The 67,860-nt window shown below is 34.6% G+C and overlaps 1 protein-coding gene across 1 annotated transcript; it reads right to left on the bottom strand.

Moving 5' to 3' along the window:
- Positions 1–12,886: 12,886 nt before the first annotated feature.
- Positions 12,887–55,259, bottom strand: LOC129223010 (homeobox protein goosecoid-like). The gene is made up of 3 exons (XM_054857574.1): positions 55,016–55,259; positions 42,168–42,388; positions 12,887–13,045 (listed from the first exon to the last, which is right to left on the bottom strand). The coding sequence occupies exons 1-3, from the start codon at positions 55,257–55,259 to the stop codon at positions 12,887–12,889; spliced, it is 624 nt and encodes a 207-aa protein (XP_054713549.1).
- Between the last annotated feature and the right edge of the window lie 12,601 nt (positions 55,260–67,860).

Here is a 67,860-nt window from a genome sequence, read left to right as displayed (position 1 = left end):
AAACAAATCGGGTTTAATTTTCCGTCAACGTGTACAAAAATTAATTTATGATTCAAAATTTAAATTTTAACTCCTCGGATTTCTTAAAAATTCCAAAAATTCAGCCACTGTTATAAAAAAAAAAAAAAAAAAAAAAAAAAAAAAACGTAAACGTTCTGTATCACGTATGTTTTGGCGAAAGTCACCTTAAAAGGGGTTTCTCTCTTCCGACGTGGTCCCATATATTTTGCCCCTCCCCCCCTCCCATTGAACATCTAAAGACCTCTGTGGCAAATATTTGAAGTAAATTGTGGATTTCTATAAGGAACATACATTTATACACACACATACACATACAGCCATTTATATTTCAGCTTGCACAAGCCTTAAAATTATCTACACCTTCCGAATCAAGCAATTTTGAATCGTCTGGCAGCGGTAAGGTAAGCCTGCACAGAGCCTTTTACGAAAGAGATATTCGGACGGTGCTTTAATGTTGATTCCTACTGCAGCAGCTTTTCGAAAGGGGTTGCGAAAGCAAAGAATCGTCTGATGGAGCGACACTTTTGGAGCCTCCCGGAGCAAAGCGGCTAAGAAGCGCATATTAGCCGGATGAAACAATGTATACGACAACCGACTAACCCGATCAATGGGAGTGAAACCCGCGAACTGCTGCGGGAAATGAGGTTCCAACAAAAGAAGACTTCCCATCGAAGCACAGTTCACGACGAGAAAATGCTTTTTCGGTTCGTCTGAAGGTTCAAGTAGTAAGGTTTGTCCTAGAAAATTTTGCACATACTTTGATGGTGTTGGTGAATGACACAGAAAAGTTGCAGAAAATTAGACAATTTTTTATGCATTATTCAGATAATTCACTTATTTTGTGTGTGTGTGTGTGTGAGAGAGAGAGAGAGAGAGAGAGAGAGAGAGAGAAAACACTTTTTAACCAAATATTTACGAGAAAATAGTCGCTGTTTTTTCCCCGATAGTGCATACCAACTTTTGCTGTTAGTTTTAAAATTTTTTGCTCCTTTACAAAAATGATTTCTTGAAAAATGAATTTTTCAACTTGGTTTCCATCTTGATAGAGTATGAGTTTTGAGTTTTGCAATAACTCAACAAAACCTTCAATAGGAGCAGTTTAGGAGTATTAAGAGGATTGGATTTCTCTTATAACCAATTACTTTTTTCATAAAAAACTAAACTGTTGCCGATCATAAGCAATGTGAAGTGCCAGAAGAGTACAGAATCCTTTTGGTGATGTTTAAGAGATGTTTCTGCTGATACTCATAGAGACACCCAGTGGGATTTATTTTGTATTTGTCATTGAAGCAAGGCGATCTTATGTCAGCACATTGATAGTTCCCCGTCAGACAAGAGCTCTGCTGCCGAATTTTCCAATAAATTCTCCCCCCCCCAGAATCTATTGGGTAATTCTTACTGTCAGCAATAAAATACTGCGGTAATTTGGGAAAATTCACTTTTGTTTCCACATTGTAAGATTTTTTGTTATTTTCCAGCTATTCATGCAAAATTTTGGACCTTAAGAGAGGGTGGGCACAGTGAGACAAAGCTATTTTTTGAGTTTTTTTTAGTTATAATCCGTAAATGTAGTTATAGGTACCCATGATACAGCAATTAATTGGTCATGTGGATACTGGGTTGGTTATGATGGTATTAAGTTATTGCTTGAGCTTGCAATCAAATGGTCGTTATTTTTTCTGATTTCAAGCAAGTAATGTTTTTACTTCCTTTTACAAAAAAAGGAAGTATTGTATTCACGAAAAAAAATTCACTCAAAATTCGGCCTTAATTTCCATTTTGCTCACCTCCGAATTAATGTTGAGTAGTTTTTAATGTAGTTTTTTTCAACCCGATCACACTCGGTTAGGTGCCTAAGAACGTATAAACATTCGAAATATCCATTTTGACATTCCCCGAGTTAATTACAACGACTTTTCTCGGGATGTCCGTATTTATGAATGTATGTATGTGCGTTGTGCGTATGTATGTCGCATAACTCAAGAACGGTATGTCCTAGAAAGTTGAAATTTGGTTTGTCGATTCCTAGTGGGGTCTAGTTGTGCACCTCCCCTTTTGGTTGCTTTCGGGTGTTTTTAAGGGGATCTTTTGCCCTTTTTTGGAGGGAAATCATTGTTAATTTCGATGTATACTTAAGTGGTGTTATAATTTGGCGGACACTTGGCGATATATCGCCAGTCTTTTGGTCGCCAAGTTTGTCCCCAACTTGGCGGCAAATTTGGCGGTTTTTTTTTTTTTTAAATCTGGTTTCAATTTGGCCACTGGTGGTGTTATTTAGAGAGTAAACTATTAAATTACATTAAAATTGTCGATAATGGGAAAATGACATTAAAATTGGTGTAAAAGGAAGTCATGTGAGGCACACATCAGTTCGTTTCTTTAACCGTCGCATGCATCGATTTATAACATTTTTTTTTTATGAATAAAAATTAGCCAATTGATCATTTTCATTGCTATGCAGCTAATTATTATTCAAAACATTTAGAATAGGATTTAAACGAACTCCTTAAAATGTTGTATTAGAAGGAAAAGACGGAGGGAGGTACAGTGAGACAGTCATGATGGGGAGAGTGAGACTGTCTCACTGTGCCCCATCCTGAATTTTGATTCGAAAGGAATGTATTTTTTTTTTTTTAAATTTATTTTATGATTTAAGAGTTTTCAAGTTGCTGCTTTTTTTTTCTTTACAGGTACGAAAATTCGAATTAAACCACGTAAGATGAAAATAGGGACATTTTCAGACGATTCCATAAGAAATTCATTTGCAACTATCCTTCTGATTCCAAGTGGCATTTCAGATAAAGTAGATTATAATAATTTGTAAATTACGTATAGATAAAACTGATATAAAAGAGCCCTCTTGTTCTGGTGTAAGCAGTGTCTTCTTTGGTTTTTAGAGCTTCAGAGGATATTCGAAAACCGAAGAGAAATAGGTTGAGTTGTGAAGAAAGAGCATCAAAACGGTAAATGTATCATTGCAATTGATACTCATGGAGGGCGAATTTTAAAAGAAGAAAACAAAAACTAGAGAAATGAAAAAAAAGGTCAAAAATATAGATAAAATGTAGACTCATTCGACACAACTAATGAGGTAGAAAAAATTAAATGGAGGAACTGATATTTTATCAGAACATATTGACCTGTGCGAAAATCTACCTTCTGGGTTTGAAGAGCTGGATCGTGAGACACTTAAAGAAAACTTTTTTCTAATAGAATTTGCTTTCAAACAGAAATACTTTTATGTTGGAAATGTTCTAGTGGTATTTGGTAACAATGGAGACTTGTACATTAGTTTTTTACGCAAAACTAAAACCATTTTGACTATTTTCATTTGACCATGTGTACAGATGTTGCATCTGTTTCGGATAAAGATATGAAATTGTTGATAACAACTCCTACGAAAAGAAATGATACAGAGCGAAATTAATCTTTTTTTGTGGTTTGAAAATTAAATTTTATTTAAATGTACAATGAAACTTGATTTTTTTTCCATTGTGATTTAATTTTGGTTTTAAACGTTGAACATATTATGTTTCACTTAATGTTTCACTTAACCATATATGCCGTCTCTGTGTGCTTTGTATGCTGCCTCACTATACCCCATACCTGGGGTACAGTGAGACAAAATTTTACGTTTCCTTTTTTACTTCCTTTTCCAAAAAAAAGGAAGTATTGTATTCGCGAAAAAATTTTCATTCAAAAATCGACCTTATTTTCCATTTTACTCACCCCCGATTGAATGATGAGTTTTTTTTTTTTTTTTTCGACTTGACCACACGTAGATAAGTGCCTAAGAACGTATAGACACGCGAAATATCCATTTTGACGATTCCTGAGTTAATTACAACGAATTTTCTTGTGACGCCTGTATGTACGTATGTATGTCGTATAACTCAAGAACGGTATGTCCTAGAAAGTTGAAATTTGGTACGTAGACTCCTAGTGGGGTCTAGTTGTGCACCTCTCATTTTGGTTGCATTAGGTTGTATCTAAAGGGGTCTTTTGCCCTTTTTTCGGGGGAAATCGTTTTTAATTTGGATGTAAACTCAAGTGGTGTTATAATTTGGCGGACGCTTGGCAATCTATCGCCAGTATTTTGGTCGCCAAGTTTTGCCGCTAACTTGACGACAAATTTGGCGATTTTTTTAAAAAAAATTTCCTGGAGTCAGACCTGGTGTCCGGTATACCGGACATATACTTTAAACAGATGCTACTCACTTAATAATTGATTTAATTAGTTGATTTTTTTTGTAGTTGACTCTTTACATTCTACTTATTATAATCTGAAATAATTTTTCGCTTTGGGATTGACAACACTGCCATATCAGGATTGAGAGATGGAGAGTGGTTCATTTTTCCAACCATAGATTTTCATCTGAAAAGCGAGGTTTTTTTTTTTTTCCCTGATTTTTTTAAAAATATATAATCTTTAATTAATCGTTTCAAACGCTTATATTATGTTTTATAATTGTTTGTAGAATATTTTATAATGAAGTTTGTTCGGTATTTTATCGTTTTTGTATATGAAATATTGATTTCAAAAATATAAGTCCGGAATATTGGACGTGCCATAACTCTTTTAATTTTTCTCCTACAAACTCAAGATTTTGTCTATAAGATACCCTTTACCATAGTACACTGTGTACCAAATATCAACATTTTTGGTCCAACATTTCATAATTCCGACTTAAGGGTTAAATCTGTTTCAATTTGGCCATTGTTGGTGATATTTAGAGAGTAAACTATTGAATCACATTAAAAATGCCAATAAAGGGGAATTGACATTAAATTGGAGTTAAAGGAAGTCATGTGATGCACACATCAGCTCGTTTAAAATTACGTATCTTTAAAACTTTATATGGTGATGAATTTTCCATGAATGATTATTTCTGCAGAAATTCATTAAAACGTAAATTTTTGCAGGTGATGCAGTTCCCTTTTTTATGATTAAGTATTCAAAGTCCTACATTTTCTTTCATAAACAGACAATTTAGGATTAAAAAGTAAGAGAAAAAGATACAGCTAAATATTGCTTTAAAAAACTGTTTAAAAGTTTCTGGCACAAACCTTTCTTTGTTGATGTTATTTTACTTGAAGTTTATTCTCTGCATTTTAAAGATATTAGATTTTCCCAAGATTACAAGAAAGTTTCTTGATTCCCCCCTCCCTCCCAGTACTTTTTTTTTTCTGGCTTTTTTTTAAAAATTTAGTTAGTATTAAGTTCCAAGGAGTCGAAATTTAAATCGAACTAAAACAAAATAGCAATGCCTCGTTACATTGCGTTAATATTGAAACGATCTGGCTATATGAGGGTTTTCTTAGCCCTTTAACGATCTTATTTTCAAGAAAACGGTCATAAAAGTGACGTTTTTTAATTCATGAAAAGTATAAAGATGAATGTGTTTATACATTGTACAATATATACACTCATTTTTGATTTTATTATTATTGTTATTACTTTTAGCAGGAACTTTGTACGTTCTAGCCCAGAAATATCACGATCACAAGAAATAGGAGACGAAAGCTCATTCCGTAATTTTGATGGGAGCGAGAGGGAAGGAGTTAACCCCTCAAATTCATCTAGATTCTATTGCGTATTCCTGACTTTGTGTTTTAGATATTGTTTTGAGGAAACATACATAAGTTGTTATCGCCATTTTGAAAAAAAAAAGTAAATACAAAAAATATTGCGGAAAATTCAATTGTATAAGAAAAAAAATCACTTATTTTTAACATTTTGATTTTTGTAGAGAATTTAATTTTTCCTTTTTTCAATAATCTTTGCTATTTTGTCTAACAAATATCGATGTTTCTCCCTGACCCTGCTTGCTACAAACTCACATTTCACCAACATTTATCCTGGAGGGTGAAAAAAAAAATGGTTTCTGAAATGAGTATTAAAATGATCTGATGGCATGGGAGGTGTCTTTAACACCCGATCCTTCCTCCCTAATCTCTCAAATTCAATCAACAGCCCTCGGGGACCGTTTAAAGGAGCAGCAGCGGAGGCCCTATCGCTAATCCGGAAGCAGAGAAGGGTGGTCCCGCAGATTAAGTGGCCATCGGGAGACCCCCTAATCTCCGCTTACACATGCACATGACACAAATCAGCTTAAATCCGCCAAAGCGCCGGGAGGGGGCAGCTTCCCAAGCGATTATGTTCATGGAATGCTTGGGGGGCAAAGAAATTCCGGATTCGCAGTCGATCTCGGGTATTAGGTGGAAATGGTTGTTGGCATATGTTTCCGATATGGGTAGAAAAGATATTTTTTACTTCTTTTTCTGGTCACTTTTACCGTCGCTAGATTCACGTATTTTCTGTCCGAAAATCACTTTTAAATGTTTAAATTTATGCACTTCGTTGTACAAATTGTCCTAAATCAGTACTTTGTAAAGGCTTTCAGCCCATTCATGCTTTGAAGGAATTATTATTATTGTTTATTTTGTTACAGTCTCTTCCGTTTTCAACGAAGTCGAAGCGAAATTTCGTAATAGCCGTAATTTTGGTTTCGAGAGTAATAAATAATACGTAGTAAACACGCAAAATTAACCTAAATCATTAAAAAATAAATTAAAAAAACCCTTTTGGACACTTTTTTGTCAATTACGAATCTTAAAGGCTTTGCATTTTCTTTGCAGCACAAGACATGATTTATATAATTATTATTATTTATTTTTTTAAATTGAAACAATTTTTTCTACTTTTATTTGCTTCAATTCATACTTTGATAAATTCTTTCGCTCCAGCTATAACACGCATATTGATATTCCAAGAAAACATTTTGTTCGGATTTTTCGAAAATTTTACCCCTTTTAATCTTTTCCTAACGTAGTGACGTTTCGTTTTATCAATCAGAGAAATTTTTACTACGTAATAAGTTTGCATATTTTTTCTCTTTAAAACAAGGGGAATCGAAACTAGATTATGTTACAGCCTCAAATTCGCTATACATTTCTTCCCCATAAACATGCGATATTGCATTATTATTTTGAAAACTTCTTTTTTGTAGGTAAAACGGAGTACTGTTTGACCACAGAGTGTATGGAATTGGCAAACAGCCAGTTAAGGCGACTCCATCTGAATGAGGGGAAAAATAAAATTTAATGCGCGTATTCCGCTCATTTGAATGAGACTCTGCTTAATTTAGAGCCTAACATACATCTGCAAAATCTAACATCCTTGAAAACTAATAGATGCTTCCATTTCCGTGTGTAAACCGGATGTTTGCCTTTCCATACAATCCGTGGTTAGACAGTATATTAATAAATAAAGCTAATTAAAATCCTTATTGATAGCAAATGATTTGATTTTTTGGCTATAAGGAAACACAGGCACAAAATAGAGTTTTAAGAATATAAATTCGGAAAGTCTGTAAAACAATACACAGTGGGAAAAATCTTCACCTCTTTTGCAATATTTTCACAGAAATTGATCAAATTTCTGTCAAGTTTCTCGAATTAAAACACCACTTTAGAAGGAAATTAACCAAGAGCTTCAGTTTAATTTCAAGTCTTGAATCAGAATCGCGTATTGCGGAAGCCCTAAGCTTTTCTCATCCCCCCTCCCTTACACTTCATTGACCTTTACACATAAATGACACAAGAAAGTCGAAAGCATATATGCAAAATTAAATACTCTGATCTATATGATCGATTATCAGGTATATATAAACATAATCTTATTAACACTCCATAGCAACTGCTCCGTGGACCAAGGCAACATAATTTTAGATACACGAAAATAGCAGCACTCAGTTTTGCCAAGACCTGGGAAACACTTTAGTTTGATCGAACCCTATTAATAAAGGAAAGATTGTTGCTCGCAAAACGCTTTTTTTTTTTTTTTTTTTAGAAACCAGGACTTCTATGAGATCAGGAAGCTTCTATGCTTTCTGTGTGATCTCGTGATTTTAAAATCTATAAATCGGATTATTCCCATTTTGTAAGTCATTCGATTTACCGTCAACACCGAGAAATTATCCTTCGTGGAAACTGAACTTTTCATTCCCGTCTCTTTGTTTTAAAAGTTATAAATTATTTCATCTACCTTCCGAGGAATCATCGCCTATAACTAAGCCAATCCTATCATGAACTTGCGGACAAAATGTGATCATCACCATATTTAGCATCGTTTAATTTAGTTCTAGATCTCTTTTGGAAAGTGCATGATTATAATCACCTGGAAACTAGTAAATCCGTATGCCTGTTTATTATCGATTAAACATTTGATTATATATATTGAAGTTGTGAAGTGTAGATTGGACGAATCTGTTGAGGAAATACATGCCCTTTCTGAGAGATGAATCTTTTCCTTCTTTAGTAGTTGTTCATTCCCTTTCTTTTACAGTTTTGATATTCAAAAACTCTGAAATTTATGAAGGAACCTTAATATTCACCTTTCGAACTCCGATGGTCAAAATCTCGGACTTAGTTTATGAGCAAAAAGTTGAAATGATTTTTTTTTTTTTAATCTTCAGGGTCATAGTTGCAAAGTAGATATTACTCGTATGATTTCAAGACTACTACATTTATCATAATTTATTGTTGGACAAGCGAGAAATATTTTTTAAATATTTTAAATCGACATAAATGCAGCTGTTGCACTAAAATATAGTAAAATTAATCACCATTCATTGTAGCAAAAAAATCGGCTTTTTTTTGGTGCAACATTCCGTCAAATTTTTTAGTTTTGACTAAACGTTCAGTTGACATTTAAAATGGCTGCTCTAAATGCTATTCAGCAGTAATGCTTTCGACTTTAAAAAATAAAATAAAGTAAATAAAATTGCCATCAAACTATGAATATTACTCTCAGGCACTTTTTATAAACGGATTCTGGAAATCCATTTATTCTACGGGGCGAAACTTTTCTCTCGATGCAAAAACTAAGTTTTAAAATATCCTCAGAATATTTAAAATTATAATAGTTTTCTCTTAATGTAGGTCGGTGGAGGGGAGAATGTCTCATTCTCATATAGTTTGTTGTGTAAAAGCATATTAAATATTTCTTTCATTGATTACATTGGGTCACATGGAATTACGTGGATTCTACAATGCCCCGATTTAGGTTTTGACTTGGATAAGAACTGGATATCCTCCAACTTTAATGGTACTAAAACTTTGCCTCAAAATGCTCTTTTCAGCAATATTGTTGCCATTGAACGCTATTTCTTTTTAGACATAAAAACCGTTTTCCGTAGCAATGCGTTTAATCCCCCTTCCTCCCCCTTTGCTTAATCTCGTGGAGTAAGAAACAGGGGGGTGCTACCAGAGAATCAGTTCTCTCACAGGATTTGGAACATTTTCCAGGCAAATCTCATCCAGTCTAATACCCGTGCTGGCACAATGAAGAACCCCGGCGAGGACCTCCCGGCTGCACAACAAAAGCGCCTTTTCGCCACTTTTGCCGCACAGGTAGGATCATTGTCCACGGAGGGAGGGGAGTCTCGCTGTTGACTTTTTGTTTTACAAGCCCCGCGACCATCTGGAGGTTAATCTTTCGGTGGACCTCCCCTCGCGCCTATTTACCATCACAAAAACCTGTTTGGGGCTCGAGTTCATCCGTTTTGTAGTGGCTAAGTGAACAGCTCTCTCTCTCTCTATCTACTCCCCATTCTTCGCTTTTCAGCAAAGAGGGGCGGCTTTTAATTGGAAATTGCGCCGGTCTTTTATAGAACGAGGGAGCTGGAATTTAGCATCAAAAAAACCATCATCTTCTTTTTCCAGCGAAGCATCTTCATAGAATAAAATAGAAAATCATAAACTGATAGTTTTTAATGCTCTGAAAATATTCAAAACAAGGTTAATCTTGAAAAAAAAAAAAAAAAAAAATGCTATCTTTTTCCGATGAAGCTTGCAGAAGTGAAATAAAAAATCATTAAATGACAGATTGTAACCATTGAGAAGAGATAAAATGGAGGGGGTGAAGACTTTCATTCGTGAAGTCACGACCCCAAGTCAAGTGATAGATTTTAAAGCAAAGCATTGGAAGAAATCAGGTTTTTTTTTTTTTTTTTCGCTTGTTTCACGCAAAACGTACCAACCATTCGTCGTTCTTGAGTCACGGCTTGGGCTCTTTGGGTCAGCTTTTGCTAAGACTTACTCCCTCTATTAACTAATTCCTGCTCTAAGGTTGTAACGCAGTGAAAATATCCGGAACTAAGTGAATCTTAAAAAGAAAAGCATTAACTTTTGACACAAAAAAATATCAGTAATAAAGTCAACGTTATTTATCGCTAAATTGCACATGTTTAGCGGTTAAAAGGAATCCGTCTTCCCGGAAAAAGTTTAGAGTTTCTAAAACTAAGCACCAGTCAAAGAGAAGAGTGTTTTCTGTCATCTGCTTAGCATCCAAAGGTCAAAACTTTTCCTGAAAAATAGGAGGGTTTGTTTATAACCTTGAAATATACACGTTGTAATAGTTTTACAATTTGGTCATAAAGCTTGACCACGGAGAGATGGCGAATGCATCTTGAAGTAGAAACAGCATTTGTAATAGGTAGAATCAACCATAAGGCACCGAGTAGTAAGAGGCGCGTTGGGCTGATCCTATCTATTACAAAATAATAATAACATACTGCAAATGATACAAATGATTGTTTCGCTTCAAGGTCATCCACCGTCTCTCCGTGGTCAAGCTTTAGCCCAATGTTGTTTTCAATTTTCTCCAATTTATTGAACGACCAAATTTTCCATAGAAAGAATCCCCCCCCCCCCAAAAAAAAAGAAGAAATAAAGCAATCATAATGATGTTTTCATCATTAACAATAAATCCTCTTCAATTTATAAAACGACCAAAACTTCTTAGAATGAGTCACCCCTCCCCTCACCCTCCTCTCGAAAAAAAAAAAGAAAAAAACTCACAGACAAACTGCTAAGTAAACAATTATCTTGGCTTAGTTCGTTTCGAAACAGCCATTTTTAACCCCTTGTCTATTATGGAATTATTAGAGAAAAATGTGCCAAAATGGAAAGAGAAAAAAAACTGTTCCCTATTATTAGGCTTCTCATCGTTTTTCGTCACAATTTTTATCGACATTAAGCCTGATTTCAAAGTTTTTAAAAACCTTTACAAAAAATAGTCTTAAAAATATATTTTTGTCTAATTTAAATTGGAAATCGAAAAAAAAAAAAAAAGCTTCCAATTCCTGGAAGTGTATATATAATACCTCTATTGCCCCTCCTCCTCCCGTAAAACTGCCGCGGGTATACGTGTGGAACGGAAGAACTACAAATATATCTTCCTCATTCCTTTAAAGCCCACTATGTGCGTTTGAACAAATTGTTCAGGAAGAATTAAAAACTTTATTACTTCGAATTTTCTTAATTTGAAATTTAAATTCAATTACAATTTTATAGTGTTTAATGTAAAAAGTTAACATTGACATTGATTTTCATAGAGTAGATACACATTTATTTTTTTTCACAGGTGGTTTAGAATTGCAGTTTTTTGAATGCTTTGTCACTGCATTAATTAATATACACACAACAACAGCAGAATATACAAAATTTTTTTTTAAAAATAAGAAAAGTGGTGAGGGGAAACACAAACCCTGGATTTAATACAGTTCATTAATTAACAAAATGGTTCTTGAAAAGTTGCTGCTTCAGCAAATGAATGAATAATAAATTAAAGCAATGTTCATTTTCAAAGATCTTTTAATATTGAGTGGTACACTAAACCGGTTTTTTTTAAAAACCAAATTTGGCTTCAAAGCTTTAACTGAGTTTCAATGGAACTCTTATCTTGGAATGATAACTGAAATGACAGAAACACCACTACGAAAATTTCAGTTTCTAAAATGCTAAAAGCTGCTCCAAATTTAATTTCATCGACAAATTTATGAACGCAACAACATTCGCGAAGTTGACAATGCAGCAGGCTGTTTATATCCAAGAGGGAGTTGTTTGTTATTCTCCTGAAAGTACAAGTAAATATGGAGTTCAGAAAGGTGTAATTAAGCTGCATCCTATATTCGTGAATTTTGCACTTTTACATTATTGCTGTCACTCTAAGGTAAGGTGTAAAAAGTGAGAATTCGACTTCAGGAGAAAATGCAGTTTTTGTAGCCAAATAGTTATTTACACACAGAAAATCTTTAGTCATGCTGACGTTTTTAAAGTTCAATACTCTTGCCCGCTGTATTCTACTGATCTCTGGCCAAAGATTTTTTCCCCCTTCTTTCTTTTTCTAACGACTTCAAAAATTTCTACTGAAAGTTTGTTGCCAATAAACTTGTCTGCCAAACTAAAGAGTAAATCACTATTTGCATTTGATGGTTACTAATTGTAATCCTTCGTTTTCAAGATTTAGTCGTTGTCCAACTATAGCGATTCAGTCGTAGAGGTTCAGTGGAATTCGTTGCCAAACCATCGCGATTCAGTCGTAGAGGTTCAGTTGAATGTGTTATCGAACTATAGCGACTAAGTCGTAGAAGTTCAGCTGAATCGTGTTGTCAAACTATAACGATTCAGTCATAGAGGTTGAGCTGAATGTGTTGTCAAGCTGTAACGATTCATTCGTAGAAGTTCAGCTGAATGTGTTGTCAAACTATAACAATTCAGTCGTAGAGGTCCAGTTGAATCTGTTGTCAAGCTATAACGATTCAGTCGTAGATATTTAGTCGAATGTGTTGTCAAACTATAACGATTCAGCCACAGAGGTTCAGCTGAATGTGTTGTTAAACGATTTAATAGTGCCATTTAAAAAGAACTCGCTAGAGTGCTTCACAACGCACATATATTTGAAGAACGTTCTGAATCGGATGACATACTGTCCATACGTTGTTTTGGTGAGCCACCCTGAAGCAGCTTTCCATATCTCAGGAACAGATTAAAACGAAATCAGCTACATTTTATGACTCCTTTACATTAAGTCCGAATGTTGGTCCTGGTGCATTCTGGCGTCCCCTTCGTCATCTACGTCTTGATGCCTGTGCCGCCTGTCTTCTTGAAGACGCCTTTGACGCTCTTGTTCTTCTCTTTGCTGTTTGCGCCATTTTGCGCGCCGATTCTTGAACCACACCTGTTTTTAAGAGAAAAATATAATGAGAGTTTAGAAGATGCTGGAAATATGAGAAGGACAGGAAGGTAATGCCATGTTTTAAAAATAAAGAAATTTTGCTAAGTTTTATTTCTAATCAAAGATGTAATTATCTGTATTATCAACAGCCATTTGTCATCCACTGCGTAAATTTCCAATACCGGATCGATAATAATCAACTGGTATTAGAACGTAATTTTGATGGATTGCCTCACTTACCATTTTCATCCGAACTTGCACACCACCTGATTTCTCTTGATTCTGATTCCTAGGTGAGAGGGGGAAAAAAACGCGATAATGAGGCTGATATTCAAAATGTCCTCTCCATGTATTTTGCTCCGAAACCACTATACCAATTTGGAAATTTGCACGAAACATGGCAAACGCCAGTTGATAACAAGGAAATTACATCGCTGATAAAAAAATAAAAACTTGGTAAAAATTATTTATTTCAAGGAAGGGGAACTGCATTACTCTCCGGTCCCCCTGATACATACACAGGGCACAGGTTTATAAATTAATTCTCTGAAGAAGCTCTTGTCCGCTTTCAAAAGTCGATTGGTATAGTAAAATTTTTTCCACTAGAATGGAATAATATAGTAGAGGGGCTATGGTAGAAAATAGAGCCGGAAACTGCATTCTGTGATAAAATCATGAAACTTGGCATGCATGTAGACAATGTCCTAGAAAATATTTTTAGAAGGGGAAGCATTTCAAACCCCCCCCCCAACCCCCTGGCGGCCATTTTCGGTCAAAAATCCAAAACTACTTTTATTTTTTTAAAAACACCCACTCTTTCTTCTTTTGTGAGTTCTATTATGCTTACTAAGGCGTAAAAAGCCATCAAAATATCTCTTAACCTCCTAAGTTTCATAATAACTTCAAAAACTTTGATTTTTTTAAACAAAACTTAAACTAACTCAAGTCTTGAACATTTCTGGAGGAGTTGTTTGAGAAATGTTTTTTAAAGCACTATGATAAAGAAAATCAATTCATTTATAGTAGAATCCAACTGTCCGAGCCCCAGAAATCCGAAACATTAGAAAATCCAAACATATGTTTTAAAATTTACCGATAAAAACTGATTACAAAACTAAGAATAAAACTAGAAATAAAAAATCATAAACAAAGCTAGTAATTTTTTCAAAATTTGAAAAAAACATTTCAATTGTTACTTAAGAATGTATACAATGCCTTGATTAGTTAAAACGAAATCAATTTTCATTTTCGGCAAAACAAAAAAGAAAACTTCAACACTTTTTTCGCAAATTTTTGGAAGTTTGACTCACATTCTACAGTTTTATAAGTTCTATTTGCACTAGCGAAATGAGGACGGGGGGTTGGGGGCAGTGGCGTAGCTAGGGAGGGGCGGAGGGGGCAGTCCCTCCCCGGGTGGCACTTTTTGAGGGGCGGCAATTTCACTTTTGATGCGAAAAAATGTAACGCTTTTTTCTCCAATAAGGAAATCATGCCTTTGATCTCTGGTGGCAAAAAAAAAAAAAAAAAAAAAAAAAAGAAAGAAAAGAAAAAAAAAAAAGGTCTTTGAATTGTAAGGTTTTGGTACAACTATAATAATTAAATTGCTCTTATACAAAACGTGTGTTTTTCTTGTGGACATCTCAGCACTATTATTTGTTTTTTCTCTTCCTTCATCTGAAGCTACAGACTGCGGGAGGTGGTAGGGAAAAGTAAAGGGACCATGATTTTTTCCTTTTACTGTTAAGGTTCAATATTGCGAAAGAAACAATACACTTCATAACGTTTCGTTATATGATGAAGCTATCACTTTATTTTAAGAAAGTTCCTTGGAGAAACCACCTCATTTTAAAAAAAAATCACTTTTTTTAAAGGAAAGTGACAATAAGAGTAAAAGGAGAGAGGTCTCTTTGCTTATTTTGAAGATAGCATTATCTGTTTCAACAATTGCTTTGATTGGTCATTGTTTACAAAATTTTCACAAGACAGAATGAATTTTATGTTCATTTAAAAAAAAATACTTATTCGCAACTCGAATAACAATTGCTTGTGTTACTGTTTTATATCAGTAAAATCCTTTAAACAAATGAGTTAAATGAGTTTCAGTGAGAAACTCATTTAGTCATTCATTTTAAGGAAAGGTTTTTAATCAGTAAAATTTTCTCTAGGCAAAGGCTTTCACATTTACATCAAAAATAATGATTTTTGATGCTCAACTTTTTCTTCTCGTGAATCACAGTATGGTTAATCGAATGTAAAAAGGGTCTCTTTATCTTATCGTCTTCAATCAGTGAAAAATAGAATCATCCAAATTAGCAGTACCGGATCTAAGGAAGGGGGGGGGGGAGGTAGTCTTGCTCGTACCCTGGGTGGGAACTTCTGAGTTTATCAATATTAAGTGATTTGCAAAAGCACAGATCCAAAAGGGAGTTATAACTCCCCCTGAGAAACCAAATTGACCCTGAATTAGCGTTTCTAAAACTTAAAATTAGGAAAATTTCCCCGACCTTTAAGATCTTTCCTATACTGTCACAAAGCTTAAAATGTATTTTCAGGACTTGAATTTTGAAACATTTCCAGATGAGAGCCACTAACCATCCCATTCTCCTTTAACTTGGCCAAACATAGCCTAAAACAGCGTTTTGTGGAACTTCATTTTCAATCCTCCCCCTTTTTCGCTGTCTAACGTTGCCAAAGAAAGCTTTAAAAAGTGTTTTAAGGCCAGAGAGTTTTGACCCACCAAAAACAGCTTAAAATTGTTTTTTTAAACCCTAAAAAAATGCCAAATTTTTCGGGAAGAGCAACCGAACCTTCTTATCTCTTAATGTCACCATGTAGGCCAAAAGTGCTGTTTTAGGCCTTGAGTCTCGAAACATTTCCAAAGGATAATGCCCACTCCATCCCTTCCTATCTCATCTTTTATTCTATTATTGAGTTTTTAAAACTTCAATACCAACAAATTCCTGAGGGCGGTCAAGCTCTGACGCTTCCTGTAACGTGATTAAATATAGTCTAAAATGTGTATTTAGGACATCAACTTCGAACTTTAAAATCCCTAGCTCATCCATTGTCTCCAAAAATAGCTTAAAGTAGGGTTTTTGAAAGTTAAATTTCAGAAAAATTCTAAGGTAGGGCTCCAAATGTGCACGAAATCACCTAACGTCATCACAGTTGGGTCCAAACTTCGTTTTTTAGAAATTTCTGAGGGAAAACCACAAAGCTTATCGCGTTTTTAGGACGTCATTTTAAAAAAGTTTCAAGGGGAGACGGGAAAACCATTTGACTTCCCAACATTTGAGAACTCACGCCGTCAAAGATAGCCTTTACGTTTTTGAAGCTTCCTCATCGGAAAATTCCAGAGAGCTCCCGAACGTTCCCTATTATCTTTAACGCCATCAAAGATAGACTAAAATTGATTTCAAGTTCGAAAATATTTCGGGAGGAAAGTCCAATCTTTGTTGGAGTTTGGGGAGGCACTTACACCACTAGATACAGTCTACAGTTAAGTGTTTTTGAGTTTAGTTAAAAAGCTTTCCGTACAGCGCCCCCGAACCTTCCCCAGTATCTTCAAGTATTTATAAACAGCCTAAAATTGCTTTTTTTAACATCTCAATTTTGGAAAATTTGCTTGAGAAGTCCCAACTCTCTAACGTCACCAAATAAAGCATAAAATTGATTTTAATTTTGAAAAAAAAAAAAAAAATTCTGGATTGAGCTCCAAGCCCCTTTTTTATAAGCGTTACTTAAAATTGCTTAAAATTCCGAATTTTCACTTAACTTTTGGAATATTTCGTTGGGGATCTGAATTCCTTGTTTTTTCTTCTGCAGGAAAAATACGAAAGAAAAAAGATAAGTTTCTTTTCTTCTTTTTTAAAATCTTATTAAATACTTTTGCCTTTTTAATGTATTAACTATTTCCCATCAAAAGGGCGGCAAATTGAGGAACCGCTCCGGGCGGCAGAAAGTGTATCTACGCCACTGGCTGGGGGCACGGATATTTTGTTCATAGAACACCAAAATTTATTATTAAGCGCTTTAAAACAAATTTTAAGTTTTTTCTCAGACGATTTGAAGCGTTTGTTCAACGTTTTAAACGATGTAAGAGGAATAAATTATTAATTACTGCAATAAGAAGTTTAGTGTTATGTTAATAAAGATAAAAATATTTTTATTATAAATAAAATTGTTATTTATTGAAATATAACTCACTATTGCAAAATCTACGACTAAAACTACAACAAATCTGAGTAAGTGATATGTACAATGATTATACAGAAGATAATTTCAAAACGGTTGAATTTACAAGTAATTTACACAGATACATAGCATTTTCTTTTGCTGTATTTACACATCGATGTGCAGACAAGTTCATTTTTGAAGCACCCACAAGCTATTTGAGAGCAGTTGTTTGTTACACTTGCATGACATAAATTCGCTTTAAGCACTTGTAATTGCGGGCAAAATCAAACATATACAAGAACGTGCTTCTCATCAATTACTGTAAACCCCAAAATCATAAATTTAAGTTCAGGCTAAATTTTTAGGCATACTGATATCTACCGTGATAAGCACTAAACAAGTTGCCAAAAGGCTTCAGCTGTGGGTGATAAGTTAATCATTGATCTTTGTTTGCTGATGGAAAAACGTTTTCTAGCTTCATTTACAGACGGAAGTTACATGAAGACGAGTAGCAAAGATTCGATAAGATATTTGAAATTTTTAATCAGGTACACTTTTGTTTTTGAGGTTAGGATAGTCTTTCCATCTTTTCCACATCGTCAATTTTCCCCCACTTGCAACAAAGAGGTCGTGTCACATCCTGAGAATGAGTCGAACCCTCTTTAAGCAACTGCTTTTTGCTGACCGAATTTGTGAGCAAAATCTTGGACTAGTACTAGTCGAAAGTGTTTTCCAGCTACAAATGTAAGCCCCATCTACTTTCTCTCCGTTTTGTACAACTCATGGAAGTATGATATGCCTAAAATGAAAGCGGGCGCCAACAGTTCTTACGCATATGCTTCTGTATCCTCTTTCTGCAGCATCCAAAACATATCTGGAGATCCTACAATCAGCTTTCCCGTGATTTGATGGAGCTAGAGGTGTCGTATTCAATGAAAATCCCCGTCGAATCTTTAAGAACAAATCAAGATGGTATATGCAGTGCAATCATAAAAAACAGTTGTCTTCATTATCTGCATTCCGGGAGAAACTGATCCAGTTCTCTGGAAGCAAACCATTTTCTCCAAAATGATATCTTTCTCCTATTCCTCTTATATGTCGTGCATCTGTATCCTGAATAGACTTCAGATACTAAAACAAAAACTTTCGGTCCTAGGTCGTTTTATGTGAATGATGAAAGAACCATCATAGACAATAGCATCACAATGTATCTTTGCACTTATTCTAAAATTAGCAATCATAATTTTCATCTTCAGCATTCTTTCTCAAAACGTTTTCGTCTTCTCTCGAGTTGAGCAGGAATGCTAATAACTAGACTTATTTCCCGTTCAAAGAGCTCCATTTATTGAAATCGATGGAGGGTGAGGTTGATTTTCATAGAGGAGAAATTCATCCAGGTTTAAATGTACGATATCGCAAATAATGACAAGTTTTGAAAATGAATCTCCATCGAATTTTAATCTTTTCATTAAACAGACTTGCTGGTTTTTATGTAAAAATGAAAGACTAAAAAGTTTTTTTTTTTCTACCCGTGAATATGAATAGTGACTTTTGAGTCACGATTCCGTTCTCTATAAATTTGTTGTAACTTTTTTTCCCAACTTGCCTAATCTTCATGAGTTGCTCCACATATTCTTCGTCTACTGCCATATTCTTCTCTAATGGGAACAATTCTTTCGATGTTTCTAAAAATGGATTTCCATGTTCAGCTCTTCAAGGCTTGACTCATCAAGACCTTTCTTGACAACAGGTTTTGGAAACTTAACATGTCTTCATTGCGTATATACAGCGTTTCTTGAGCCTAGGTAACTTTTTCAAATTGTGTAAAAAATCGATAACTTCAAGACCAACCAACATCCATCGTCTTAACGCAGTTGCATCTGTGATAGACCAATTGTACCCCTGTCTCGTTTTAACACCACATTGTTTTGCTTTTGCATGTAAGCATGGCCCAATCCAATTACAGAAAACACGTTTATTGTATTTTTTACAACAAACATTCCATCTTCGAAGGCTTTGTGTACGACTAGAAGGTTTGTGGGTTAAAGAAGATCTTTCATGAAAACTGGTAACCATCGAGCATACTTACTAAAAAATATATGTACATCGTTTAGTATAGCAATAAAATGGGAAAAAAACACAGAATCAACTCCTTCAAAGGTTCAGAAAAGATATTAAAGTTGGTTGAGAGCTGTGATCTAATAACCATTAACATTAAAAGTCCCAGATTTAATACGGTGCTTCAAAATTTAACATTGAGATGGTGTTTTCTTTCTCGGATTTTTAAGTTATAAACTTCTCTGCCGAAAGTGTCTTCATTGCATCGATGTGAATCTTTTTGTAAGAAGTAGTTAGAGACATGTTATAATACCCTTTTGGTATGTTTTTTTCCCATAAAATGAGTAAAAGCTTACTAGTGATCAATCGGGCAACGGAGAATTAACAATAGCAACAATAGTAATGATAGAAATAAGAAGACATTTTTAATTCAAGCTTTAAATTTCTTTCTATTAAAATTATGCTGTCTTGACATTAATTTCACCCATTTTCCTTCAAATCCTTATTCTCTTATACCCTTTGGAAATACTTTCGATTATGTCTGCTCAGTCATAAAAAACGAGGTGCATCATGGACGGATATTTGGACAGTTTGGGAAATTAGAGTTCGGATAACTGGAACCCTACTTTGATATAACCCTAATTAAATTTAGAAACCAGTAATTATGTACTGAGGGGTGAAAATTCACGTAAGAGAATTTACAAATAAAAAATATCGATTTTCTTTAAAAAACCACTTTTTGAGAAGTTATTTCGAAAATTAGACGTTTAATGGAGCTTTAAACGGTAAAAAATATAATTAACATCTATGGAATGATACAAGCAATAATTTAAAGAATTATAATAATTTTTTTAAAAAAAATCACCATTTTTGGTTTTGGACCGAAAATGGCTGCCAGGGGGGCTTTGGGGGGATTTTGGAATGCCTCCCCTTCCTAAAATATTTGTACATACAATGTCTACAAACATGATAAGTTTCATAATTTTATCACAAAATGCAGTTTCTCCCCCCGTAGCCCCCTGACTAATAAGTGAGGAAGTTGAAATTATGTTGTTGGTTAACATAGGGGCGGACAAAGGCTATACCATTTTATAGAGGGAGGAGGGTGCAAAAACCTAATAGGGCAACCACGTTTCTAATTAATTCCATAAGCAATGAAAAGTAGTGTGTTTCAAATGTTTACTTTAATTTTTTTTAATGAATTAAAAAGATTTCTGCAATCGCTTACATTTTATTCATAAGTTGTTTAAATACAATGTGGATATATAATAGTGTCGATGGTTTAGGGAGGTCATGACCCCCATGACCCTTCCCTTGCATTCGCATCTGGATTAACAGCACATTTGCTAAAACGCTAAATTTTGTATGTGATGTTGGGGAATTGTTTAAACTGTAGGGTAGAGCGGGGCACGTTTACGCGGATTTTTTTCAATGATTTTTTTAATTTTTATGTTTTAACTTCGGAAATTTTAAACATTGCGGTTTTATGAAGCAGTTAATGGAGTAGAAATTGGTACATTCAGTTGTTGCTCAGCTTGTGTTAATGTTAAAAAGATTAACTTAACCGTTAAAAAGATTATTTTTCAGTTCAAGTCGGTTCCGCAAACTTGCCCCGTACACGGGGCACGTTTACGCATATTTATTTTGGCACCTAACGTGGTTTTGTTAGTGTTTCGAACATAATGGCTTACTATCGCTAAAATAAATCAAATTTATGATAGTCTGAATAGTGTATAAAGTTGAAGCTGAAGGGGCATGAAGACAGCATTATATGATTGTAAGCTACAAGATACGAATGTATAACTTAATTAAAAATTAAATGGTGATTTTCAAAACTAAATAGCCTGAAAATACTAAAAATGTTTGAGACAGAAGAAAAAAAAGGGTCAGGGGCACGTTTAAGTAAGACACAGTAAGAACGATCGTATAGGTGCCCCGATAAAAATGCGTTAACGTGCCCCGTCGCCAAGTTTGGATTTATTTTTAACGTGCAAAATAAAAAAAAAAAAAATAATAATAATAATATTTCAGCTCATACAAATACAATTCTCAACAAAGGATAAAATTCTGCTAATTTTTATACATTTGTTTTTTCTTAACTAAGTGTTACTTATTTGCAATAAGCTTCAAAACGTTCAACACAAAATTTATTCAACTTGGTACAGAAAACAGATTATTCTTTCTGCATGCTGGATCAAAGCTCGACTAATGCTCAGAAAATTTGTGAGAGTATTTGCTAGGGAGCAGCTTTAATCTGTTACGACAGTTTGCTCCCCAGTTAGTATTTGTTTTGAAAAAAATGTTTTGCGTAAACGTGCTCCGGTCTACCCTAAAAGGAAGTTACATTTAACTCCCGAATATCCGTGGAATTGAGTTAGCACGAGTGCCGCGGATTATACAAATCGCGGATAAACCACAAAAAGGCTAAAATTAGCAAAAAATAAGGTAAAAATTGTCCTTCCTCAAAAACTTAGCTGTTATGCATAGTACTTTCTTCAAAAGTGAAAATATATACAGTGCAGTGAACATGTTTTGTATTTTTGCACAACAGAACTTAACATCAATCGTGCGCATTGAAGAAAGCGCAAAGAATAAATAAACAAATAAAACAAAAACAACTCAGTTTAAAATGAGGTCGTTTCCAAAATTTTAAGAGTATTTTTTTTCTGAAAGAGCATGCTTAAAAACATAGGATCTGACCATTTTTTAAATAATTTGCCTAAGTTTAATATTTTTAAAAAATTACTTAAATTGGTATGCTTTCATTGTTTACATTTCTTACCGATGACATCACAAGTGATGAAATGCCATTCTTTGTTGCCATTCACAGAGCAAAATATTTAATTCGCATCTTTACTCATGTGTATTGGCAACAATATGGTTGATAGCAAGCATAGAGCGCAATTTTAATTCGCTTCTTGATTATCATAACATGGAAACGCTGTAGAAAGATGCGCCAAGAGCATCATTTGTGACGTCATCAAGACCACGCCTTGTTTGAAAAATCGGACAGTTTAAAGAATAAATTAAAAAATAACTGCTGGGAAAACGAAAGAATTTTCTGGGTCCATGTTACTTTTTTTGATTATTCTATCAATTTCAGTGACTAAGAGTACTACTTTTGACTGAAGAAAACAACCCCATTACAATTTTTAGACCAAAAAAAAAAAAAAAAAAAACCGCCATTGGTACTATTTCCTTTTACTGCGAAAATACATGCTCCTGATTGCTGATCGACTAGCGGATAATCCGCTCGCGGATTATCGGGAGTTAACTGCATTAAGAAAAACTTTGCAATGAGTTTTGCTGTGTAAGTAAGTGTGTAAACTCTCTTACCTTAGACTTTCATCCTCTCGTGATTTTTTTTTTTTTTTTTTTTGTTTTCCCCAGCAAGACCTTCATCAGGTTAATGAATGAAGGTCTCCCAACCTGATTTCAAATAATCAATCAGTCCTGACCTGATTACCAATCAGGTTTATTAATCAACCCTCCTGTCAAAATTCAAAAGTTATGTAATAATACAGAAGAATGCGATTGAGCATAATATCCAAACCACAAACAAGTAATCCAATAGTGTATCCGATTGGAAATTTAAAAATGTTATCGTGTGGAATCTAAACTTTTTTTTTAATCATTAACTAATGCGTACGCGGTGTAGATTTCATTCGAGATTTTACATTCAAAAATAAATCCTTTCTTTTTTTTGCGCAGAGGGGGGTGGGGTGGAGGGAGGGGTATTTCTCGCTCCTTTCGTTTACTCGTCTATGTTAAGGGCGTTCTGTGGAGTAGTTAATAGGCCTTAAAATGTTAAGACTGCTTTTTCCCCCCTCATGGTGGAAAAAAAGAGGTATACGGTGAAAATGTAGTTATACACACACACATATACACATACACACACATACACACACATATACTCACACACGCACGCACACACACACGCACGCGCGCGCGCACACACACACATACACACACGCACGCGCGCGCACACACACACACATACACACATGCATACACACACACTCATGCCTGCACTCAGACGCAAACACACACGCCTACACACACACACACACTCGTGATTGCGAAAAACATAATTTGGATACAAAATGTAAAAATTCATTTTTTGTTTTTTTTCTTATTTTTTAAGGTTTAAGCGATTACAGTGAAATTATTTTCATTTCAGCTGACTTTTTTTTTCTCAGCACTTTATTATTGAAATATGAAAAACAAGAGAGAGAAAAAAAAGCTTCTATTCCTTTTTCCTCAATGTTTGTGCTATTTTCTGCTCCGTGATGAAATGACCAAGTTTTTGGACTTCTTAAAACAAAACGATATTTTTGTGAAATTATGTATTAATTCAATCTTTTAACTGACGAATACTTTCGTGATAGAGAAGTAACAATGAGAAACTGTTAATTTAAATAATTTTTCATGTACTAGATTGACAAATTCAAGTTTATGCGTTTTGACGAAATGACTGCGGTGGAATGGCTTTTAAAGTCCATTCATTACTATAAAAGTGACCACATTTTCAATTAAGTTAAAAATTGTTGCCTTTAACTGTTGTTGTTTACGTGTCCATAGTTAATAACCATGGAAGGATTAAGGGCCATTGCCTCGAGATTTTGAACTTTTTTATTTATTTACACATAAGACAACATGAAAAAGATTTTCAGCGTAAAGAAAGGAAATACACCACTCAGAGCGTCCGAGGTTATCGAACCCACGTTTACCGGCATTTAAAGCGAAGTTTTTACCACAAAGCCACGAAAACCTCCAACGCATAATGAATGATATAGTTTACAATATCATTCCAATAAATTAATGAAAAAAAATTCTTTCGTAAAAATTGTCATTTTCGTGGAATTGCCCTTCACTGAAATTAGAGGCACAGTGAAAATTCGTTTTTATGTACATAAAATACGCTATATCGTAAAATCTGTGATTCTTTTTGGTAGGAATGAATATACGTGTAGTTTCCGCTGTTTCAACTGGAGTGAGTATTTTGACGACAAGATTTTTTTCTTCGGTACTAATTTGCCTTCGTCATAACTGTAACAGATGTTTTAATAAAATACCTTTTTATCAGGAGTGGCACGGATTTTCATTCTGTTCTTTAAGTGCTGAGTATTTCAACAAAATTATTTATTCTTTGGGTTGGGAGATTTTCACTTGATTCTGATTCAGCAATCAGGATTGCTCATAGTGGTCACGTTGCCCAATGTTTTACGTTTGTCAAAATCTACTCTCCTTGCAAACGGTAGATAGCGAATAACATGGTCATTATCATGTTTTTGCATGTACAAATACAGTGTTTATTTTTATTGATTAATTTTTATTCTGCTTGTAAATATTCTGAGACGATAAATCTAAGTTTAGTGATATTTCTATTTCTTTGTTTCTTTTATTGGCAGTATCTTTCGGATTGGAGAGTTAAAAGTTATTATTATACTTTTTTAACTTTAAACGCTTTTCTACGGCGATTTTAAATGATTCTAAGTATTTAAATTAGATGCTATTTTCTTTGAAAGAGAGAATTTTGACGGACAGGTGTAATCTTTACATTAGGATTTTTTTTTTAAAGTTACTTTATGGACTATGTTTGGAGCTTAGACAAAACCATACGTGTACATTTTAACTAACGAAACAGAGTCTTTCTTTTTATTTCGGAGTGGAAAGGGAAATTTGCACTTGCTCTAAGAGTTTTTTTATTTAGTTTTATAACACGAGCAAAACCGTGCGGGTAGTGCTAGTAATCTTTAAAAACTGTTCGTATGTACCTATGTATGTATGTCCGAGTTACTTATCCCGAACGCCAGTGAACTGACTACCGAACCAGGTATCGATAGATTCGTAATTTTCCCATCTTTATATTTAGCTATTTATTAGCGGAGATATCATTTAAAAACTATTAACTATGATACTTGGATTTCGACATAAAATCCCTAATTTTCGAAGGCTTTCCTCCATTTAAATTATTATTCAGTGCTTCAACTCAACTTTCTGTAACAAAGCATTTGTTAAAATTTGTAGCGTGAAGAAAATCATTGAAAAGAAAGATCTGTTGCCATTTTTTCCCTCAAATTTAAAGAAATAAAATTTGGCTTCTGTTTTCAGGCTTTGTTCATGCCCGATTGTTGAACATGCGTCACTTGACATAACTTTTATTTTCGAGGTAGACCGTGCAAAGCCGGGCGACGCAGCTAGTAAAGCTATTAAAATATGAGCGGTTCATTTTAAAATAGAGAAACTGCCTCGAAGTCACCCTGGACGACTGTATTCTTTTCGACCGAAATTCGCTCTGCTTTAATAAGGTCGAATTGTTTTGAATCACAAATCGGTGTGATAATTAAAACCTTATCCGTGATCAGATAAACATCCGCGGCGAAGCGTCTCTCAGGTGTTCGTGTTCCATCGGAGAAGGAGGGTGTCATCCGCAGCATCCGGGCGAGCATTATCGCATGATCGGGGCGGAGCTGCCCCAACAAAACCTCCTTCAAATCTTCAAATGCCCCGCAATCGGAACACGCTCCTGTTTCCCCGGTCTCTGGATGTGCCGTGAGGCAAGGATCGAATACCTATGATACCGCCATTTTGGATCAATTCTGTGTTCATCGAGGTCTCCCGTACACTTTTAGTTTAGCTCAAGAACAATTCTACGTTTTAAACTAAATTTTATTTTAAAACAGCTGTAAGCGTCTCCTCCCTCCCCTCTCCTTCTTACCCATTTTTGCCATATAATTCATTTCTAACTTTATTGATTATTTTCAATCTTACTTCGTATTTTCACAATAGCTATTTACTGTATATATTCAGTAAAAAAAAATGATAATGATAATAACAATAACAATTCATTCTTATCGCGCATGGAATGTTATAAAAAAATAAAAATCGCTTTCACAAGCTTTTTTAATGTAACCTTCTAATAAAAATAAAAGAAATGCATTGCATTATTGCACTTGATTATTCAGTATTTATAGTAAAATTGTAAATAAGATTTGCATTTCCTAGCATGAACAATGCAAAAAGTTTTGCACATTGTTTTTGGCAACAGATAATTGCAGCTACTGAGCTATATAACTATTTGGAGCACGATTTGAGGTGTTCGTTTTCCACTGTTCCAATTGTCTTACAGCGCGAGAAGAAACTCCTCTCTCAGCAAGTTCCCAAGTTTTCGTCGCCAGGGTCGTTTCATTGTGAAAGCTCTCTGGTGTGATGCCATAAAACATTGTGATGGAAAAAAATCCTTTCATACAAATGTCGCACCAAATTCATTTACAGTTCAGACACACGGGATAAATTGCAACTCGATAATTTGTGCTTAATAGTTTAAGCAACCAAGCATGAATTCACTAGTTTCGTTTTAAAAATGATTGAAATTTAATTCCTATTTACCATTATGCTCCATGATCCCAGTTCTGGAGAAGAGGATATGTCTTTGCGCTGAATCGGATTTTTATGAAAATTCTACGGACGAAATTTGTCACAATCCAGTAATTGGGTGATTTGTGCAAAAAGGTTTCAATTCGCATTAAATTAAGCCTGTAACGTTCCAAATCTTCCACTTACAACATAGAGCAAACAAAAATATAATCCAGACGAATCATGTTTTCTCACTCTCCCCATCATATCATCAAATGGCATCACTCAAAAATGCCTTTGCTTTAGTATCAATAAAGTAAAATAAATTTTTCTTGTTAGAATGCGAAAAAATTCAAAACAAAAAGTTATTCATTTCATTATTAGGGAGTCTAAATGCTATTGAAAAGTATTGATTTTGATTATCTTGATCATCATTTCTAATAGTAGAGTCTCGAAAATCCGAGGTAATTGGAGCTCACTTCACCTCGGATTACTGAAAACTCGGAATATCCGGAAATTTCTTCCTCATTTAAGATTTACACTACTCGGAAGACATAAGGAGGAGAACCTTTTACTTTTCGGTGTATAAAGACAAGGAGGAGGACTCAAACTTTAACATAAATTTCCTTTTAATTGCGACTAAACGAATGTTAACTTAATTTTATCTCGATATCCTTTCACATTTATGTGTGCAAGGCAACCAAAACATAACCAACCTCTCAAGGTGTTTTATTATTTACTGTACGTAGTTAACAAAATTTACAACAGCAAAAAATTTCTATTTTAATGAAAATCACATTTTGAGCCACTGAAATGTATAACTTAAAACATAAATGAAGCACCTCGGATTAAGCAGAACCTCAAAGTTTCGAGACTTGGATTTTCGAGGCTCTACTAACGTATCTATCATCACTTACAGGACCAGATTAAGGCACAAGGGGCACAGACCCAGGGCACGAAAGTTGGGAGGGAACCAAATTTATACCTTAAGTTTAAAAAGGAAAATGAAAAAATTTCATATCGCAATTCAGCAAAATAAAAATATTAAATATAAATAAAAATTTAAAAAAAATAACTTCATTCACCAATTCCAAAATACAAAATATTTTATTACTTAACTATACTGAAAAGTCGGTGACGGAGAGGGGGGAGATCAAATACAGTTCGTGTGCGGTGCTTTCAAAGGTCATTTTCGGGCTTTGATCACTTATTATCTTTATCATCTATCAAGCAAGGGTTCGTTTCATTTTTTCTGCCGTGTGTCCAAAGATGTCCGCGCTGCGGTTTGGTGTCCCGGCCAGCGGTGAGACAAAGCGACTTGTCGAGAGGATCCCGGGTGTCAGCGACAGGTGCTCCACTCCCGACTTTAATTTACTCGGGCCACTTGAAAGTCTATTTGGGGGACCTGCGCCCGGAACGATCATCATCATAATAATGCCGCGCTCGGCCTTTTTCGCGGTCCCGCTGAAAAAGGCCCTTATAAATTTCTGATCTGGTGGGAATGGAACGATTGTTTCGAACTTTTTAGCCGGCGATGTGCTCCTGAAAGAGCCTAAGGAGTTAATTAGGTTCCCGCTTTTTCCCGAATGAGAATAAATTATCGACGGGAAATCGTTTTTGTCTGAGGGGTGATCCACGAGTGGAAGTGCTGATTCAGTTTCTTCTCGTTTATTCATTATTGGAAATTGTATCTTTTTTCTTCGTGACACCATAGAAAATTATTATTATTACAAAAACTCATTGGTTCAGTCAGTATTTTCTAATGTATACGAGATAATATTTTGCAATAAATAAATGAATCATGATAAAATAAAGTGAAATAAATAAAATTTTAGAATTGATTCCATCAAAGTATCTACTGCAAGAAGTATCGTTGTCGTATTTTGGTATACAGCATTTTAAAAAAATCTACGAAAGCAGGTATCGAACTCATGCAAGTATGAGCACTTTTTGAGTATATTTCACTTAAAGATCTTGAAAGTATCCAAAAGCTTAATATTCAAAAGTAGTTTCTCGGAAGTATTTTTAAGCATCAGTTTTATATATTCATCAGCTCAAAGCTGCTACGACTATAGGAAGTCGATATTTCTTAGACATTACATACACTTCAATAACATTCCGAAACGTCCCACTTGGTTTTCGGCAATGTTCTGGGATTTCACAGGTTTTCATCGATTTCCTGTGAAAATCAAGTATCTTAGTTAAAAAGTTTCCCAGGGGTGCCCACCTAGAGGAAGAGGGGTCATGGCGCTGACTGCGCCACTGAAATTTTTAGACAGGAGGGGGGGGGGGGGGTTGAGGGGTATTTTTCTAATTTTTAGGGGGAGCTCTTGTTTTTGGGGGAGGCTTTTCGATATTTAGGGGGGTTAGCCCTTGCACTTAGAGGGTGAGCACCCCTGAGTTTCCTGAATCGCTACAAGCTGCGCGAATGCAGATTTCTCACTGTTGTGAAAAATATTTTTAGCTACTAGTTTAATTAACCGAGCTAATTTATTAAGTGTACGCCTTCAGTTTGATTACGGTCCGTCTAGATTGACTAAGCTTAGGATGAGAACGAAATGTAAGTCTATGGATTCCGTAGCTTTGCAAGAATTTCAGTCAAGCAAGATGCTTGGTACTTACTTGCAATTCTGTGTTAGCTTTGGCCATGGTTGCAAGATTACTTTTGGAGCTTTCCTGGTAAATCAGGAAGGTGTCAAGCTATTTTTTATACCTACTAAAGTTTTCTCCGACGGTTCCTGATTTGTTCCACAGACATGATTGGCTTTTACTGGGATGATTTCTGAATTCTTTAGAAATATTTCAGGATAATTTTAGGGAGACCATTGACTTTTAGCGGAAAACGTTCCTGTTTTTTGCAAGACATGTTACTGGTAGAAATTGGGCACATTAGCTTCCCATTATTTTCTGGGAACGCTTTTGAATTGTTTTTAGTGTAGGGTCAGGTAGAGTAAAATGATCTTCACAAATAAAATGCAGCAATTGCCAAAAATATTTTTTTCTGGTATGCTAATTTTTTTTGCAGGTTATTTATGTAATAAACAATATTTGTGAATTACCTTTTTTCAAGCGGTTAAATGTTATCAACGGAGATAACATTTTTTAGCTATACCTAGATAAGGTGTTTTCATTTTGCTTTTCGTCTGTTTTATAGGCACTAGCAGCATTCCAGTGAAACAAAAACTGCCTTCAGGAATTAAAAAATAAAACGAAAATGTGTCTACTGGCAAGTACAGATGATGCTAATGGAAGCGATTGTTGCTGCAACTCTTCAAGAAGGGGGAAATACAAGAAAAGATAAAAAAGCTTGCAATTATTTCATTACTCTGTTGCAAAAATGCAGAATGATCTAAGAGAATTTGAACTGAAAACACCATGACATCTCTTTCAGGCAGATTATCTGCTCGTTGTTGGATACAGTTCAAGTATTTACAATGGGAGAATGTTGATTGACACTTTTTCTGTCAAATTTTGTCAGCAGAATAAACCCATTTACCTTAGTATATTATTAAATGTCCATTGGTCCAGAAATGATGCTCCAGAATATGTTTACGTAGATGAATTTGATAGAAATATCGTCCAAATACTGGATGAATCAATATAAAATCGTAGAGCACATTACAAATTGATTAGTTTTTATTTAAACTATAAAATTACACACAAAAAAATTCTATAATGTGTGTTATCTGTATTTCAATTGGTCTTATTGAATTTAAAATTTCTCAACGTATATTAATTTTACCCTGAAATATGAGCGAAATAATAGTCATAATAACAAGCATAAAAGAAGCGATGAGGGTTTTTTTTTTATAGAAATAAGAAAATTAAAAATCATTGGTACTCTCAGCTGAATATCTGTCAAACATTTTAAGTGGTTTTAGATTTGCAGCTTTGTAAAGATGAAAATATCCAAATTTATGGTCTTTTTACCCCACGTGATCCTTTTGAGAACAGAGCCTCTGATTAACCCACGGTCAAGCGAGTCCGTGCATCTGGACACCATAATTTAAGGGTCACCAAAAAAAGAGGGAGAGTTTTTTCCTTTTTTTTGAAAATATCACTTTGAAATGGTGGATTTTTTTGTGACAGGGGCAGAAAATTCTGCCAGGACTTGGGAATCACTTTGACTTGATCGACAACAAATCGATTACAAACTCCTACAAACAGCAAAATATTACACATACATCAGACATTCAGAAACTTGGTCGACTTTTCGGTGAAATACTAGATGATTTTTTTTTTTTTGCTATATAACTATTCTGTGGATTTTCGTAAAAGTGTAACTACTTATGTTCACGAAGATATAAGCGTTCTTTAAAATAATAATTATATTAAAAATATATGTTTTTAGCCAGTATCCAGCCCTTGACATTCATTTGAATTTTGACATCTTGAATTCAAATTATGTTTTTCGTGATCACGAATTGCGATAGGATATTACTCGTTGGGTTGTTTGCTTCTAAAAATGGAATGGAATGGAAATGGAGAAGAAATTTACCCCTGTTTTATTATGACTAGTGATTTTTTTTTTTTATGTAATACGAGACAAAAACGTAAAAAAAGTAATGGTAATTTAGGTTCGCTAATAAAGATGTAGTTATTACGGCCAAAAGGCATTCGTACACTTATCATAAAAATTATATTTACAGCGCAGGTCGTTATGGTATTTTTATTTCTTATCAATCTTGCATGATGAGAATTCAATCTAGAAATTTTGCATTGAGATAAAATTTTGCTATGCAGGCGTTTTTCTGAAAAAATTATTTTACTCAAAACAACCCGTTTTTTAGCGTAAATTCTGCTTAAGGTGAGCCTTGAATGAACGCAAACCGTCATGTAACCATGACGACAAACATTATAAATATATATTTTAAAAAAACGTGCTAGACGTACGCTCCTCGTCGTTATAATCTCAATCAAACACGGTCAAAGTGAGAATAAATAGCAATTAATCATCGCTCAAAAAAAAAAAAAAAAAAAAAATCCTCTCACAAGTGTTTGGCATAGTTAACTTTACCAAACGTTGAGAAAACGTGACAAAAAAAAAATGAAAATTTTGAAAATTTGATAAAATACCAGTTTTTTTTTTTTTTTTTTTAAGGAATTAATAACCTGCGCATGCAACAAAGATAGCAGATATCAATGTTATCAATTATTAATGACTTAATTTCGCAACCAAGTACGTGAAACTGTCTACTAAAGATTTGTTTGTATCATGATCACAAAATAGCGCCATTGAAGAATTACCAGCAAGTGTTACTGATTTGTGAACAACCCTCACGATTTAGTGCTTAAGTCAAGCAAAATTTTCTGAGGGAGTATTTCTTATGAGTTTTCCAACAATACCACATTGGAAAAGATTGGAGGCTTTCTTCGTGAACAACGGTTTTAAATTAAATAGTGGCAACTTGACCTAGAACCGCCGCACTGGGACGGAGATGCCTAGAGATGAGAGGTGGGAAGACAAGAGTCCAGTAACAGACAAAGTCATGAGTTTGGATTTAAATAATAAGACTTTTAGGAGAGTAAAACTGATGTTGCTGTGGTCCATGAATACGGTAACCATCTAGTGTTATAAAAGTGAATATTTTGAGCCAGTTGGGAAGTAGTGGAAAGTTATGAACAGGCACCACGAGGTCAGCCAGCGTTTCATGTTCATTTGAATTTAATAAGGCTAAAAATGAACTTTTGCACATTTTGAAGAGAAAAAGGGAATTTTGTCCATTACTCATCCTTTCTTCACCCAGTCTGTTAACTGGGTGGCATCAGATTTTTTGGTGTCTGTTACTGGGGGGGTCAGACCTTTTTTTAGCAGCCAAACGTTAGATAAGATGTCGTTGCATGAGAGAAAAATAGTTTTAAAATTCTAAATCCATTAAAAGACTCAGAAAATTGAGTTAACATGAGAAAGATGTCTTAAGCATGTCTGTTACTGGTGCCGTTATCCTGATGGCATCAAGAATTACTGGAAGCCTGTCGCGAAAATGTATTTTCATATAGGATGGTTGCAGGTTGCACTTTGGAATAAAACGTTTCGTACGGGTCAGAATGAAACTGCAAATTTGCAACGCAGAAATCGGTCTCCGTTCGTCAAGATCAGATTGACATCCTGTGGTCGGTGGTCGGTCTCCTTTCCATAAACCGTCTACAGACTGTCCGGGAACTATCCTAGAGATTGGGTTCCCCGAGCCTTAGGGCTCTGTGTCGATGACATCAAATATTAACACACTTCCAGTTCCCTCCATCGGATTCCCGGCGTTTGACAAAAGGTTATAATCTTTGTTGGTGATTGTATAGAAGGAATGTAATGCCTTGCAAGTTCATTAAAACTTAATTATACCTGTGTTGCCAACTTCATTAAGAATTCTCGTATAGAAAGAGCCATTTAAGACGTAACTTGTATTTGAAATTAATATCACTCGAGAACAATACTTTTTCTGGATTAAAAGTACCTTTTGTACTTTTATGCACCCCTGACAATGTGCATGCAACATTTCATGATGTTCAATTAAGTTGTTAGGTCGTGTAGCGAAGAAACTCACTTTCTCATTTATGATACCAGTAAGGATGAAGCTGTGAATAATGCTAAATATTATTAACGTTAAAAATAACGTTGCATTTTGTGAGAAGACCCCCCACAAAACTTTTTGTTTGTGCGAGGGGGAGGGGAGGGGACTGAAACCTAAACCACGCCTTTGTACAGGAGTGAACGCAATAATTAGCGTAAAAAAGGAAACATTTTGATTTGCATAATGTGTTAGACGCCCTCCCCCTAACAAAATACGGGGAATTCATTATAGATAAATTTCTTTTTTGTACCATACAATGTCAGAGAATAAAGGAAATTTCGAAAACATGCGAAAGGGGTTTTTCTTTTCTTTTGTGCTGTTCGCAACGGCGGCCTTTCAGAATTCCAGCATTTAAAAAGTAAGCGCAAACTGAATTCAAAAGAATGAGATACCATTATGAATTCATTGATTCTTAAGCAGTTTCGAGAAAGATAGTTGTCGAGTTTTCTTTTCTCCAACAAAGCGAACGGAGAGCGGACCTTTTCAAAACTAACAATCCAAGCTCGAGAGCTTGTTATATGGAAGGCAGCGGGGGTGGGAGGTCCACAAGACGATTTTGACACATTAAATAGGGTTACCAAATCTGTTATTATTCGAGGCAATACTGATTGCGAAAATTTTTCTAAAAGTTAAAATTCTTTCCCGATCTGTTCAAATCTTGGGTATGATGATAAGGGAAAGGAAAGACCTTACATTTTGTAATTGGATATTTTTACCGAAATGCTTCTTTCGCAAAACCACAACTCCAAGTATTTTTTTCCTGACTTTTCGGCCATCATTGTTTTCAACGTATTGATCTACAATGAGAGAGTGAAATGTTAAAGTTCTGGATTTTGTATACAATGAACTGATACTCATTTAAAACAAGTATAGAACAATTAATTTCTAAAAAGGCTTTTGACAAAAAGCGAATTATCTAAAAATGACCCTTGTGTAGATTCACTTAAAAGAACTGAGCAGGACTAAAGGGGGGGGGGGAGGATTTTTAGAACTACAACACAGAACAGACAATACTTCCAAATAAGTTAAAGAGCTCATCACAGTATCAATACAAATGTCAAAATTAAATTTAAACTTCGAAAACGCGGCACCCCATCTGACGCTAGCTTGATATGTTTATTTCTTTTTCTACCATTAATTGACTTGGTTTTGTCTTTTCAGGGGTGAATTTTTCCACTTTTCAAAGGTTAGTTTGTATCATTCCTGATCTTTAGACAATTTTCTTTTTACCAGTAAATAGAAGAACTGTACTGATTGTAAAATTTATTCTTAACGTTTGTTGGGAAGTTCCAGAAATGATACAAACTAAAATTTGAAAAGTGTGCAGATTTATTCTGGACAGAAAAGTCAAATTAGTTGACGGTACCCAAAACTGAATGGATGGTGGGGTTCGAAATGGTGGAGAATTACGTAGTCTGGAAATTTCCAGGCTTAGCGACCAATCTGGTGGAATTTGGAGATCAGTGAAATCCCGTTACAACAACCTTCAAGGGATCATCAATTTTGTTCGTTGTAAAGGGAATTCCATTTGATGGAAATAAAAAAATGAAATGAAAATTAAATCGGGCCTAGAAACTTATTTTGTTGAAACGGATATTTCATTGTGTTGGTATTCGTTGCAACGGAATTTCGCTGCATCTCACTTTTTTTTTTTTTTTTGGCGAATAGTAACGTGTCGAATTCAGTACGTAAGCTTGGTGATATTTGGCGAAGAAGTTTGTTGAGCTTTATGTTATCGCCACATCCTTTAACAGATAATTAATCAGCTATGCAAGGTTAAGTATTCAAAATATTCACTCTTCAATTATAGTTCACAACAATAAACAATGGGATGGAGCAACTTTCTGTCCCGGTATGGGAAAAACAGGGAGATTAAGGTCTAAAACTGATGTCACGCTTTGAGAGGGATGGGGAGAAGGTGAAATAATTACAGTTTGTGACAAGGGGGAGGGAGGGTAGTAAGAAGTGTGACATCATGCCTTTTTTTTTGAAGAGAATATGTTTATAAACAGATAGCGAAACATGTGACAAAAAAAGAGGGCGGGGGGGGGGGGGGGTATGGTGAAATACGACTTTTTGTGATAAAAAAGAGAGGGGGGGAGGAGCAAAAAAAAATAAAAAAGGTGACGTCATTTGAATGGAAAACCCCTTAGCTAGCTTTATATACAAGTGAATTATCTAGTGTCATAGGAGCTGAGGTGCTCTATTTTCGTAGGCTCTCTCCTTCAGTTTACCATTTGTCCTTATTTTTCCGTCATTACTGCTACGAATGGTTAATAAATATGTTTTAATTTAATGTTTGTAATATAATAATCAGTTGTTCGGGGAAAATGTTTAGTAAAGAAGCTGATAAACACATGTTGTAATTATTTTTCCTTTCAGTATGGTGTATGGCAGGGGAAAGTGGGGTAAGGCGACGACATTTAACTTTAAAAAAAAAAAAAAAATGTTCTCGCTTTAGGATGTGAATTAAAATTTTGAAACTTATGCCCACGGTTTCTTTAAATTGTTAAGTTTGATTTAAAATATTAAAACTCTGCTATCCCCTTTTGAAATATGAAAAATATGTCTTCAAAAACAAGAAGTGTTTTTCGTTCTTAGCACACTGGTGTAAGATAATGAAGGGAGGTGAGTAAGATGACGAATAGCTAAAAGTAAACATCAAGACAGCAAAATCATACTTTAAAACTACTTATCTGCACTGTAAAAAAAAATCTGGAAATGTCTCTGAATATATAAGACAGCTATGGTTCATAAAATTTTCAAAAACGTGTTTTAGAATTCACTTTTTGTAATTTCCAGAAACGTTTCCGGGTATTTCGGGATCCTTTTTCTTTTGTTTTCAAAAACGTTTCCGAGTATTTTGGAATCCACTTTCTACAATTTCCAGAAACGTTTCTGAGTATTTTGGAATCTTCTTTCTGTAATTTTTTAAAACGTTTCTAAATATGTTGTGAAGTTGCAGTTCATGAAATTTTCAGACACGTTTCTGAGTATTATACGGAATCCACGCTGTAATTTTCAAAAACGTTTTCGATCATTTCAGATTTTTTTTTTTTTTTACTTTTTTGTTGTGTATACCATAACAATGTTAACTGGTTCTTTCAAATCAACTAGCAAAAAAGTTGCTAAACATGCAATTATGAAATCATTTGTGTGTGTGGTTGTGTCTTTTTTTTTTTTTTTTTTTTCGCGCTTTTGATCACATGAATTTCATAGTTAATGCTAAGGAACCAATTGAAATCAATATAGCTAACTTCTGCCAGTTAAACTTTATTCAGTATGTATTCACATAATTTGCAATTAATAGCTATTGAAACTCTAATGAAAACGTGATTAACAGCTTAACACATGCCAATTTTCAGTTCATTGAAATCAAATTCGTAAACAAGGGTTACAAAGAAAATAGAAAAGTAAGAAAACTTGCTAAGCGGCACTTATACCATGTCTGCAGACACATTTTAAAAATCATTTAACCGCAGATTGTCTAATTTATCGAATTTGAAGGGCTAATTGAGTGAAATTTGAGTTTGCAAAAAATTTACCAATATTATGTTTCAATTGCGGGTGTATTTTCATTTAGCTTCTAATCAAGTTTCTTGTAATAGAAAATGTATAATTGGTGCATGGGGCATAGCCTGCCAACCTAATATTTTTGTTTCATTTAAGCAATCAAGGGGTAAAACAGGTACACTGCAACTGCAATAGGTTGCACTAATGAAGATCTGCTAATATAAGAAATGTTTCTCTGCCAAAAAGTAAATGTCACTAGTAAAGATAAATTTAAAATTCTGTTAAAAATATTTAAAAAATATTTTGTTATAAAGTCCTTTTTCCTGTTTCTTTTGCTAGCAGTAAAATGTAAGGCTCATAAAAGAGGGGGGGGGGGGAGACTTTCTTAAACATGTATATTGAATCAATTTGTTATAGAAATTCATACAAATTTATCTAATTTGAAGCGGATTAAGCTTGCTAATGTCAATATTTTTTTTAGGGATATCAGCTTTCAAAAAAGACTGAAACACTAGGTTTCTCATACCGAAATATACAAATGTTCCCAAGTTCGTTGGGAGCGCAGGGAAGGTACTTTCTAAAAATGAGGGATTGTTCGGTAAACAGAAGTAATTCTCAGTTCTTTACAATAATAGCACGCTTAAAAAAAGGAAAGTTGCACTATTTACAAGAGAATGAGAACACGCAACCTTAAAGACGAACTATCGAATCTGAGTACTTCCATATTAAAAATTTCAATTCATAATTTTTGATGCATAAAGGTTCAATTAAATGTATTTTAATAAATTACTAATGATAAACGGGTATTGACACATGAAAACAGCATATACAATGACACTTATTTTGGGTTAATTATTTTTTTTTAACAAAGATATTTAAAAGAATAAAATCTGTTACATTTACACTTAAAATATGTGTGATATAATGTAAAATATTTTTTTAATCGTAACTTTCGTAACATTTGATAAAAAAAATAATAGAGATGAAAAAAGGCTAAACATGGTCTACTTAGTAATCACTAAAAAATAATAAAGATTTGCAAACATACTTATTCATTCTGAAATTTACTCTATTACTCATTTTTTTTCGTCAATAATTAACACCAGAAAAGGCATTCTTATGACAGAACAAAATTCTATCAATAAAAATAACTCATCTGGTTAAGACAAGCAAAGAAAAGAAGTAAATTAAACTAGTCATATGGCGCAACACTAATAAGACTTTATTTTCATAACGTGCATTGGGGTTCATGTTTCGCTATGCATTTGGTGCGGAACTGCGATTGCCGTGTGAGCTGAGTATGCGTCAACACTTACACTTCTTACTTTCTGGTCAAACGGATAAGATTTTTGATCAGAGCAGAAAGCTGCTGCTGATGGGAGGAATCTGTATGAGCTGGAAAGTTTTTCGTTATAAAAAGAAACCTTTCTGAGTTTTTGTACAGTGTACTAAACAAATTTTATTCCACATTTCTTCGTCTACTGATAACCAACATATATTACTTTACTCCTTTTTGAGTTAAATCTCGAATATGACATAGCTGGTCACATTCACTCCCCCCCTCCCGTCTCCTGCACGCATATGCAACCACTGGTGTCACAAATCACTGTTTATAAGCAGGAATATTTTTAATGCCACATCAAGCGTGTTTTCACGCTTCGGAAAGTGAAAAAAAACTGATCATCAAGAAAAATGGGGTGAAACGGCATTTTTTTTTTTTTAATTTTCTTTTTAATATCATGTTTTAAAGTTTCTTTGTTTCTGAAAATCCAAGTAACAAGCATTCTAAATGTTATAAATTAAAATAGTACACATCTCTTCTTTCCCTATCATCATCCATTTACCTTTCGCACTTATAGTGAATTTCTTATTATAAAATTGATCACTGTTATGATCTTAGTTTCGTATATTTCATTTATACAAAATGAATTTCACTTCTCTGAAAAATGACAAGCAGTATTTTCTGCACTTTGAAAAAAGTCCTAGCCTACATCTCTGTTTATAAAGAACACAAGAGGAACAGAAAAAAAAGCGCTAATAAGGACAATGCTCCAATAATTCAAATTGATGAGGTTTCTGCAAGATGGCGCTAGACCACATCGCACCTCCAACCTGTTTGCTCTGCTGGAAGAGCATTTTCATGATCGCATGATTGCTCTGGGTTTTCCGGATCACGCAGGAATGGACATTAACTGGCCTCCTTGTTCTCCGAATTTCAATCCGTCTGACTTTTTCCTTTGGGGAAATTTTAAAGACAAAGGTGAGAAATGTGAGACTATGTCAAGGCTTAATCCCCGTATACGATTTCTGGGCTCAAGTCTGTGATTCAAAAATAAATCAAGTCCATTGATGGAGCCACCGCTGTAGTCAGTAATGCAACATTTCAGACTGCGAATGCGTCACGCCTCAAGGTTGCACGTGATGAAAAAAATATCGAACTTGTGATTTCATAAATTTAAAGCAAATAATTATTTCTGTAATTTCAATAGAACATATTTATTCAAACGTTTTTTTTTTCTTCTCTTTTTTTTTTAACTTTTGGGCAGACTTTTTTTTTTTTGGTCACCCTGTATTCCCTTCATTTTAAACCATCTTCGGTAAAATGCTTTAAAAAGTCATTCTCGTTCCACCCATCTCCGAAAAAACTTCTGAATAGTGTCCCCCTCTCTCCATCTATTTAATTTCTCTTTTCATTACAACTCGAATTTTAAATTTTGTGATCTCTTTGTACTTTTTCCGTTGTTTTCCTGTATTTTAAAAGTTCTCCCGCTTTAAAAAATGAATAAATAAAAAAACGGGGGTGATTTTGAAAAATGTAGAACATTTTAAATGTGTGCCCATCTAAGTAGTTATGTTATTTAGTATTAATGTATTTTCATGTCATGTATATTTTAACAGCCTTCAGAATTTCTTAGTTACCAATTTTGATTATATTTACGAACCAGAGCAGGGGTTCTCAAACTTTTTCGACTCGCGGCACCCTTTGAAGAATTAAAACTTTCTCAAGGCACCTCAGTCCATCTTTAATATGTATGGTAAGTTCACCAAATTAGACCTCCCTGAGGTTCATAATCTAGTATCTCGCTCATTTATGACTGAATTGGCTCCAACTTTTGCATGATCATTAGATAACTCATAAAAACTAAGTAAACAAGTGAAAATTGAGGTTTTAATTATGTTTTTCAGCAGTTTTAACAAAGAAAGTCGGTTTAGCCTTATTAGAAACATAAATTAGGTTTCAAGAAGAATAAATAACATTTTCGGACTAGTAACCTACAGTGATCCATTTCGAAACGAAACTTACCGCAAAATAAGATCAGTTAGTTTTCACATCACTCTTTTGTAAAACTTTTATAACCTGGTTTCTGTTTGTTTATGTGACTGGTAATTAGAAACTGATTGTTGATAGCAATGTATCATCAGTTAATGTTTCTAATGAGGATGACGTCACGATCATGCTACATCAACCAGGGGATGACCTTATTAGTGTAACAAGACCTTATTTTGCACACTCACCTTAAATATGTATTGATACCATGGAAATTTCGCGACACCCCTCGTCTCTTCCTACAGCACCCAGTTTGAGAAGCCCTGAACTAGAGGCATTTAGTGTTTCTTGCTCTACAGACTGTTAAAAATTGTTTGTTTAACACACGAGTTTTCTTTCTTTTTTTTTTTTTTTTTGCGTCGAGTGGTAAAAGGCGTGCTGTTTTTAGTTTTAGTTTCTTCACAAGATGCAATGATTTTTTCTTTCTCTTTTATGATTTTTGACGTGATAGTATGTTTTTTAAATATTAATTTTTCCACGCATCATTTAGTCTAATCCCTAGAATTTTTCTCCTGATTTCCTGATTGAAGTATTTTAATTTTATGTGATCATTTTTTATGGCGATTTACTTATAATCTAAGGAATAAGTTTACTGCTAAATAAAAATACAAAATTAAAATAGCAAGTCCACTAAGATAGTTTAGTTTATTGTAAACTAAAAACAATAGTTCGAATAATCAAATTTGAAAAAGAAGGAAAAAAAGAAGAAAAATAAAAGCTTGTTCGCAGAATTTGAATTAAAAGCAACCAATTTCCTCAAACGAAAATCTCTAAATGCTAGAAATAATCCAATTGCATCAAATGACGCATCATTTGTTAGTTATTTTCACGAATAAAATGTTTTTATTAATGTAAATTTAATTAAAAAAATAAAAATTGAATTATAAAAATGTCTCCTGTCGAACATTAAAAAAAAGGGGCGGGGGTAATGTAATAAAAGTATTAAAAAATCAGGATTTCGAATAGTTTTCATTTGGAAATGGATAAATAAAAAAATACGCGTTTCCTGCCCGTTTGGCTGAAAGAATAGAGTGCACAAACTTTGTAATACATTTTTTAGCATTACTTTTTGCTCAAGAAAACCGTAAAACGTAGTTCAACCTTTCACCATGAGTTTATTCAACATTTCACTAATCAGTTAGTTATTTGTAAAACCACCATTCAGTTGATGAAACTAGTCAATAATAAGATGATTGTAGCTAGATTTTTGAGGGACTTAGCCAGTATCTTTGCGAAACATTGATCTTTATTTTTAACAGTAAAGTAGTTTCAAAATTGGCGCATGATGGATGCCTAATATGCTCTGGTGATATACTATCTGAAAGATGATGATCAATAGACGACGCTGAAGCTTGTCCTTCCACAATTTCATGATCAATTGAGGCAGTGAGAAACAAAGAGATATAAGTATGGACATTTTCAAGTTCTAAGTTTAAAACGTTTTAAGTTCCAGTTCCAGTATTAGGTAGGCTTTCACTGAGATTTTTTAAAAATAAAATCATGCTGTTTAGCAGCACTTGTCAGGTGTGCTAGTATTATCTCTTGACCCCAAAACAGAGGAGAGATTTACCTACCATTTGTACTGGTATCGCCAAATTATTTGGCACTTACATCCTTTTGCTTTTCACAACCTCAATTGCAATGGGCTGTTTGGCTCTGAAGGGAGACAATCAGTCTTACTGACAAGACCTGATTAAGGCATGAACCAACTGAGCATTGGGCTCATGCCCAAGAACCTCCGGCATCAATGGGCACCATAAATTGAATTAATTCCTTTTTAATAAAACTATAAATCGAATTGCTTTTTTTTTTCTACTTTTATTTTATATTTTAGATCCTTTTTGGACGGGTTGTGATAAAATGCACTAAACGACACGTATGAATTACTTCCTTATTCATTTTGACTTGATATTACGACCATAGGTTTCTGATAAACTACGCTTAATTTATGAGGATTATGCACTTATATTTCTATATATTTTTTTAAATAGTAGTGGTTTAAGGAGAGCGGAGATTCCCATGCAATGCGGATACGCTTAGTAAATATTCTTCGCCCTCTCCAGTAAAAAGTTGAAATTTCAGATTTGACCTGGATGCTTGGAACATGAGAAAAGAGACTTACCTCAACCCTTTCCTCTTTGAGGTCCACCCTGAGGGCGAGTTCCTCCCTGAGCAGCACATCCGGGTAGTGCGTCTTCTCGAATGCCGCTTCCAGCTGCTCCAGTTGGTCTTCCGTGAAGATGGTGCGATGCCGCCGCTTGCGCCGGTGAGCGCCGCCGCCGCCCAAAAACACCGGTGACGACCCGGGACCCAGGTACGGAGACAACACTCCCGCCGCATAACCTGAGAAAGGGGAGGTAGAACATTTTCAAGAGGGAATTTTCAAAATTGATATAAAAATTGACTTTTTTGCAAAGCTTTGGTGGTAACGTTAGGTTAGAAAGGGTTAAGGCTCCTTACCGAAACTTTTTCCTAACTACAGTTGGTTCTCTATTTAACGACTTTCAAGGGACCACAAAAAATCGTCCTTAAATAGAATACGTCCTTAAAGAGAATGTTTCTAAAACAACAGTGGAGCGTCTGGTCGTCTCCTCAAAGTCGTCTAGTCAGAGTCGTCTTTAGTCAGAGAAAGTCGTTAAATAGAGCGTCGTTAAGCAGAGAACCAACTGTATTGTCAATATGAAGTTATCTATTGGTACTAGGGTGCCAAATGCTCCTTCTGGATATTTGCAGAAAAAAAGTTTTTAAAACGCAATTTTGTGCTCTGCAAATGGAGAAAGAAATATACACACCTTCTAAATGCTTAATTTAGAATTATTTAATTATTTCACTTCAATCAAAGAACTTATACTTAAAAACCTTGTTCCATGACAAATATGTGAATCAGATGTTATATTAACTCTAAGGCTCACTTTCTTCAAGCTATTATTTTCTACTTATTTTCTAAGATCAAACAGATTTCATCGTAAAATCCTGTTTACTTAAATTTTAATTTTTATGCTGATTAGAAATTGTATTGTACGTTCTCAAAAAGTAAATTTACCCCTTCCCCCTCCCATACAACCGAGAAAGAGAGATGTCAAACTGTGGGCACTTATAGTGGAGTGGTCAAATAGCATTTTCCCCGTTAGGAAAATAGAATAATGAAAAATGTGCGGGAAAAAATGAATTAAAAAAATGAATGAAATAAAGTTATTTGATTATTTTAATTAAAGTATATACTGTTATTTCATTGCCTAGAAATTTAATTTTGGAATAAGAACATTTTCAAGACTAAGGTATTTTTCAAAAATTATGGGGCCCAGAATACAATGAGTATCTTTTAAACAGATTTTCCAACAATCAGTGGCAGCTTGACTATGAACAAAAATACAAAATGCTTCAAACATGATGAAAATAATAATCTTATATAATTTAAAAACTGAGCGTATGTATCTATGTATGTTATGTACCTATGTATGTAGCTATGTATCTATATCCAAGTTTCTTCTCCCGAACGACAGTGAACTGACCATCGAACTAGGTATCGATGGATCCCGTCTTGATGTTTGGCTATTTAACATAATCCTTCGATAATAATTTATCGGAGATATCAATTAAAAACTATTAATTTTGACATTTAGATTTCGACATAAAATCCCTATTTTTCGAAGGCTTTCCTCCATTAAAATTATTATTCAGTGCTTCATCTCAACTTTCCGCAACAATGCGTTTATTAAAATTTATAGCGTGAAAAAAATCATATTGAGACGAAAGATCTGTTGCTATTTTTTGTCTCGAATATGAGCAAATAAAATTCTGGGTTTTGTTTTAAAGGCTTCTCCTGTAATCGGGGGATTTAAAATGTTTACTTTTTGGTAATTTTTCAGAAATCTGCCGCAAAATTTTACTGATTTTTTTTTCTTTTGTTCAAGTCTGATTGTTAAACACGCGTCACTAGACATAACTTCACTGCAAATAATCAGTACACATTGGGAACACTTTAAGTGTTCCAGTTGCCTGAATATGCGCTAAAATGTACTTCGAATGTGTTCTGTAACAAAGAAAGTGAGCTGAAATGTTTTACTAATCCGTTTCGTTATTAAGAAAACGTTCAGGGCCGTGGTAGCCCGATCGGTAGAATGTCGGATTCGGGGCCGGAGGGTCCTGAGTTCGAACCTCGATGGTCGAAGATCCACCATCCTTATTAAAGGGGACTGGGCGACGTTAAATATGCTCGTGGTCTCAATGTCCTCCAAGTGAAACGATACCTCTGGGGGTGCTAGCACCAGGTAGCTATTAGCTCCTGGACTAGTTCTAAATTCTCATCAACTGTACGATCCGGTGATGGTGCTGCCATCTATCGGTATAAAAAATAATGGAGGCAAGGCACTTAGTATGCAGTCCTCGACATAAATACAGTTGTAGTCAGTTGCGACTCAGAATCGTAATCGAAAAAAGAAAACGTTCCAAAAGTGCACCGAATGTGTTTCGCTGAGAATCTCTAGTCAAACGAAGTTTGGGAATACACTTGAGAACACATTGTGTGCACATTTGAGAGTGCTTGTGAAATTACCGCTTTCTTTGCTACGTCATGGTTTATAAACAATCTGAATCGGCCGCAATCATTTTCTTCATGTTTTGAATGGCCAAAAGGTACGCTACTTACTTACATTAATCATCTTTACAGATTAATTTTGTATTTGTACATTTACTGAGCTTTATGCATTTGTTTTAAATAAACTAATAATTTACCATACCGCTTAAGTTTTGAAATAAAATGAAATCCTATGTTTTAAAACTATGTTAAGATTAACGTGTTGCGATCTTAATCCTGAAATTTAACGATTGATTTAAGGCTCCTGTCCTAATCTTTAGATTTTAGAATTTTTTAAGAACTTCGGATTTAGAGTTTTAAACAAGGGCTCCTAAACTCCAGGCTACGACCCAATAGACATTTCTAATGAAGGTCGAAGGGCATTTTTTATGCTATTCAATTTCCATCGTTTAAAAAAACATCTGTTTCATTTATATGTTTTTTATAAATTCTCTCATCTACTTATTGTTTTTACAAATATTTCAGGTGATTTTATATTTCTGGTTAGCAATTTTTTAATACGTTAGTATTTTTGCTTGTAAACAACCCATGAGATCGATCATCTTGTGCACAACTTTTTGGTTTAACAAACCGAAAAAAAGGGGCAAAATTCTACGGCTTGGATTAGGTTAAACTTGAATATGATTTAAATCTACCAGAATAATATGGATGAGATTCAAACCTAAGTCCAAGGATCAAGATTCTTCCAAGTAATGATGTTTGACAATATATATTGTTTAAAGTTTTATATTAATTAATTTTATCTTGAATTTTGAGGATGAAATATTGCGTACCATTTAGTATCTTATTTATGGATTATTAATTTTATTATCTGTTGCATTTAAAAAATTCATGAAATTTAAATTTCATGATTGATGATTTACAGGAATGCCCAGCAAAGTATAGTTCGAATGAGTAATCTGAGCTCAAAATATTAGCTAAAAATTTCATTGAGTATCTTTGTCTAATTTCCGAAATCATTAAAGCAATTAGTTCAAACGTGGTGCCTTATATAAATGTGTGTTTTGTGTACGTACAATACGTGTATTGTGTCTCAGGTTCTTAAAAATGGGGTCATGACACAAAAATAATTAAAATCGCTAGTTCAGAAGATAATTCTAAATAGTTTTTTTTTTTGAAGTGATAACTTCTTATGGGAGGGTAAACCTATTTGTGACATAACGCGCGTAACGGTGCAACTCTCGTCTTGCATTCCTTTCGTTCGCGCATACGACAGAAGCGCGCATGGTCCGGGAAATTTTGTTTCTTTACTCTTCGGGTCAGCTTTAAGCGTTAAGTGATAGTAGAAAACGTAATGAAAACAACAGAAGATGGATGATCGTCGCAATATAACGCAATCTCCTAACGAAAGGTGAGTTGAATTCTACAATATAATATCAATAACATTGTAATCAATATATATTCAAAACAGCATTTACTTTTAAATTCATTTTCAAAACAAAAACATTTTTGCGATTAGTTATACTAAAAATATCTCGCTTCATTGCGGGTTTTGAACTGTGATAAGGTGTGTTGTTGTTGCTTGTCCCACTTGGCAGACAGAAACATCATACCAAGTCCATGAGGCCGTGCAAACAAAGTCCCTCCAAAACAGCAGAAGGGTCGGAATACAGCTGATTCAGGTCACAGCCGATGCAAGAGAAAATATGGGCGGGAGCAGCCTGAGTCAAATTGCATTTTGGGCACAAGGGGAAAACCTTAATACCAGCCACATGTCGCTGTGCTCGAGTGTGTCCACTTCTCAGTCGGGCTAGGACGGTTTGTTGTTCCCTACTACTTGCCCGAAGTAAAGCAGCGCCAGGGCGGGATGCTTTGTACCATTCATGAATAGGGGGCTGTCTCCAAGAGGAACTGATGCTTTGCTTAACACGGGTGGCAATTTCTGAAAAAGAAAGGCATCCGTTATGGGGAGAGATCTCTCGGCTCCCCTGACGAGCCAGCCCATCAGCAATCTCATTTCCAAATACATCAACATGTGACGGTATCCATTGAAAAGTAATGGTGAGACGTTTACTCAAGTGTTTTAGATGTTCGATTATGTTCAGAGTCGTTTTGTCACCTTGTTTCCACCATTCAGACAGATGCTGAATAGAGCTTCGGCTATCACTCAAGATCCAAATATCAGTACTGACACTCTCTGTGACGCAATAATTCAGAGCCTCCTCAATAGCTAGAAGTTCGGCCCGGAAGACGGAGCAAAAATCGGGGTTTTTAATACAAATCTTAATGCCGTTTCCTTCTCTGATATAAACACCGCTACCGGAGATAGCGCCGTCACCCCTGCTACCGTCAGTATATATTTGCAATGCATCACATGGGATTTGGTGAATAACCTCCAAAGCAAGTTGTCTTAAGATACTCCGGGTGTTGGGAGCTCTTGTTGGTGTACGAGCACAAGTGAGGTTTGAAGAAAACTCGTTCATGTAATGATGGGGCAGCATCCAGACCACAAGTCAGTGAAACACATTCAACTTCATTAAAAAGGAAACCCTCGCTTTCAGCAAAGCCAAGTGGACTCTGTCTCTTAAGGCGTTGATAATTCTTCCAGTTTCGTACATAACTGGAAGTCCTGTTCTGGTCACCATAACTAACAAGCTTAGCAAAGTATTTAGCCAGGAGATATCTGCTTCGGAGTCCTTAGAGGTTGCAGGTCAGCCTCATACAGAACAATATCCTTAGGGCAACTATTTCGGAGGCCAGTGATGATTCTTGCAGCAGAGAGCTGAACCCTTTCCAGTTTTTCAAGGTTACTGACAGCGGCAGCCCGATATACCTGAAACCCATATTCCAAAACGGGACGAATGAGCGCAGTATAAGTATTTCGAAGTGTCTGGGCATCCGCTCCATAGGTCCTGCCAGAGATATATTTTAAAATTTTCAGTCTCTGTTTGCCTCTTAGGACCAAGTTATTTATATGTGCATGACTGAGAATTTCCTGATCAAGGATATAACCCAAATATTTCGGGTGCTTTTCGCATTTCAGCCGTTTTCCCAGCAGAAAAACTTCAGGCTCGTAATTACAAAAATGTCTATTTGTGGTAAATATACTTGCAACAGACTTAGAAGGATTGAATATAATTTTGTGCTCTATAGCGAACTTCTCGAGTTCAACGAGAGAAGAGTTGATGTCCTCTTGAGCAGTAGTTAGACTTCCGCTGGTGCTCCAGATAATTATATCATCAGCATACAGTCCTGTACATTTCTTAGTATTATCCCCAATCTCGATTCCGGTTATATATAAGGAGAACAGGGTGGGGCTGAGTACAGATCCTTGTGGTATACCTTGACTTAGTCTGACTTTGCTTGAAATGATGTCTCTAAATTTCACGCGTATATATCTAGCTCTTAGGAAATCAGCCAGCCAAGGCAGCATCTTCCCACTTATATTGAAAATAGTATGAAGTTTGCAAATAAGCTTGTTCTTCCAGACCCTATCAAAGGCCTTAAATAGATCCAGAAAGGCAGCAATTGTATGATTGGTGGGACTCAAGTTATGAGCATCCCTGATATTCTGGCCAAAAAATAAGACCTGATCCATTGTGCAATGACCTTTACGAAACCCGTACTGCTCAGAGGGAATAAAATTACCATGCGCAAGATAATTGGCAAGTCTATGTAAGACAATCCTCTCCATGAGTTTGCAAGAGATACACGTAAGTGCGATTGGTCTATAACTATTAGGATCATTGGCTGGTTTATCTATTTTTCTTATAGGAATGATGAGAGCATCTTTCCAATCCCGAGGGAGTCGTCCAGAGTTCCAGGAGGTGTTAAAAATATCAAGTAGAAAGTCTTTACCTAGCTGACTTAGGTTGGCCACCATTTGTCCATGGATTCCGTCCATGCCAGGTGATTTGCTAAAATCCATTTCTTGGAAAGAAATTTCAAACTCTTTCATTGTAAAATCCTTGATAAAAACAGTATTACCACTGGGATTACAGCGGCATCTGTGAATAAAAGCTCTAGCAGAGTGATAAGGTGTACATATTTTAAACGAACTTCCTCCTCGCAGACTCCGCAACGTGGGGGTTGGGGACGGCCGAGAAAACAAAAATAATAAATAAACATTTAATTTGTTCATCACAGAGTAAAATCTAAAATTTTTCGTAAGTTTGAGTGTTTTTTCTGATAAACGAAATATTTAGAAAAGACGCGTCATTTAATCTATTGTTTTTGCGCCGACATCAAAACTTATGTTTAAAAGTAGTCTGAATGGTGATCAAAGAATAAAATTATTTTTCATTTAGAGCAATTTTGAATGCTCTGAATTTTGAATTGAAGAAATTATTATTGCCAACATATATATATATATATATATATATATATATATATATATATATATGTTGGCAATAATAATTTCTTCAATATTATATATATATATATATATATATATATATATATATATATATATATATATATATATATCTCCAAACAAAAGTATTTCAAGTATTATTCAATTTATTCATAAACAGCTTTTAAATTATACACAAGAAGGATCTTCTTTAGTTAATGAAGATTATTTTACAATTCCTTTAATTTTAACCGGAGATTTTAATGTTAATTTTGCTTCTGATCGAGCAAAAAATTTAATAACGTTTCTACAATCCAAATTACAATTACAAATGATTAATAAGCCAGAAGAAGCCACTACAAGTCACGGAACTGTACTTGATGCAGTCTTTGCAAAATTTTTAGATAACATACAATGCAAAAATTCCGTTGCTTATCATAGCAACCATAAGCCAATTATTGTTACTTTCATAGGATTAAATAATGATAATTATTTAATCCTATGAAAGTTATCACTTCTGCCGGGCGTCCCATGACGCATATTTTTTTTTGTTTAAATCCCACTTTTTAATTTGTTGTTCAACATGTGAATGAAAAATTTTAGATCCAAAAAAAAAAAAAAAAAAAAAAAAAAAAAAAAAAAAAACCTTGATTTCTTTATAAAACAGGTACAATCTGATAACGTAAAAACAAAATCAAAAATAATTTTTTTAAAAATACGATAAAAGATTTTGTAAAAACTGTTGGATAAACTAAACGTGATGGCTGTTGCAGTGTTAAAACTATTTCATTGTATTTTAGTAGTTATATATTCTATCACATTGAGAGATAGCTTAAGGGTGACCACGGCTGAGGAAACGGGAAGTATGAGACCTTTTTCTGAGAAAAATGCCAAATTCAATATTAGAACCGCAAGTTTAAGCCATTTTTAAATTCTGGAAAGGGCGTAGGGAGATCTCCCCGGAGATTTATCTAGTCTTAAAATATGTTTAGGCTGTCTTTGATGATGTAAAGATGGGGAAAAGTATGGAGGGGGGAGACCTCTGAGAAGAAATGAAACTGCAGTTTTAAAACTATACATTTAAGGCATTTTTAAGGAACTTTGGGTTTTGAGTTCAGGGAATTATTTCAGCTGAAAATATTTTGAAGCTAAAGTGTTAAAAACATTTTTGTAAGGTAACTTGAGTGAGGGAAAAAGGGAAATACATTCACCGCAATATTTTGAAAATGATTTTTGTAAAAAGTATAGTTCAAATCTATCTTTAGTGACGTTAGAGGAAGGAAACTCTGGTTTGGTCTCCAGAAAATTTTTGAAACTGATATGTCTAAAACGTTTTAGCTATCTTTGACGATGTAAAAAGAAAAGGAGAAGGATAAGGGTAGGGGCTCTTTCTGGAAAAATTATAATTATAGAAAAAATAGTAGGGGAATGTGGGGTAAAGTGAAATTGCTAAGATGGCTGAGTTTTTTTCAAAATGAACAAATTGGCAATTTCTTTTGAAAATTACACTTCACAAAGAAAGAACATTGTATTTTATAGCAAGACTTGCAATGAAACATTTCTTTTTTAAATTCTTAGTAGTAAATTTACGTCTTCAAAAAAAAAAAAAAAAAAAAGTGGGAAAATTTTCCCTTCATTTTTTTCATGGAGAAAGTGAAAAATAAAACATTTTCGGATGAAAAATGTTCTATTCACTCATAAAAAAATTTATTTGATCAAATGAATGAGTAAAAAAGGGTAGAGTTAAAAATAAGAAAATAATGAAACAATGAAGGAATAATTAAATGAATAAAATACTTAATATATAAAGAAAAATAAATGAGTGCATAAAATAGTGAATTAATACGAAAATGAGTGATTGAATGAATAAATAAGTGAATTAAAGAATGATGGAATGCAAATAAATTAATTAATTAATGAATCCGTAAGTGATTTTGTAAATGATTTAGTGAGCAAACGAAATAAACTATTTCCCTTTACCCCATCCACCTTGCCCCGCGTGTACATAATTAATTGTGCGAAATGTTAGAAATACAAATAAGCTTAATATTAACTTAAAAAAAAAAAAAAAAAAAAAAAAAAAATACTGCATCAAATACTAGAAAGTCTCAATTAATATTTAAAATGTTAGTAGCAATAATTTTATCATATAATAATAATATTACAATATGAATGTCTTTTTTTGAAAATTGCCTGTATTATCATTAATTTTAAACTCGAAATGTATTTTTTTCTGGCTGGAATAGAGTACATGTGCTACTATATAGTTAAAATATTACCAGATAGTTGGCGCTAAAAGTAATTATTTCACCATTTCACTTTGCACCGCTATCTCACTTTGCCCCACATTCCCCTAGAAATAAATATATATAAAGTATTGCTTGTGTTATCGTAATCAAGTGTATATTTTAAAAAAAAAAACAAAAAAAACAAAAAAAACTTTTTTTTCTTATTTTTTTTAAAGATAATTTTTTACCTGGTCGTAGAAAGCAAGATCGTTTCAAGCATTTTTATGTAAATATTTTAATGTGTATGTATAAACTTAAATAAATTATTTTTAAACATATTGTGTTTAATGACTAGATATGTTTGATGAACTTAGTTCAGTGTTATTATGTACGTAAGTTTGGAGTATAAATCCCATGCGTATTAATGTAGCTGCATTAGTTAATGAACTTAATATTTTGTTGAGTTACACCTGAAAATAAGCACTCGCCATCTGGCGACTAAATGTCATACGTTGGAAGCTAAAAGGAATGCTCAATCGGTTGCGTCTTAAAAACCGAACCGGCCGCACAATGTTTGCACCAATGATTTTTCATACACAAATCATTTCTGTTTTGAAGCAATTAGTTTGCGAAGTAAGAACAATCCCAAATTCTGACATAGTATATACATCTTTCCTGTCAATCTTTACTAATAATAAAGCTTAAAATCTCTCTGTCCGGAGGATGTCTGGATGTTTGGATGTCTGTGACGCGCATAGCGCCTAAACCGTTCGGCCGATTTTCATGAAATTTGGCACAAAGTTAGTATGTAGCATGGGGGTGTGCACCTCGAAGCGATTTTTCGAAAATTCGATGTGGTTCTTTTTCTATTCCAATTTTAAGAAAAAAAATATCATAAGATGAACGAGTAAATTACGAAATTATCATAACGTGGAACCGTAACATGGACACAAGCCAATTGGCGAGATACGAAATTATCATAATGTGGAACCGTAAGATGGGTACAAGCCAACTGGTGAGAAAATCCACCATACATTATTTGTAAATATACAGGCGAACCAAAAGACCTTTTGATTTTTCTATTACGGGCAAAGCCGTGCGGGTATCACTAGTTAATAATAAAGGTCATTATTAATTTCACGATCCAAACTGCACCCCTCAAAACTAGCAAGCATAAACTTGGTAGCTTATACAAAAGGTTTGTACTCACCTTTGGCGGGGGGGGGGGATAGACTTTTTTCCAGCACAGCTCATGTTTTAATGCAGTATTTTTATTTTCGTACAAAAAATAAACAAATAAAATGTTTTGAATGAAGTGGCTACTAATAGCAAAAAAAGGGCTATTAAACTGAAAGTGTATACCAGCCACTGAAGACCAAGTATTTTTTATTTATTTATTTATTTGCGAACTCTTTTCTTTCTTCATGCAAGGAACTAAAACTAATAAGAATTAATTGATAATTGTCAGGACCGGATATACGATTTCTCCGAGCCAGGGCAAATCTTGAAACTGCTGCTGCTACCCATCTTCCTTCAAGCTTTATATTAAGTTTGAATGAAAAAAAAAAAAAAAAAAACACGGAAAAAAGAGTAAATTTGTTGTCCCTCAAAAGTTGCTTCGCGGGGTCAAGGGTCCCGACTCCCCCCTTCACCCCCAGATCCAGCAGTGAACACTTTAGTGAATTTTCAAGGAAATGATTAGTCATTAAAGAATTCCACTGCATATACATTTTTTAAAGGAACTAAACTAATAAAGTCAGACCAAACAACAATTACAAATTACAAATTTGTGCTTCTACTTTTGTTGTTTGGTCTGACTTTACTATTCAGCACAAAGGTATTTATTTTTCTTCTTTTCTGAACACTACTAATGTTTATAGTCATTGATCATAAACCAAGCAATAGATCACTGAGTAGCAAAGTAGAATAAATTCAAACAAATAAGACTTATTAATTTTGTTCTTGAGAAATGAAGATTTTAAATGTATAAATGCAGTTTTTGTAGTAAGTAATGTTTTGTACATTTTCCTGTAACTTTTTTTATTAGTACACATTGTTTGTGTGCAATTCTGCTGATGGAAGCTATTCAATTATTTTGGAAATATCTTTGTATTTTAAATTTTCATAGTAGCTATGCTGATTAATAATTAGATTCATACAAAGCCTAAATCATCATCAGCCTGCAGTCTCAAAATACGCGAATTTAGTGCATATTTATTGTTTCTAAAAACTTCTTTTATACTTGTGAAGTAGGTATTCTGAAAGGATATTAGTGCTAAGTAATCGTTCTAAAACGCATTCTAGAAACTATGTCTAAACGTGTGCCACAAAATGTTTAGTGTTCAAAAACGTGTGTTTAATGCTATCCTATAAGTGCTTAAAAAGAGGGCTGAACTAAGTATATGTTCCAAACTGTGTTTCTAGAATTGTTTTGGACACTGACTCAGAAAAGTGTTCTAAAAAGAAAGACAAGTGTCCGTGTTCAAAAAGTGTTCTTACATCGGTTCTAATAAATGTTCCAAAATAAATGTTCTGAAAAAGGAGAAAAGCGTCCGTGTGAAAAAGTGTTTGATTATTTGCAGTGCATTATTTTTGAGGTGCGCCGTGCAAAGTCGGGCGACGCAGCTAGTAAACAAATAAAGGGTACAGATATAGATATTTTTATCGATTAAAAGTGATGAATGAATCAATAAGAAGTCATCGAGGTTTATTAAAATATTACCTAATTCTTTTGCTGAGCAAGAAACTTTTTATTTTCTTATTTTTCTCTTTTTCCATTTCTATCTCAAAATGGTACCGAAGCTTTACAATGTGTTAAATAGCCCCCGCCCCTCTCCATTTGAGATTTACAGAATTTGGATTGGATTGCTTACACAGAAACTCAGGAAAATAGCATGAAATTTAGGTTTAAAATTCAGAGAAAGTGCCTGTAAATGTGATGATAAACAAAGTTTCGGATTAAGTGGCTGTAATGCAGATTTAAAAAAAAAAAGCCACTTGTGCTCAAGTCGAGGTCAATTTTGAGGCCGGCAAGGTTTTGGATTTAACCGTTTGTACAAAATAAATGAAGAGGCTAAAGCCTCTTCATTTAGTGAACTAATGAAGTGACACTTCAAACAACTAAAATTTCTTTCAAATGTGATCCGTTAAAAAGAGAGTGTACTTCGAATCTGTCCGCTCGGGATGTTTGTGTGATATAAACTCGGGAACATATGTGAGAATAGGTTTTGGGCACATTTGAGAGCACATTGGGAACGCATCTGGGCACACTTGTTCAGTCATCGCTCTATTTCGCCAAAATATAATCTCAATAACTTTCGTTCACTACCAGTCAATACAATCTTTCAATATGATAATAATGGAAATTTCGTAACAATGAATAGTTGTCGGTTGGTGTGGCGAAGGCCCTTAAAAAAAGATGACTTTCCCGGGTCGGAGACCGTTCGTTGCCTGGCGGTGGTTAACAGCTGCCAGGAAAAATTGCTGCACAATGAACAATTAAAACAACAGGCATCATAATCAAAAGAGCATGCTGTAAAGTGTTTTAAAGGAAGGGACACATGTCAGTGATCAGAAAATGTTCTCAAATGCGTCCCCAAAACTGTTTAAAAAGTGTATTGGGCCAAATAAAGGTTCTGAAAAGTGTTTTGAAAACGTATCCAAAAAGAGTGCTTTAAAGTATTCCAGAAAAGGGGGCAAGTGTCTGCGTTCAAAAAATGTCTGGAGATTTGCAGTGTAGTGTAGTCATCAACCCGAGCTACTGAAACAACATCTTAATGAAGAGAAGGAAAAGTAATATTGTGATACATATAAGAAATAACCAGATTTTTGCCTCACATTGGAATACCACTTACCACATAGGTCTGTTCCAGCAGAGTAATGATAATGTAGCGGCGCCCACAGCGCCGAAGACGATCCGGACACAGGCACAGAAGATTGTGATGGCGCCGAGTCCCTGGCCAAGATACTGTCTATGGAAAAGTTGGGCGGCGGCCTCTGCGCCGTCGGTGCAGCTGAGGCAATTGGATAAGGTTTAAAAAAGTCCGGGACCAAACAACAGGGGTAGCTGCTATGGAATGAAGTGTAACCAGGCAACATAACTGTAATCCTTAAATATTCCAAGTATCTTAATCCAACTTGCGAAAAGATCCCACAGTCCTAAGTAGAATTTGTTCTAGTTTCTTCGTCAAGTTTTATTTTAAAAAGTCAAAAACAGTAACTTGACTTTCAGTACATTACGGACCACTGTTAGTACGGAAAAATTTCTTTCTTGCACCATGTTTCTGTGTTATACAATAGTCAGAAATTATCTTCTGAAATATGTGAGTAATATACTTTACTTATGTAACGATATAATCAGTACAAAATCTGCAGCTTAATTTAGGTTCTAGTAGGAAAATTATGATCCAAATTAGATTTCATAGTTATAAAAAACATTCCGATATTTTCTTCAAGTCCCATTGCCGTTGATATTCTAAGATGTAAAGAAGGATGGTTCAATGCGAGTATAGTGATTACAAGCATTTAAGGGCCAAGTGCTTTAGTTATGTGTCAGGGAAGTCTTCTTTTGCCTTCCACTGTTTTTCATGTTCAATAAAACAACAATCAAAAAGCAACAGAAGAGACAGATCATCAGACGATTTTTATCACAGCGTTTTGATGTGAAATCTTAACTGTTATTTGAGCTATGGCGGTACGGATAAATAACACTTTTGTAACGTTAATGGCATAAGGTTATCCTTAAAGAACTTCAACAAGATTACCTCCAGCAATTCTGGAGAAGTAAAAAATCTTTAAACTATAAAAATCACCATAAATGATTTAACCATCAAACTTCTGTGTGTTTCCCGCAAATGCATTATCCAGTTCAGGTTTTTTAGAGGAAGGACAGTCTTACGTTTTAAATATTTCTCCAAGCAGAATTTCACTTTATGACAGCATAAAGTTCAAATAAACAATTTTTGTTTAATACTTTTGAGATGTGGCAGAGATTTCATATGTGGTAGATTCTATTCTAATTGATTTGTGCAATCCATAGCTTGACTTCAGAGCTTTCCGCTGATATTATCCGTTAAAAGCAATCAAGAATTGAAAGTCAAGTTGTAGTTGAGTAATTTCGAGATGCAGCAGAATTTTCACGAGTGTACAATCTTTGTGGATTCAATTCTGCTTGATTTACACAACTAGTAGCTAATGTGCAATCTACTTTTCAGAAAATTACACTTAGACTATCAATGAAAAAAGATCAACGAAATTGAAAGGTTAAAAAACTGTTTACATTCTAAAAGCAACCGACGAGGATCTTCTTCCTCACTGTGCAGACGATCACGATAGCCAAGGGGCAACCGATTAGAGGCGATGTGTGCGAACCCAGATTCTGATCCTCGTAATCCGGAGCTTTACTCCAGGAGGGGAGGGGGAGGCCTCACGGTCCCCGTAAGCCGATTAGGTGGCTTCCGACACTCTTCGACTGCTGATTGGCCAGCAGCCGGACACCCCGGCAACCTCATTGGTCGCGGAGGCTCCTCCCTCATTCTTAACTACAGGCAGGGACAATATCAATCCCGATTGTTGGGAAAGTTTCTGGGGGGATTTCCGTCTGGTGTTTGAATTTCATTTAAATGATTGCCGCACGATCGGGCGCAAGGGGGGTGTTAATGAGAAGTAAACGATAGTCATGGAATGTTGCATTCTGGATCGATTTACAAGAAAAAGGGGAATTCGGTGCTCTGAAAATCACTTCTCTATATTAGACTGGATCCCTGAATAGCTCGTAACTAAATCAAATGTTTCAACATTGGATTTATAAAGTTGAATAAATACTTGAATGCCTGTAAAGTAAAATAAGGTCAAAAATGGCAGTTTACTGGATACACGTATTTTGTGGATTCAAGAAATCTCTTTTTCAATGCAATATAAATAAAATTGATGAATAGACGCCCGGCAAAAGAGAAGCTTTCGTCGGATGTCTTTTGATAATGAAATATTCTGAGTGGAAACAAATGAAGAGCAATTGTTTCCACTCACTTTCACTTGCAGAAACTTTCTATACAAATTGGGAATACAGATCTCCCTAAAGTTATCCTAACAAAAAGAGCAATTTTCCAAAGAATAAAATTACGAATCAAGTTAGAATTCCTTCGAAAGGAGCTTCTCTAAGTTGTTCTTTATAAATCGGAAAATTTCCACACAGCTACTCTTACACAGATCCAATAAAACACACAGAGCAAAAATAACAATTCACAAAATTTTCCATACGAAAAAACTATTTCTACTAGGTTTGGGGCAAAAATTAAATTTTGAATTCAGTGCCAGAGTAGCAATTTTGGTAACATTTGACAAATTTTCTACAGAACCCCATTTTAAAGCCTTTGGTGACATTTTCTACTGATAGATTCTACTGATAGAAAAGCAGATTTTTATCAAGTTTCTCTGAATGAAATCCAACTTTTAGCACAGGATTTAAACATACTTCAAAGTTTCACGTATAGGTCTATGTTACATTTTATTTAGCTGTTTAAAAATAGTAACTTAAAATTAAGAAATTAGTAATATCAGTTGAACATAAACTACACTAAATTCTTTTAAATCAAATTTTCGTTTTTTTCTTAAGAAATCTGCCTTTCGGTTCAAATTTTATGCGTGTCTTAAAATTCTCCAAAGGTAGGAATTTTTGCTTTTTTGTTTTTTTACATAGTTGAAAAATTGCCGTTGAAAAAAAAAATCATTTTCCCACCTTTATACATACTATAAGTTGAAGGTCTTTCCCATCCACCTTTTTTTTTTTTTTTTGAAGAGATTCAAGATTGATGCATGCCTAAAAATTACACGTAGATGCTAATTCTAACATTTTTTTTTCGATTCTTCTTAAACATAAATTGAGTCAAAAGGTCTTCAAATTAAATAAAATGAAATGGGGGAAGGGGAGACAGACGGATAGTCTAACAGACCCACATTTCCCCGTCTCAAAACTTTACTTTTCTCCACTTTTTATTAAATTAGTTAATATTTACAACAACAATGTTTCTTTTTTAAAACTTTTATAGGAAAACAGGTTAAGAATACGAATAAATTAAAAGCTTGTTTTCGCTTGATACTTTTCAACGCGTAATCAAAATAAACAAAACTTAGTCTAACTTAGAAATTTTTTACACCAAATATTTTTCAATGAATTCATTTGAAACGAGTTTTTCACTTTCATTCTATCACCTTCAGATGAACTTTTGTACAATAACTTTTACTTAGTATTATGATTATTGCACATTTCTTACCGTAGAAACAATTTATTTTTTGATGATTGATTCATATACTATAGTAGACCTTTTAAAATATTACAATTCATTAGTGTTATTTTTGTATGGTGTTAAAAATGAATATAAAATCTGAAAACATAGACTGAAAAGTATGCAAAATTGTAAGTATTTAGAAACAAGCAATAATGACCCGAATGCAACCTCTAATTACAAAAACATCAATTACTATATTTGTTTGTTTTTTTTTATTTTTTTTTTATTTTTTCTTTTTCTTCTCCCTCCCCCTTTTTTTAAGCGAAAAGAACAATTATCAGAGTATTTTTAATGTTTTGAATGAGAAATAAGTTGCAGTATATTCAGAAACATTCAAACAAGAATATACATTACTTTCATAGATATCGCTCAGAGACAACATGATTTCTATTTCGTTTCTTTGTTTTATGTTCCTAAAGAATTTACCATCAGCTCTTTAGATTCAAATAATCAGAGTCATAAACAAAGCCTCCGAACGCATCTAAAAGTTTTTTTTCCCTTCAATAACACTTTGCTAACAGAGAACTGCGGAATTTATAACTTTTGTTGAGGCTGCAGGTATAGTGAACGTCCTTTTATGTAGTGCAGCAAGGCCAGCTTGTTTTTTCTGTATTGAGACTGCGTCGGCAGAAAAGCAACTTTTACGGAATTTATTGGCGTTCATGAGCTTTCTAGTGGTTATGCAGTTGCTGTAAAATGCAAGTAGTATAATGTAACTAGGACAAGTTGTTTTTCTCCTGAACTAACTCTGCGTAGTCAGCGAAATAACGCTTACAAAATTTATTTACCTTTAATGAGTTTTTTGGTGAAGGTGCAAGCGTGCTGTTAATTAACGCTGTTTTGTGTATTGGGGCAACGACACGTTGTTTTTCCTTCATTAGCACTGTTCCGAAAGAAAAACAATTATTTATGGAATTTTTTATTTTAATGATTTTTAATAAAGGCGTTGGCATACTGGGCAAGTTGTTTTTCATGTAGAAACACTGTGCTGGCAGAGAAGCAACTTCTACAGAATTTATTCGTTTTCAATGAGTTTTTCAGAGAGGATGCAGATAATAAAGAAGATTTTATGTGTATGATAGCAAGGGCGAGTTGCTTTTGTTGTTTTGAAAATGCCGGGAGCGAAACAACATTTACAGAAAATATTTATTTTTGATTAAACTTTTCTGTGGGAGTGCAAAAAAAATGAAGGCGCTTTTATATTCAGTAGTGTCTTGAAAATCCGATGGAATGGGGTGGTTTCCTTCAGTCAAAAGTACTACTTTTAGTCATTGAAATGGATAGAATGAGCAAAAAAAAAAAAAAAAAATAACATGGACCCAGAAAATACTTTTTTTTCCCAACAGCTTTTTTTACTTAATTTTTTAAAATGTCCGATTTTTCAAACAAGGCATGGTCTTGATGACATCACAAATGATGCGTTTTGGCGCACCTTTCTACTACGTTTCCACGTTATGCTTAATTTTTAAGTCGTTTATCGTATCACGTTTTAAACTCCAAAGTATTTCCTAAACCAACAGTCAAAGAACATTTCCTGAAAATTAGCGAGTGTTATTGAGGCCAACTTCTCAAAAGGTTTTTATTACTTTACTATATATATTTAAGAAAATTTTGTAGCACTGCAAGATTTCGAGTTTCAGATTTTGTTGCAAATCGTTTTATACTTTCTTTTACATCGCTAAGTAACAAGGAAGTCTTGCATACGAGGAAAAAAAAAATCACTCAAATATTGGCATAAATTTCCATTTTGCTCAGCCCCGAATGACTGTTGAGCGGTTTTCTCGGCCCAAGCGCACGTGCATATGTACTTAAGAACGTATGGGCGCTCGAAACATCCATTTTGACGACCCCCAAGTTAATTACCACGAGTTTTCTCGTGACGTCCATATGTGCGCATGTATCTCGCACAACTCAAAAACGGTATACCGTAGAAAGTTGAAATTTGGTATGTAGACTCTTAGTGGGGCGTAGTTTGCACCTTTTCTTTTATTCTTTGGTTGCATTCGGATGTTCCAAAAAGTGTCCTTTACTGTTTTACACCTTTTTGAGGGAAATCAGTGTTGATTTCAAATGCAAACTTAAGTGATGCTATTACTTGGTAAACACTTGGCCATATATCAACCAGTTGGCTACAAATTTAGCGAAAAAAATATTTTTCGAATATGGCTTCGATTTAACGCTATTGGCGATATTTAGAGAGTTATCCATCGAATCATGTTAAAATTGTCGATATTGGGGAACGTAATATCTGTAAAACGCTTTTTCGTATCGGTTCACGACAAACTAGTTAATGTTTGAAATGTATTTCGATTTCTTAATGTAAGTGACACGCCTGAATGAGGTAAATGTATGATGTTTTTCTGAAAGTTGTGAGTAAAAATCATTTAAGGGGCATAAAGAGAAGTCATGTGGTACACACATCAGCTCGTTTTTTAGCTATTAGGGACTGTAATATGTCAATAAAGCACTTCGAATTAATTGGAACCTCGGACTTTCGAGACTCTACTGTATATGTGTTAAACCGTGAAACCATTTTCGTAGTGTCTCCTCTGCGAACGAAAACTTTACCGTGGTGTAGCCCATGTATATCACACTGGGAGCTCTCACTGGTTAAAAATTAAGGTGAGATTTTCCACCCTGATCAATATTTTAAGCAGGATTTTTACTAATTGAAGTTAGTTTTTTTTTTTTTTTTGCAGTTTATTTTAATGCTTGAACACTTTAGATAAATTCTTAATCGAGCAAAATATGTGCATATCAGGTAGTCATGTAACACAAAATTCATTGAAATCAAAAGAGAACGTTCCATTTGTTTGCTAGAACAAATGTGCGTCTTATTATTTTAGTAACATAGGCTTTTTATTATAAAGAAAAATTAAACTAAAAAGCTCTTTTAATGTCTGTTACATAGGCAAGTACTTTTTTAGTACAAGGTTAAAAAAAGGGGGGGGAAAGGAGGATACCTTACTCAAATAAAAAAAAACTTCAAAAATTTTCAAAATTAATTTCAATTTTGAAATTTTGAATTCAAATTATGTTTTTCGCAATCACGAGTTGCGACAGGGCCCTACTCATTGTTGTTTCTAGAAACAGCTCCTGTCCCCCCAAGTCTACCCCTCCTCCCAGGCAGTTACGTGTGTATAGTTGTGTGTGTGCGTAGACCTGTGTGTATGCACGTAAGCGTGTATGTATGTGTGTAAAGGCTTGTGTGTGTGTGTGTTTGTGTGTGCGTGTGTGTATATGTAGGCACGCGTGCGTGCATGTGTAGGCTTGTGTGTGTGCGTAGACCTGTGTGTATGCACGTAGGCGTGTGTGTATGTGTATAAAGGCTTGTGTGTGTGTATGTGTGTAAAGGCTTGTGTGTGTGTATGTGTATGAGCGCGCATGTGTGTAGGACATGGACACCTCCGACCAGGAGACGCGGATAGCTCAGGACCGGAGCAGCCGCGCCGCGCCGCCTGCAGAGGACGGTGGGCGCTGGTGCTGGTGTCCCTGGTCCAAGCTGAAAAAGGAACCAGACGCCAAGGACGGTCAAATGAAAACAATAAGCAATCGTGATTGCTCAAAAAGAAGTAGAAAGCAAAACTATAATAACAATAATATATTTTGCCATTGTTTATTACTTATGTTTGATTAATGCAATAATTAACAATTTTAACTTTTAAATATTTTTTCTAACAGTTATTTTGAACCAAGTAAAGTTTTATTTATATATTTATCTATGCATTAATTATGAATTATAATTTGTAAAAAAGAAAAGAATATGCCCACCCGTTCACTAAACTAGACGTTTTTAATGGTACCAGATTTTTAATTATTTATTAATTAATCTTATTTATTTTTTTATTTGCCATAAAAGGAAATAAAAAAGGAAAACATTTTTCTAGCTTGTTTTATCAGTCCGCGAGTATAATTTTTTTTTTTTTTTTTTGAGAAAAAGGGGCGAAGAGTGGACTTACCGATTTGCCGGTCAAGTTGTTCCGAAAAACTTACAGTAAAATGAAAATTCAAGTCTACGAATTAAAATGCAGTTAAGATTTTCTCGTATCCCCATCGAAGAATTGGATACTGTATATTGTTACATCGAAAGAGGCATGCAAATAAATTTTCGTTCAGCCCCGAATCTATAAATTTTGAGGCTCCCTGCAACAAAATATGTAAGGCCCCTTCCCAGAGGCCAGCAGTTTTTTTTTTTTTTTTGCAACGTTAATAAGTCTTAGTGCTAGGTTTTTTTTTTCAATTTCTTGGGTGGGTGGGACCCCTTAAGGACTACCCCCCTCCCTGCGGGGTTTGTGGATACGCAGATCCGGACCTGTTTCATTTAGTTCTCTTTGTTTCAAAGATCTATAACTTTAAAAAATGAATTCATTTACGCGCAGGTTACCTTAGGTTCAGATCCTGACGGTGAAATTAAAAGTAGTTGTTTGAAAGTAGTTCAAGTATTTAAAAAACATTAACGTTACCAAAATATTTGCTGATTTTTTCGTACTTTAAAATTATCTGTACATCAGCATCTGAGAATTTAAATATCAAATACAATTGAGTCCTGGTTCAATCAAATTTATGTTTGAAAAAATTGTGGTGGGAAATTTTAGGAAAATATAAGTTGCATTACCTTTCTTCTCCGTTTTATAAAAGAAGATACTATATCCGAGAAAAAAATATTTTTTTTTGTTTTCCATTTTCCTTACTTTTGTTTTAAGCCAGAGTTTGCACGAATGGAAGCTAACTCTTCTGATACCTATTGAAATTACATCCACAATAGCACCGAAGAAAAAGTAAAACTTGAATTAAAATGTAGTGGGATGCAGGCCCGTCATTTCGAATTTATGTAGAGGGTGGAGAGGGGAAGAGACTGTATACTGTATACTATATACTACTCTCAATGTAAATTGTACCAAAAAACAACAAAACCCGCGCTCACTTACATGTAGTGCATTAATTTCCGAAAGAGAGAAGGGAGGGGGTTCCCCCATTCCCGATCCCCCTCAAATGGCGAGCCTAGTTCGATGTTCTGATGTAATTGCATCTACGTCAAATTTTCATTTTCATGAACACAAAGTTAATCAATTTTCCTTACTGCTAATACATTTTATTATAATTTCCTACATGTTTAGCTTCAATAATTTTCATTTTTTAAGAATGAAATATACTCAAATAATCATGCAATATAAAAATGAAAGCAATAATCAACGAGAAACCTATTGCTACGAAAATTTCCGGGAAAAAAATGAAGAAATGATGTATATAAAAAGCCATAGTATTTACAGCTCATTTAAAAAAAGTTTTTTATTCTTTATAATTTTAATTGTTTATCTTTTAATATTTTACGTAACAGAAATTCGGTTTTTCTCAAAGAAAAAAAAAAGAATAACAATAATGATAGTAATTTAACGAATATAAGAATGAAAGATAATTTGAATACGTAATTCAAACATAATCTGAAGTGCTAAGATTAATTTTGGTAAAGACAATGAGCACACTAACGTTGTTATAGCACCAGCTGCGAAAAACATTGCATTTTCAAAATAGTAAATAAATGTGCATGCTAAGATACAAGGGAAAAATGCAAATAAGATTCGCCAATTTTTGCTAATATACTAGCGATCTAACGAATAAAAATATGGATGTATACACACTATAAACTAGTATGTTGTGGCCATCACGAAACTTTCTTCTATATTTTTCCTTTTTCTGATCCCTCCCCATGCTTGACGAGGAAGCAATATTCCTAACAAGAACAAAATTACACATGCAAAAACTTGACGATCATCCCAATGTCTGAATTATTGTAAAAACAAAACAAAGAGCGAAAATTGAAAGTTACTTTAAAAGCCTTACTTGAATTAATTACAAATATTTTATTTATTAACAAACATAAGACGGCAACAGTTAAAAATTTTAAATCATTGAGATAATATTTCTGATCATTTCCATACAATTAAAATCACGAGAAATACGCAGACGACAATCTATTACGATTTATCTTTCTTATTGTTGCATTAATAAAACTATTTTTATTCGCAAAAAAAAAAAAAAAAAAAAAAAAAAATCAACACCTCTTGGAGCGATTGGCGTCAAAATTGAACCAAAGCCTGTTTACATATGGATTCACATATATTCCAAATTTCAACCAGAACGTAGCATTACTTCTTGAGATAGGGCACTCAAAATGGAAAAAAAGAACGGGTGATTGCGCTACCCCCTTTTTAGCTGTTGACACAAAAATAAAATCAGTTCTTATACCCACTAAGGGCTACTTGCCGATAAATTTTTCTTTCATTCCGTTCATTATTTCTTGAGATACAGCAGTCACAATTGACGACAAAAAACGTTCTATAGCTCAACCCCCGTTTGAGTTGTTGACACCAAAATTGAATCAGCTACTGTTCCTGTTAATACCAACATATGGACCAAATTTTGTTTGATTCCGCCAGTTACTTCCTGAGGAATAGCAAGCACGCGTAACTCGAAAAACGTCCCATTGCTCCACCCCCCTTGGAGGAATTCGCGCCAAAAACTAATGGGCACAAGTTCACATAGGGGCACATAGGTGTACTAAATTTCGTTCGATTTCATGCGGTAGTTTTTGTTGTAGAGCGGCCACAAAAAACTGGTCACACACAGACGTGACACACATACACACACACACACACACACATACACACACACATACAGACAGACAGACATTTTCCAAAAATGGTCGAAATGGACTCAGCACACCTCAAAACGTTCGAATCCGTCAAAATTCGAAATTCGAAAATTTGCACGAATCCAATACTTTCTTCTATATATTAGATATAGAAGAAAGTAAAAATCAACACCTCTTGGAGCGATTGGCGTCAAAATTGAACCAAAGCCTGTTTACATATGGATTCACATATATTCCAAATTTCAACCAGAACGTAGCATTACTTCTTGAGATAGGGCACTCAAAATGGAAAAAAAGAACGGGTGATTGCGCTACCCCCTTTTTAGCTGTTGACACAAAAATAAAATCAGTTCTTATACCCACTAAGGGCTACTTGCCGATAAATTTTTCTTTCATTCCGTTCATTATTTCTTGAGATACAGCAGTCACAATTGACGACAAAAAACGTTCTATAGCTCAACCCCCGTTTGAGTTGTTGACACCAAAATTGAATCAGCACCTGTTCCTGTTAATACCAACATATGGACCAAATTTTGTTTGATTCCGCCAGTTACTTCCTGAGGAATAGCAAGCACGCGTAACTCGAAAAACGTCCCATTGCTCCACCCCCCTTGGAGGAATTCGCGCCAAAAACTAATGGGCACAAGTTCACATAGGGGCACATAGGTGTACTAAATTTCGTTCGATTTCATGCGGTAGTTTTTGTTGTAGAGCGGCCACAAAAAACTGGTCACACACAGACGTGACACACATACACACACACACACACACATACACACACACATACAGACAGACAGACATTTTCCAAAAATGGTCGAAATGGACTCAGCACACCTCAAAACGTTCGAATCCGTCAAAATTCGAAATTCGAAAATTTGCACGAATCCAATACTTTCTTCTATATATTAGATATAGAAGAAAGTAAAAATCAAATTCAAAATTTCAATTTGAAGATAAATGTAGTACAGGACGGGAAATCATATTGAAAAAAGGTAGAACACATAAAATAAATGTGCGATTTTGTATCGTAAATTGTGTTTCGAAAAATAATGCATGAACTGAAAAATTACCGGAAAGAAATATCGCGATTTACACTGAAAAGCAAGCAAAAACGAGGTTTCCATAATAGAATTGCATGTTAGCCGACCTTAGGAAGGCAAACGTTAACTATGTCTTGTACGCGATTTCTTTTGTTTTCGCTTTCGTTTAGACAGCCGGTATAAGGCACGGGCAGGGGGATCGCAGAAAGCCATGACCTTACCTTCCGCGCAGAATGAATTTGAAAATACGTTTTGTTTGGCGAAACAAAACGTAAGAGCAGAAGGACAATTCATAGCTCTAAAGGTGTTTGGACATTCAATGAACCAAAAGAACTAAGCCATCTTCTTCCGCGCAATATCTGCTCCCTGTTTCTTTGTGGATAAATTTCTAGACTCTTCTTTTTTATTTATAAGCAAAGAAAAGATGGCAGTTAAAAATTATCATAAGCCAATTTCAATTCTACTGGTTGTCTACTTAAAGTAAGCATAAAACATAGAAACACAATTTATAAGAAATTTCACGACCTTTTTACCCTTTCATTGATGAGCAGCGGGAACAGCGCGCAAAAACATTTTTTGTTGAGTGGGAGGGCCGTGGTAGCCTGATCGGTAGGGCATTGGACTCGGGGCCGGAGGGGCTCGGGTTCGATCCCCGCTGGTCGAAGACCCACCGTCGTCATTAATGGGGACTGGGCGACGTTAAATATGCTCGTGGTCTCAATGTCCTCCAAGTGAAACGATACCTCTGGGGGTGCTAGTACTAGGTAGCTATTAGCTCCTAGGCTAGTTCAAAATTCTCACTAACTGTTCGATCCGGTGATGGTGCTGCCATCTATCGGTATATAAAATAATAGAGGCAAGGCACATAGTATGCAGCCCTCGACATAAATACAGTTGAAGTCAGTTGTGACTCTTGAATAGAATAGAATAGAATGTTGAGTGGGATTTTAGAAATTGTTGCGGGAATCGTGCAATTCCACGCCCTCTCGCAAACCCTCTATGTTCACACAGCAAACATCTTTTAGCCACTATAAAACATATATAAGCCAAAAAAAAAAAAAAAAAAACATTACATAAATATATGTGTGTCACCAAACTACGATAAAAGTTCTCGTTCGGAAAGTGACTCTTCAAACATTTTACTGCCTTTTTGCTTGTATGGTAACAAGAGCAACTTGTTTTTCCTGTATTAAGACTGCGCTGGCAGAGAAGCAACTTTTACAGAATTTATTTACTTTCATTAGATTTTTCGGAGACGGCGCAGATAATGATGGCGATTTTATACAGGGTGAATTTCTGGAAATCTGGCAAACGAACGGGAGTGATAAAGAAACTCAAGTGGAGCATAAAACCACTCATTATCTTGTCCGATGCGTAACCGTAACCGAGATATGGTAGATAAAAAGAAAATGAGCCAAAAAACTAACAAGAAAACGACCGATTTTTGAAAGTCCTGAAAAACTTGTTGACAAAATAAGTTCATATTTGAAAAGAAGAAACTAAATCCTATAAAGTGGCGCGTTTTTCATCAAGACAGACAAATTTTCTAGCGAGCTACAAACTTTGAAACCTTCGAAGTATTCAAAGTTGAATTGGCATCAAAATTTACAAACGGCATTTTCAAAAACAATCGATTGATCTGCAATCGGTCAAATCTACCAAAAAACTATAGTCGACCATCACACAACCTTTCAAATGATATCCCAGTCTCAGCAAATCAT

Source organism: Uloborus diversus, chromosome 5 (assembly GCF_026930045.1).
Source record: "Uloborus diversus isolate 005 chromosome 5, Udiv.v.3.1, whole genome shotgun sequence".
NCBI lineage: Eukaryota > Metazoa > Arthropoda > Arachnida > Araneae > Uloboridae > Uloborus > Uloborus diversus.
Note: the sequence above shows the minus strand (reverse complement) of the source record. Positions and strands in the feature narration are given on the sequence as shown.

Coding starts and splice junctions, on each gene's coding strand:
- LOC129223010 (XM_054857574.1), bottom strand. CDS start 55,259: ATGTTGCCTGGTTACACTTCATTCCATAGCAGCTACCCCTGTTGTTTG. Junction 42,389..55,015: donor TGCTGGAACAGACCTATGTG/GTAAGTGGTATT, acceptor CCCCTTTCTCAG/GTTATGCGGCGGGAGTGTTG. Junction 13,046..42,167: donor TCAAAGAGGAAAGGGTTGAG/GTAAGTCTCTTT, acceptor TCTTAAAAACAG/GTGTGGTTCAAGAATCGGCG.